Raw genomic sequence first — 72089 nt, forward strand, 5'->3', positions numbered from 1 at the left:
AGATTCAAACACCTGACCTCCAAATGTGAGTCAAAATCACACAACTTATATAGCATATTTAATATTTTTAGAGGGTACAGTTTCATCATTCATGTATTTAGGATGGACTTTTAGATTTCGGATTCTATTTAAATATTAATTTAGAATTTAAAATCGGGACAAATACTGAAAACACTTTAAAGTATATTTCGAGTTGTACTTTTATTTCTTATTTAAAAAAGTGTGTAAAAAATACCCTTAATCTTTTTACATTATGTAAAAATACCCCTCAATTGGTAATATGATATAAATTAGTATTGTAATACCCATTTTGCCCTTTTACTCTTTTGAAAATACCCAACAGGATATATATGCTACTAATCTCATAGTATAGATACGTTATGTGCACATTATTTATTTATTTTTGAAACTTTTTTTCTCTATATATATGTCTATTTTTTTAAAAAAAAAACTTTGAGAATTTGTAGAATAAGGATTTGAATTTTTTGAGATTTCAATTAATTGTTTTCTAGTAAATAAAAAATTTCTGTACCAACAATGAAAAAAAAATAATAATAAAAAAAAGGAAAAAAAATCTCAATATTAGTGTGCACTGGTTTTCAGAGTTTGGATCAAATTTGTTTTCTATTAGTTTGTACTTTATTTTAGTTTCTTTATTCTATATTTTTATCTTTGCTTTTCTTTTATACTTTTATTTTTATTTTTATTTTCTATTTCTATCTTTTCTTGTCCATTGACGGCGCCCTCCAATAGTGTTCTTTTCGGTCATTTTACAAAATTATTTATATTTATATATTTTATAAAATAGTTCAGTAAGGGTAATTTAGTCAACTTAGAGTTTAAATTTATTAGAGGGATCTACTTGTACCAAATTGAAATTTTAGGAGTGTTTTTTGCACGTGAGGAATGTCTTCCAATAATGTCAGTCATTTCACAAAATTATTTATTATTATATATTATATAAAATGGTAATTTAGTCACTTATGATTTAAATTTGTTTACACCGAATTAAAACTTTAGGGGTGTTTTTTACATGTGAGGGGATGTGATATGCACGGTAAACACCCTTTAAAATTATTGAAATCGTAATTTTAAATATGAATTTAAATACAGATAAAATATAATTGTTCTTTGAAAATTTCAAACAAGATACAAGTCTGTTTCGGATAATAACGAATGCTAATTCTGGTCCTTGATATCCATTTAACTATTAATTGAAATTCCAACCAAAAACCTTAAATGAAATAACACACCATGTATCTTTCATTGAAATTCATCAAGTTAGTCTTATCTTTCATTTTTTTGCAGTATACAAAGAGAAGCAATTCTTCTTCTTCCCAACAAATGCTATACAATGACTCAACGAGAGAAGGAAGAAATGGTAGTAAGAAGTGAAGACAAAACCACCCCAATCAGACAATTGGTAGTTCATTAAACAAACAAGCTATAAGTCTAGAATTCAACACAAGAGTGATCAATGGTTTTATCTATAGCATAGCATGCAAGTGTTGTGTCACCCGAGTGGTTGAGTTATTCCCTGTATTCGGAAGTCCATGATCGAGCCTTGCATCCTCCCCTCCCCTCTAACCACTAACCCTAACATTCTTGTCATGAAAATAAAAATAAAAATCTATAGCATCACAAAGAAAGACCCAACAAATAACAAGCACTTGAATAACATAAAAAATTGAAAATTGAAACCCATAAAAGATGGAACATCATTTTCCTAAGTAAATTTCCTGCAATAGCAATTCATCTCATTCACATGAAGTCAAGGTTTAGAATCCAATGCCAGTTCTCACAGCTAACAAGAACAAAGGAGGGGTAGAAATAAATAAAAAGGGCGAAACAATGGTTTTGATCAGACAGACCCCTGTAGTGTGCAAGGAGAAATTTCAACAAAAATTGAGATGAACACAGAACTCCAACTTGGGAAGAACAATGAAAATGAACAGATCATTTGTAGTCCTACGAGAAACCACTTGCTGTTAATAGTACTGTGGGGAACATTATTATCAAAGGAACCAGGCTACACGCCAGAAAAGTAGGAGGCAGAGGGGAGAATGAGATGGTGTTCATTCAGTCTCAAGAAATTGTTAACAGCTAGGATATTCAAACCGAAAATCCACATTGACATTTCTCCTAATAAATTGCAACCTATAACAGCTTCACCTCAATCTTCCATTGCTATGTCCATGGATGAAAAGAAAAAAAAAAAAAAAAACATGAATGAAATAAATAGAGGTTGAAAAGAAGGCATAGAAACACTGGTAAACAAAGGGAGTACCTAAAGGGACATAACAATTCCATCAGCAGCTTGAAATTTGAATACTGTTAAGTTGTATAACCAGAATAAGGAGGATTAATTGTAAATAAATAAATGAGAATAATCTAGTGCATTGTTCATGTCATTCAGCAACAAAGAACAACAAGAGCATACCCTGGTGATCAATAAACATATTATCTTTAATTACCAGAAATGATGCGGTATATCTTTAGTTATCAAATCAGAAATGGCGGGATACATTATTACCAGGATCATTTTATAATTTTTTTTGATTTTATAATTAAAAAGGTCATTTTCATTTGTTATTTATCCACATTAGCAGTCATATTACATTCTTCTCGTTGGACCTAAGTATTATCCTATTCGTAAAAGCACAATGCTTTGGGGATGTTCTAGAAGAATGAAGTTTGACCTCCCTTGCTGATGTGGCTCAGTAATATTTAGACACGTGTTTAAAATTTTAAAAATTTAAAGATATTTGTTACCCATTTTCTTATTGGTTAAATCCATTTTTCTTTCTTTCTTCTAATTCGCAATCTGTATTCTGTCACGAGTTTCTTCTGTTTTACCGTTATATATACACTCGCGGTTCCATAAAAAGAATTTAGGACAATAAGAAGGTTAAATTATGTACTTGTAGAACATGGACGACCGTTTGAAGGAAGAAAGAGGTGGCCTTGTATATAACTATATATATTGTAGTATCAATGAGGTTCGCGATATAACAAAAGTGATTGCCAGCAACACAAAAGATGAGCTCAAATAGCCACTTGATAAAAGAGTATGTGGAAAATATTCAAGAAAGAAAATTTTGAAAAGGAAAGAAAAATTAAATTCAGGTGTTTTTGGTTACCTAGAATTGAAGTTTTGGAATTGGAATTGGAATTGGAATTAGTAGAATTTGAACAAAAAAAAAAAATGATCCAATTTTCTTAATTGTTTTCGTCAAATTCTAGGAATTATAATTTCAAAACTTCAATTCCATACAATTGAACATACCTTAATACAAAACAAATTCAATTCATTCAAATATAAAATCCACACGAAAAACACAATCTTTCGACATTTGATTCCATGTCAATTTTGACCACATTTCAAGAACCTTTTTTCAGACTACAGTTCCCAATGTATCATGCTAAGAGATCTAAAATTCTTTAGAATATGGAAGCAGCTACGAGCAGTGTAGCGTGAAGATTAGGGTTTTAGATGAAAGTTGGTAAAGAAGATCGAGAGAAAGAGTGTCGATTTAGAAGAAACAAGATAAGGGTTTTAGATTAAGGTTGGGTATGGAGATTGAGAGAAAGAGAGAGAAGAGAGTCAATTTAAAAAAAAAAAAAAAAAAAGGTGGTTTAACCTATAAGAAATGGGTAAATATAACCAATTAAAAATTTTAGACTTGTTAAAATTATTGAAATCATAATTTTAAATATGAATTTAAATACAGTTAATATATAATTGTTCTTTGAAAAATTTAAACAAGATACAAGTCTGTTTCGGATAATAACGAAATGCTAATTCTGGTCCTTGATATCCATTTAGCTATTAATTGAAATTCCAACCAAAAACCTTAAACTATATGACACACTATGTAACTGTCATTGAAATTCATCAAGTTAGATCTAAGGTTTTAGGTCAAATGAAATGTATCAATCTATATATAATACTTTTGCAGTATACAAAGAGAAGCAATTCTTTGCAACAAATGCCATACAATGAGAAAAGGAAGAAATGGTAGTAAGAAGTGAAGAAAAAACCACCTCAATCAGTCAATTGGTAGTGCATTAAACAAACAAGTTATAAATCTAGCATGCAAGTGCCGTGTTACCCGAGTAGTGGGGTGGTTGAGTTGTTCCCTGCATTCGAAGTCCGTGATCGAGCCTTGCATCCTCCCCTCCCCTCCCCTCTAACCCTAACCCTAACCCTAACCCTAACCCTAACATTCTTGCCATGAAAATAACAATAGAAATAAAAATCTATAACATCATGAAGAAAAACCCAACAAATAACAAGCACTTGAATACCATAAAAAATTGAAAATTGAAACCCATGAAAGATGGAACATCCTTTTCCTAAGTAAATTTCCTGCAATAGCAATTCATCTTATTCACATGAAGTCAAGGACAAGAATCCAAAGCCAGTTACCACAGCTAACAAGAACAAAGGAGAGGTAGAAATAAATAAAAAGGGCGAAACAGTGGTTATGATCAGACCCCTGTAGTGCAAGGAGAAATTGTTAACAGCTAGAATATTCAAACCCAAAATCCACATTGATGTTGCTCCTAATAAATTGCAACCTATAACAGCTTCACCTCAATCTTCCGTTGCTATTTCCAAGGATGAAAGCGAAAAAAATAAAAAAATAAAAAAAATAAAGATTAGACAAAAGAAGGTGAAACACTTGTAAACAAAGGGAGTACCTAAGGGGACATAACAATTCCATCAGTAGACAGCTTGAAAGTTGAATACTTGTATAACCATAATAAGGAGGATTAATTATAAATAAATAAATAAAGATATGAGAATAATCTAATGCATTGTTCTTGTCATTCAGCAACAAAGAAGAACAAGGATCGGACAATAATGTACAGAGAGCAAACAAGGGCATACTCTTGTGAACAGCAAAATAACAAGATAAAAGTTAACAATATCTTTCAGGCCTCAATCTCAATTTGTGTTACTATATAAGATAAGTTAATTCTAACTAGTTACCAATTTCAATAATACTTTGCTCTCAATCATGCGAAAGCCAAAAATGCATTTCCAACTAGTTTCAAAAACCACAGTTTCAAAACCCACATTTTCCTTCCCAATAATACTCATAATCTCCTTCCTACTTGGTCTTTCTCATGCATCTATCACAGCTGCTGATAACACAACCACATTTAACTATAGGTGCAATCATCAATTAATGTCAATTCCCATAGTGGCAAGGAACAAAGAATTGCCATGCAAATAGCTGTTTAGAACTTCAACAACAATTCAACGAATCACAAGCTATCCCATTGAACAAATCCCAAGCTATCCACAGAAGAAATAGTATTAACAATTGAAGGAAAAAAAAAAAAAACAACCCAATCAAATCATGAACAATGCTATATCTCTCATAGGCTCATAAAGAGAAAAATCTGAAAACCCAACAATAACATGCAGTTTGCCTAATCTAAGTATCAGTACTATCTGGGGAAATGAACAAATGGGGCTTTGAACCCCATGAAAGATGGAACAGTCCTTTGGCAATTGAGTTAAGGACCAAACCACCCCGAGACTTCTGATTCCATATACATACTTCTGTTGCAAAGAGATCGTCTGGACATGGGCAATACTTGCAAGAACAAGGAAGAACTGGAACTAAGACAGCCGACATTGTAAGGCCGGGAAAGCCTTGAACAAGACCAATTGCATGATGAAACCCTCCTCCATGTTTTTTCTGCAACAACAAAGTAACATAAATTTTCAACAAAACTCACTTCAAATCAACCCCAATTTAAATTTGAAAAATCAACCCAATTGAATGATTCAAATACAAATACATACGTATGTATAAAAGTAAATTTGTTACCACTGGGGAAGAGGACTCAAAATTTGGATCGTTGGTCTTGTTCATCTTCAGAAGAACTTCATCCCACCATTGCCTCAACCCTCTCTCACACAAGTACTCTTGACACTCTGCAAAGCTTGAAGACGTTTGATAAAACATGATGGATTTGGGTGTAAAATACCCACAAATGCGTTGACAGAGGACTCAAACAGGGTATGCCATACGCAAAAACAAGAATATGGGTAGACAAATATAAAGAAAAAGACTGAAAGCTAAGAATCGAAACCAGAGGATTTGGCATTCAGGGTCATTATGCCTTTGTTCTTTACAGCACAATCAAAAGTACCGATTCAAAGGGTGTTCTTGAAATCTTTGTTTCAAGATGCGAATGTCCTGATTTGGGAGATAATGGGTTCAAAAAACTAGAAGATACGACCAAAAAATGAAGAAGGTTCTGACCTCTAAACATGACTAACATGAACAAACAAGAAAGAAGTGAAAAATCAAAGAGTCTGTAACGCTAAGAATGTCAAGCAAGAAGATTAAAGAACCACAATAAAAGGAGGGGAAAGAACATATTTAGCGCAATTTTTCGTTGTGCGCTTCCTTTCCATGAATGATGTAGTCAGCTTTCGTCTCCATTCGAAGTTTGCAGCTAGGTTTTTCACAATGGAATTTGCATTTCTTATGTGCTATTGATTGGTGATCCAGTAGGCCCTTCCAGGTTAAAAATTGTTGCGGGCCGAGGTTGCAATAAACGAATTCTTCTTGCTCCGCCTCTTCTAGTGGAGGAGGTGGGTCGGGATTGTTTGGAAGGACTGCATCTTGCTGAATCTCCATTTTCACGTTTCAGAAGCTAAATGTACTCTCTGTAATGTTGTACTACAATATTATATATATTTATACTGGTTGAAGGAAAATGGATATATATATATATATATATATAGGATAATTACCAATACATGGGCTTGTGATAATGATATTACAAAGACATGAAGTCAAATTTAACAGAGGAAGAGCTGGCAAAAAAAAAAAGAGAAAATTACATATAAATGGAGTCAAAGTTTCATATTTACTTAGAGGTTGAGTCAAAATTCTATATTTCTCTAAAATAGATTGCTGAGGTGGCACATGGTTTTTTACTGTTTAGAAATTGTGGTGCCTAAAATACCCTTCCGCGAAGGTACTACTTTTTCTTCAAAGGTACTACTTTTTTGAACTGAAGGTACTACTTTTTGGCGTCCAGGTACCATATTTTTTAAACACCCGCGAAGGTACTACTTTCTCTCCGAAGGTACTACTTTTTTGAATTGAAGGTACTACTTTTTTGAACTGAAGGTACTACTTTTTTGTTAGGGAAGGGCATTTTAGGCACCATAATTTTCTAAACAGTAAAAAACCATGTGCCACCTCAGCAATCCATTTTAGAGAAATATGAAACTTTGACTCAGTTTCTAAGTAAATATGAAACTTTGACTCCATTTATATGTAATTATCCCAAAAAAAAAGCATAAAAAACATGCAAATTGCCCCTATCTGTTAGGGGTGGGTAAATAATCCGTGAATCTGCGAATCCGATCAGTGCAGATCGGATCGAATTGCTACATCCACGGATCGGTGACGAATTTAAAAAAATTGAATCTGTAGCTCACGGATTGGGTTGTTAAAAATCCGATCCGAGCCGTGGGTCCGATCCATGAAATTTATATATATATTTTCAAAAATATATTAGTTAATGATAAGTTAATGGACTCTAAGGATGTATTCGATAATAATAATTTGAATATATAAATTTAATATTAATAAATTAAAATATTATCTATTGAGTTATGGTTAAAAGATAAATAAATAATATTAATTATAAAAATAATAATAATAATTTAAATAAAACCCAATTCGCGGATGTAATTCTATCCAATCCGTTATTACACGGATCCGATTCGTGGGATAACGGATCGATGGCGGATTAAGATTTATCTAAACCGTTGGGAATGGATCGGATTAGGATTGATGCCTAATCCGATCCGATCAGATCCGAGGCCAGCCCTAATCACTTCCGGCACCTTTCCAGCTGACTTTATTGTGCATTTACAAAAATACCCAATGTAATTAATATTTAAAAAAGAAAAAAAAAATTTAAGAGTATAAAATACCCTCAATACCCCCATCTAATATACACATATTTTTTCTAAAATTGGCCAAGTGTTAACTTGTGGCTTCGTATATTCTCTTATCCGACACAAATTCTCTTTTCTCTCGATTTCTTCCATAGTCATACCTTCTAATCCTGTTATACTCACTCCAGGCCACCATATCAAAGTCAATATTGAAAATGGCATGGATTTAAGATGTATAGAGTATTTTCTTGTACACACATCCATATATAAACACAAAAATATAGTATGTGAAGAAGTTAAATCTAGACCACCACCTTTTGGGAATTTTTTGGAGAAAGAGACACAATAAAGTGACCAACCCTTTTTGTATCTGCATAATTTTTTAAAAAAATCTGAATGGTGTTAAATATGTGTATATATGTGTGTGTATATATATATTTATATACATATATGGAAATAAGTAATAATAAATTTAGAAAATAAGAAAAATAAAATGAGATTGTGTGTGAATATATATATTTATATATATGGGTCTATATAAAAGATGTATGAGTCTGTATATTTATGGGGAGAGAGGAAGAGGGGTGGGTGATGGAAGGTGGAGAGAAAAGGCAAAGAAGAAAAAGAATGAAAAAGGGCTAAAATGGTCAAATGGATGGGCAAATTTGGAATTATAAAAAAAGTACAACTCAAGTGTGCAACTGTTTGTCGAAAAGGTGCCAGAAGTGACTGGCAGGGGACAATTTGCACGTTTTTTTATAGTTGTGATACTGACTTACTCACTTGTGTAGTTCATGTGGGTAAAATGCTGATTTTTTATAATTGAGGGGTTTTTTTTTGCTTTTTTGCCTATAGAGTTTTACTACCAATTTTACAAAGACATGGACCATACCGCAACTTATAATATCATCATGACCAAAAAGGCAACTATAATAACATAAATACTTTTAAAACATAAAAAAATAATAATTAAATATAGGCCTACCACGCTCCTACATAATACTTTTAAATATATTGACCTTTAAGAATTTAACTGTTGATTTTTCGAGTTCTCCTATTCCAGGGTTGTAGATACTCCACGTTTGTATTTCCTTTGGAAATCCTAAATCCCCCTAGTCATGGAAAAGGAGCAATGTTTTCATTCGTTAAGTTCATTCACCAGTAGGGCCCCCACTTGCAACCAAAAACTGAGAGTCTGATCGTCTGATCGAAAATCAAGCTTCACTATTACACTCAAAGCATCCAAAAACCATGGGATACACCTAAGATAAAAGCTTCTTGCATGATTCCCAGATCCCGATCACCAACAACCAAGAAAGGGCAAAATGGTAATTTAAAACTATAACCCATCAAATCCGATTGTGTCAGGAAGGACAAAAATCTTAGGGTACACCACATGTAAGGGCCATCGTCCTTTTCCATTACCCGATTGACCAAACCCTTTGGTAGTGGTAGAACGGTGAACTCAAAGTTTGATTTTTTAAACTAATAGTCGAATTGACCAATAGACATCGCCATCATGCTTAAAAGGCCCAAAAACCTTTTAAAATAAACACTATGATATTGACCACATTACCTTCCCGACCCACATTGACCAAAACCTTAGAAAAAGAAAAAAAAAAAAATGGTCAACTTAAAATTTGACTTTTCAATCCAACAATTGAACTGACCAACAAACATCACCATCGTGCTTAGAAAGTCCACAAACCTTAAAACCCACTATGATATTGATCACTTTGCAGTCTACCAGTCTACACCCATATTTAACCAAAACCCATAATAGGGGACCACTCAGTCAAGTCAAAGTTTGACTATTCAAACCAATTGTCAAACTGAAAAACAGAATTCACATTATTTATTAATGCAACAAATTACAAATAATAATATTATCTTTAATTTTATAAAACATTAAAAATTATATTTAACAAAAAATATAATTATACATAACATTAAATAATAAATAAATTATTACAATCACATTATTTATTAATGCAACAAATTACATGCAACATGTATATCAACTTTGCAACAGCTATGCAATTGTTGGTAATCAATGACACACTAAGATTACATCACTATGCTTCTAGTTTTAATAGAGAGAGTAAATGCAAGAAATCGAATAAGTAATAAGATTATATCATATATGCAACTATTTTAAATTGAGGTTTGCAATTATTTTAAATTAAATAAATAACATTTTTAAATTGAAGAAGCAACACTTCAAAATTAAAGCAAGCTAGCTTGTTAAAAACTCATGACTCTCTCTGCAACACCCTCCATTCACAACCCTATCCCAAACCACCTCAAGCCTCCATTCCTCCCATCTTAACCAGTAACACAACCCACTACTCGATCCCACTATAACCCATAACCAGCCATCTCCATCCTTAAGAGGCCTCACTCTTTCAAACATAACTCAAAACCACACAACACACATTCAGTCTCTCCAAACACTAAAGCACCAATTACCCACAAGCCAAAACATGTTACATTCTCTAAGCCTAAGCCTACTCAGTCCAAATCTAGATTCATAGATGATCACAACAACATTCTTGCTGATGTTGATCTGGGTAACATCTAGGCCATGGTTGATGAAATCTTCAGGTTCAGAGTTGAACTCGCTGAATACAAAAGCAACTACAAATACACTCATCTGCTTGAGGAGGTTGAATGGCTTAGGGGGCTCATTGGAGATGGCTTAGAACACCGGAGAGCCCTGAAAGCAAGAATCAACGAGTTTACTAACAAGATTATCCACTACAATCACATTGCTGATTATGGTGATGATTTTCCCCTTGAGGCAGAGCAGCATCTACATCTCCAGCAGGTTAACAGCACCCTCCACCACTAGATCCACTACTGCAACGGTCATGGAACCACCACCACAAAGGACGCTAACGCAGACCTCAATTCAAATTTAAATCCCCCCATTCCAGGTATGTCCCCACCCCATCTTTTGCCCACTCCCCATGCCTTACCCTATTTGGCATCCTGCCCTATGACCACAGCTGAAGCTCATGCCCCTTATCTTATTTTTGATAAGTCAAATTCAAATGAAAATGTCTAAGTCACATCCCTACCCACTTTACACAAAGGTCCAACAACGCACCCTCCTCCTTCACCTAACCATCAATCTTTACCAAGTATTAACTCCATCCAACCCCTCATTACCACTCCATATTCACCCACAGAACCAAGTCCAACTGCGGATACTCTCCAATAACCACACCTGAAGCCTACTTCCCCTACCTCTACCTGGGCCACTATTATCACTAACCTTCCACCAAAGTTGACACTTAATTACCACTAATATTCTCACTCTAAGGAGTTTATCTCTCTCCCACCTGACATTGAAGCTATAGGATTAGTAACCACGAAGTATAGCCACCTGGGATTCTTTATGCATAAGAGACTCCCATTTGGAATGGTCCAAACAATCTCTAGCTCTCTCTGGGAAAAATTAGGGCTCATCAAGATCACAAGCTCTGTCAAGGGATTATTTGAATTACATTTTTCCTCTCCCACTCAATGTGACTTTGTCCTTGCTCAGGGACTATGGTTCTTTGCCAACAAACCCTTAATACTCAAAAAGTGGGACTCTAATTTCAATATAGATCACCATTTTTCATCTATCCCTATTTAGGTTAACATTTTTGGCTTACCTTTGCATTACTGGACCAGCTATGGATTTAGCTTGGTGGCAAGTGCCATTGGCAAACCACTCTGCGTTGATGCCTTCACTGAGGGCAAAACAAAAACCAAGTACGCAAAGCTGTGTATTGAGATTAAAAGCAGCTCATCTTTCCCAACTTCACTCAAGCTTAAGCTCCACTCTGGGAAAATTGTCCACATCAGACTTGAGTATCAAAACATTCCTCCTATTTGCTCCACATATCAATCTTTTGGTCACCACTCCTATCAAGCTCATACCTCCCCTCCCAACCCTGCTCCTAAAACTACACCCAATCCAACATAATAACAACTTATTCCTTTTACCAAACCTCCTCAGCTGTCTATATCACCACCCTCACTACCTTTATCCTCTAAAAACACAGTAGTACACTACTTCATTGGCAATGAAAAACTCATTATTAACCTTGATCCACTAGGTCAATTACCATCCATTAACTCATCCTACACTGGTCCTGCATTTGAAGATAGCTCAGACAACCGTTCCCACTCAGATAAAGATGGTGACATTGACTTAGAACCCATCTCACCAGCTTCCCCACCATGGCAACAAAGCCCAAAAGTTACTACCATTATCTCAACTAACAAGATGAAGAAAAGGCACAGAGGTCTAGGGACATCTAAGAAGGGAATCATGCTCCCAAGTGGTAAGTTTTTCAGTACAATTAAATGGTTCTAGCCATTTGGAATATCAGAGGCCTAAATGGCCTTGACAAACAGAGAGAGGTTAAAGACCTTATGAAGGACAATAGGGTTGATGTCATGTCCATCATTGAAACCAAAGTTAATATTACTAATATGGATGTGATTCATAAGTTCTTAGCCAGCACATGGAGCCTCACACGCAACTACCACCATTCACCACTTGGAAGGATATGGATCTTATGGAACCATAATTCAATTAATCTACAAGTTATCCACCACACAAGACAAATGATCCATTGTTAGGCCACCATTTTGAGCTCAAGAACCATCTTCTTTATCTCATTCATTTATGGTGTTAATATTGCCATGGAAAAGAAATCACTCTGGTGTGATATCAAATAACTTTAAACCTCTCTTTCCACATCCCTATGGATCTTGGCAGGTGACTTCAATATCATCAAAGATCCACATAAAAACTTTAGAGGCTCTGATAGGATTACTCAGGCCATGTCTGATTTCAAGGAGTGCTTATATAGTTCTTGCCTTGAGGACTTTAAATTCACTGGCTTACACTTCTCTTGGACTAACAAAAACTTAGGTGTGGCTAATATTTCTAGGAAACTTGATCGTATCCTAATCAATGATGCTTGGCATAAAACTTTCCCATTATCCAGCTGCCATTTCCACCTTTATGGCATCTCATATTACAGCCCTGCAATCATTTCTTTAGGCACACCTAACCACCAAATGAAGACTCTATTTAGGTTCTTCAACTGTTGGAGCAAGTATGAGAACTTTTTAACTATTGTTGAGGCAATTTGGGATTCTCTAGTCACAGGGCACATAATGTTTCAAGTAGTTTCAAAGCTCAAGTTACTCAAACAGCTACTCAAGCAACAAATGTCCACCATTTTTTCTGAGATTTCAGAGAAGGTTAAAGTTACAAAGGGTGACCTCAATGCATGCCAAACAACCCTTGATTTTCTTCCCAATGACCTATCACTAATAATGCAAGAAAATGAGCTTATTTCCAACTATAAGAAGCTCAAAGAAGCTGAGGAATCAATCTTCAAGCAGAAGTCCAGAATCCAGTGGCTCAAGACATGTGACTCCAATTCCACCTATTTTTTTAAATCAATGAATTCTAGGTTCAACAGGATCAAGATTACTAGTATTTTGAACTCCAATGGCTCCCTCCTTGATATAGAAGTGCTGCTCAAACATGAAGTATTAAACCACTTCCAAAATTCATTAGGCACTACCTCTCACACCTATCCTGGACCCCAACTTCTCTTACCATATATAAACCAAACCATCAACCCTGCCTTCTTGCCTTCACTCCTTGAGATCCCCTCCAATGAAGATATTCAGAAATGCATATTTTTCATGAACAATGAAAAATCCTTAGGCCCTGATGGATATAATGCTATTTTTTTTCAAACTAGCCTGGCCAATAATAAGATCTGACATCACATTTGCCATCAAGGAATTCTTCACCACTAGCAAATTGCTCAAAGAAATCAATAATTCATACATTTCCTTAGTACCTAAGGTCCCAAACCCTTCAACCATGCAGGACTTTAGACCAATCTCATGCTGCTCAATCCTATACAAGTGCATTTCCAAGATCCTAGCCAACAAGATTAAACCAATCCTTCTAACCATTGTAAGCCAATCATAGTTAGCTTTTGTACCAGGTACGAGCATTAATGATAGTATTTTAATGGCCCAAGAACTCCTCAATGGATACCACAGAAACTCTAACTCCCCAAGGTGTACACTTAAACTTAATTTGAAAAAGGTTTTTGACTCAATTTCATAGAGCTTTATCCTTGACACTCTTAGATTGTTAGGGTTCCCTTCTACCTTTGTTACTTAGGTGCAAGCTTGTATCACATCAACATCATTCACTATATCAATCAATGGTGAGTTCATTGGCTTCTTCAAATGAGCTAAAGGACTCAAGCAGGGGCATCCCCTTTACCCATTTCTTTTTGTCCTTGCTATGCAAGTGTTCTCCTTAATTCTGCACATGATCACAGTGGAATACCCCTAATTTTAAAAGGATAGTCTTGGTATTTATTTAATTATTTTAATTTTATTGTTATTTGATTAATTGATTATTTGGCTATTTGTTATATGTTTAATTGACTTCGTTGTTTAATTTAAATTGTGTGTATTATTGGTGTCTTTGTGTGATTTAAATGTGCTTAAATGGAGTGTAATTAATTTAGTAATTGACGTGCTTGATTTAATGATATGTATTTGTTTATATTTTATTTTTTGGGATTAAATGAATTAGTTATTTAAGATTCAACTGCAGCCCGAAGGTCGACAGAATCAAGGAAGAAGATGATTGAAGGTTTCAAACCGAAACCTTAAAGACAAGTTCTTCTCTTACTCTCTCCCTTAGATTCGTATTTTATGCATGCCTAGGTTAATTCCAGGAGTAATCAGATAATAAATTGATCTTTTATGCATGCTTAATTAGAATTAAAACTGAGTTTATATGTTTAAGGTGTTCTTGCTTGATCTTGTTGCTTGATCTTGAAAATTTTTGTATGAAACCTTGTTTTAATTCATGTTTAAGATGTGTATGGACTTTATAAATTTATTGGGATCATCTGGGGCTTGGAACAGAAGGTTAGGAACCTTAAGGAAGATGATCAGAATGATTAAAGGACGCCGGAGATAAAGAAGACGGAGAGTAGCAGGAATGGAGGCGACTCCATTTGAAGTGGAGGCGGTTCCACGATAATGGAGGAGGCTCCATTCGAAGTGGAGGTGGCTCCATTCGAATGGAGGCAGCTCTACTTGGAGTTGAGACGGCTTTACACCTGGGACTTAACCTGTGCGTGGGTTTTGGCTACTATATTTGGTTTTAGGGTATTTTAGGACTGTGTAGGTCAATTTAAGAGTTGTAAATGACTATGATGACATGTTAAATACTCAGGATGCATAATTTATAATAATATGTCATGGACTTGAACAATATGAAATTTAAATAATTTGCATATTGTAAACAGATGATTTAATTATTTAATGTTAAATTAGTAAGTTAAATAGATGTTGTATGATTTTTATTGTGCATTAGTAGTATAATATATTCAGTTTATTATTTGATTTTATTATGATTGGTTCTGGATTTAATTGATGTTTTATTTTGCTTATTTCATCAATTATTGGATTGTGTTGATGATTTAATTGCTTAAAACTATTCTAGTAATTTAAATGGAGGTTATATGATTTTAATCATATATTGGTTGCATAATATAATCATGTATATATTTAATTTCTATTACGCTTATTTCTGGATGTATTTGATGTTGATATTTTAATTGTTGCATCATTTATGGATCATATGCATTATATGCACCAGTATGAGATGGTGACATATTAGGGACGGATTAACTAAAAACGTTAAGTCCGGACGGATTAACTAAAAACGTTAAGTCCTACCAATTCATATATAACGAAATGGATTAACTAAAATGTTAAATCCTACATATATTCATATCAGGTCAACTGAATCAGTTGGATGACATACCGGATGTTTATTTTATGTTCTAGATTAGGGTGGATTATATATATAGTTATGAGCCATGATATGAGCTTGAGTCTCAGGATCATGGTTAGGGTGCGTATATTACCTGGGATGGATAACTGGATATAATAGACATCTGGGTGTCTTGGTAGGTTTAGGTATTCATGCCCACTTTATGCACGATTTGTATGTTGCCTTCTATTCAGGTTGAGATAGACCTATAGTCCAGTGAGCGTCCTATAATATGTATCTATATATATATACAGACTATTAGTTATTGTTGGATTAACTAGGATGTATACGTATATCAGATCTCTGTTTAGATTGTAGTAGAGTAAAACTTGTTTATGAGCTTGTCCCACCATTATTTTTCAGGTATTCTTCAGGTGTAAAGAATTGTTCATACTGAGCAGGGATCAGTCTACTTCACTCTTCTGAGTTTATGTAGGAGATTCATTTATGTTTCATGTAGACAGTCATTACTGTTACTTATTCAATTTTGGATTTTTCTAGGGTGCACACATTATAGATTCCCGAGTTGTATTAATGGAGGATTAATTGCATTAGAATGATTTTATTATTAATAAGAATTTATTTTGAGGAGTTATTGGATTATTATTTTTGTTTTCTTTCAGCAAATTATTTATTTTTATTTATCATATTTGTATTCTGTGTTTGATTATTACTGATTTGTTTTTGATATCCTCGGGTATTCGGGCGACACGTATCCGGAAATCCGGGGGTATCACACACAGCCTCTAGGTCTTTCAAATATCACTGGACACTTAGTGTTTGTAGATGATGTCATGTTATTTTGTTATGGAAGTGCTCCTCCTGTCTAGCTCCTCCTCAATGCCACCGATATATTTGCTAACTGGTCTGGACTCCAAATCAACCAAAACAAAAGCAATATCTTCCTCTCTGGAGTTAAACCTAAAGTTGAAGCTGAAATCCTCACCATGGTTGGCTTTGAGAAAGGCTCTTTTACCAATTAAATACATGGGGGTTCCCCTCATATCAACCGTGCGCAACGTAACTAACTACAAGGCCTTTATAGACAAGATCACAACCAAAATTAGCCATTGGACAAGCAAGCTTATTTCCTTTGCAGGGAGGCTTCAACTATTCAAATCCATCCTACATTCCACTCAAATTTACTAGAGTACACAATTTATACTACCAGTGTTTGTTATTAATGAATTGACCAGCATCTTCAGAGCTTTGCTTTGGATAGGTCCAGAGCTCAAGAAGAGTGGAGCAAAAATTTTGTGGCCTTCTATTTCCTTACCACTTAGAGTATGTGGTCTTGGGATCCCTCCCCTTCGACAATGGAACAGGATTGTAATTATTAAACACTTATGGAACATTATCAAGCATAGGGAAGGTATGTTTTGGGTCACTTCGGTCAATACCTATCTACAAAAAGGTAGGAGCATTTATGAGGTAAGCATCCCAAGCCAATGCTCATGGACTTGGAAGAAATTACTCGAGCTTAGACCATCCTTCAGACCTCTTGTCAGATTGGAAATTGGCAATGGAATGTCTACCAATTTTTGGTATGACAATTGGTCTTCCCTTGGTCTTCTCTGCCTCAAGGTCTCAAGCCTACAACTAGCCCAATCCACTTTTAATTCTAAGGCAGTATTGCACTCCTTCATTGTTGGACAATCATGGTCCTTTCCCACAACAATCACTGACCTTATTCCCCAACTCCTTCTTCTAAACACTCTCCCACTCCTAAGACCCAACAATGCTGATAAAATATACTAGATCCCATCACCTTTAGGAGAATTTTCTATAGGCCACACTTTCAAATTCATGTCAAAACATATACCTTCTGTCCCTTGGTCGAAATTGGTCTAGTCCAAGCCTATGATCCCTAAACACTCTTTCATCCTTTGGCTGGCTATCCAGTCTAGACTATCAACCCTTGACAGAGACTGCACATCCTTCCTTAACTCTTTTAACCTTTGTCCACTCTGCTCATCTTCACCAGAATCCCATAATCACCTTTTCTTCCAATGCTCATTCCACTCACCTTTATGGACCTTCATTTAATCGAGATGTGGTTTTCACATTCTACCAAACAATTAGAATGCACTAGTTGTTTGGGTGTCTCATCACTGGAGGAATAATTTGACTGACTTCAGAGGCTCCATTTCTCGACTTGCACTCTCCTCACTTGTCTATAATATCTGGGTTAAAAGGATCCGACGAATTTTCAAGAAGAAGAAGGCTTCATCTAACTCACTCCTCCACAAAATCATTGACCCAATCAAACTCAAAATCATGGCTAATCCGCCACTTGAATCTTTGATCAACAAAAGAATCCTCCATAGGAAATTCCATCTTCCATTCTCCAACCACCTGCTAAACCACCGAATTAGCTGAAGAAGACTGGGAAAGCCATCTCGCTGCAATTACTGTTGATCACCGGATTGTTGATTCATTCAGTCATGCTATCACTGTTTTTGATTTGTTCTTCCACTGGGGGGTTGTTTTTCTCCTTTGTGCTTGTTGCTCCCTCAGCTGGGCTGCTCTTTTGGGTTGGGTTTGTAATTTCCTTATAGCCTCCCTCAGGCTATTGTAAATTTTCTATTTTAATAAATGGGCAAATTACACAAACCACCCACGAGGTTTTGATATTGTGCATGTAGATAGAAGTTATAGCAATATTACACAAAAGTCCATATTAACCGTTTGACCAAAAAAAATCAATACAAATTTACACTTTTAACCTTAAAATTAAAGTATTTATTTATAATAAAAAATAAAAGATATTGTATTTGGGTCTGTGATTGATTCTGTTGCAGATAATTTTGTGGTTTTTGCAATTTGGTGATGGAGTCTTAAGGGCAAAACTGTAACTTTAACAATACAAATTTTTTTTTAGATTTTCTTATTAAACAAATAGTTTAACTCTAAGGATAAAAATATAAATTCATATCAATCCACTAACAACAAACAGTTAATTTGGACCTTTCTGTTATATTGTGGCCATCTTCTATCTACATGTATAAGTTAAAAACCCGAGGGTCCATTGTGTAATTTGCCCTTAATAAATTTACCTCTACCTTTCATAAAAAAAAAAAAAAAAAAAAAAAAAAAAATTAAATTTAATGTTTTGTATAATTATATTTTGTTTGACATGTAATTTTTAATGTAATATATAACTAGATTTTATTTAATATTAAATTTATATAAATAATTTTTAATGTTATATATAAATTTTTAATTGAGGTTTGCAATTATTTTAAATTGAATAAAAAACACTTTTAAATCGAAGAAGCAACACTTCAAAATAAAAAATGTTTAATTTAATGTTTTGTATAATTATATTATGTTTGAAATGTAATTTTTAATTAGATTTTATTTAATATTAAATTTATATATATAATTTTTAATGTTATAAACGTCAACGTTGGAGGCATAGGATGAGGTCGTGTGACACTGTTATCCCCTCCTCCGGATCCCGACTCTTCCTTGTTCTATTAGGATTCTACCGAACTTTCAGATTAGGAAAAGAATTACTCCTATCACAATATATATATGTGTTTATATATAGGTCAATACAGTGTCTTCTCTTTCATAATTGTTCTATTGGTTTGCATCGCCAAATTATTGCAGGCTTCAGGTAAGCTGTTGTGTTTATTCATATAATTCAAAATATATAAGTGTATATTAGCTGAATTTACGATTATTCAATCATGGAATAAATTCATTTATCATATATCTCTTTTTTATTTATCTATTACTGATTCAAACTATATCCAGTTTTTTTATTTTTTTATTTTATTTTTATGCTATGTATAGAGCAAGAAGATTTGGTATTGGGAGAAATTTAGTTCAAAGTTTAAACTAAATTTCTTTCAATTTCAAATCTAAAGTATGGCTTCGGTGCTCCAAACTTGATATTAGAATTTTTGCCAAATAATTGATTATTGTAGACATTAGTCGAGTTATTCTGAGGGTTTAGATTCTTTGCAGTGCTATTGGTTATGGATATGGACTCATTGTCGGGGTCAGATTGGGCATGGCTTCCGAAGCACTTATTGGATACGATTCTGGACAAATTGGTTTCACTTTCCAATTATGTTCATTTTGGTGCGGTCTGTAGAGAATGGCAGTCTGTGGTAATGGAGAAGAAGTGTTGCACACAAGTTCCATTTTTAATGGTCCCTACAGAAGATAATAGCGAGGAAAGACGCAGTCTATACAGCATTACTCACAATAAATTATATGATTTTCAGTTAAGGGTACCTTATAAAAAGAGGCTTTCTGGTTCCTCACATGGTTGGTTGTTTACTGTTGAAGAATCCTTTGCCTTGACCCTAATCAATCCGTTCTCTGGCGCTATGGTTGAGCTTCCTCCAATTATGGACCGCTCAATATTTGAACCACAAGAAATTGAATATGATAGTGAAGATGATTTCGAATACGTGTATACCCCTGTCGAGGTTGAGTTCGAAGTTATGAAGGCTACATTGTCTGCTGACCCTGCTTCGTCTCCTAATAACTATATTGTAAGCGCGATCTATGATGATCAGAGAAGACTGGCTTTCATTCTGCCCGGAGACAAAGCTTGGACTTACATAGATCAGAAATTTACCCTCATCCATGATGTCATTTATTATAGAGGCCAGATTCTTGCAGTAGATTATTGGAGTGGAATCATAATGGTTGATCTTAATAGAAGGGCTGGGGAGAGTAAGGTTCCCCAAGTGGAGGTAATTGCACCGCGGACTTATCTGGGCTCTGAAAGACGGATGTATCTTGTGGAATCATCTAGCGGAGATTTACTCCTTGTTGAAAGGTTTCTAAAATATGGAGACGATTCACAGCATTCAACTTTTAAGTTTAAGGTTTTCAAGATGCTTTTACAGCAAACTGAGAAGGGTTTGGCTAAGCGGGTTGAAGTGAAGAGCTTGGGCGGAGACAGCCTGTTTCTTGGAGATAACCATTCCATTTGTGTTTCAGCTTCCAAATGGCCCGGGTGCCGGCCAAATTCCATATACTACACCGATGACTATATTGACATCTTACACCATCTCCCAGATGGTCGCCGCGACGTTGGTATCTTCAACATAGAAAATGGAAGCTTTGGGACGCATTACATTCTTGATCCTTCACATAAGCATATGCCGCCCTCAATTTGGATTGTGCCAACTATGTCAAGAAATTCAGCACAGAAGTAATTTCTTGTCTGCCCTTTGGTCTAATCTAATTTGTTTAGTTTTTATTTTCTAATATATATTTTTATGATGTGAAACAAATTTAGGGTTATATTAAAATGTAAGATCATGTATGTGAGACTTATAAGTAAATAATATTTGTGGGTTGTTCTTGTAATCTATTTATGGTCATAAATATGATTTGAGATCAATTATTTATTTATTTATTTACTTATTTTTGGCGGGTAACAAGCAATTGTCCGTCTTTTTTCTCATTCAGCATCATGAATAATAATCCTTAAAACCAGGGTTGCTTGATAATCAACTTATATAATCGTTACAGTAATTCTTTTATGCATGTTAAGACTGCTTGGATATTATTTATTTAGATGATTTGCCAAATTTACTATCATAAAACTCATATATAGTTCATTTGATTCATCCCTCTAGTCCATCTGACTTCAATCCCTCAATCAGAAGAATTTCACCGTCAATTTGACCTGCATGTGTTAGGAATCACTTCACTTTTACCTTGGAGCTCTAATTTGAGTTTTGGAGAGTTTTGCATTGTTTTTATACAATTAATCGATAAATTTTAGTTGTTTAAGCTCCTGCCTTTAGTTCATATTTAGATAGCTTGTTTTCAATTTGATTTCGCTCTTGAAAAGGTGGCTGGTATGAATTTTTTTGTATTGTATGCTATTGAGGTATTGATTCTCTGACAATTTGATCCTTAACAAGTGTGATTGCAAGGAAACTAGATAAGATAAAACTGTCATTAACCACAAAACTATATGACATTCATGAACAACATACACAAATACATACATTTTATATACCTAATCTACATGGTTCTTAATCTTTTGATTCACTTAGGTCTGTACTCTTAAAAATTTAGATTAGGGTTTAGATCTGTACTATATTTCTAAAAATTGCATTTCCCCATTACCGATTAAGGAGCTTATTTGTGTATATTGTTGATGTCGTTTCATCTTCTTCCCTGATATTTATAGATGATTATGTCCAATGTAGATGATACTTGAAACATGGAGGAATTAATTTTGAATACATACACATAAATACAAACGTCTCCACATATGGGTAGTTATTTGTTTATGCATTTACTTAAAATGCAAGGTCAACTGGACCGAACCCCTTTTGGACTTGTCAAGTCCCTGTCGGTGCCTAGAATTTTATCTTTGAGATGGAACTATGAAGTTGAATGGTGGCAGATGCATTTTCCAAATTTAGGGCTTCCAAGTAATTCTTTTTCCCTAGTTGGTACTCACACAGGGCTTCCAAGTATTAGATTTAGCTGCCAAATATGTGAACTCACTGATTTGCTCCTAACTGAATTTAATTGCTCTATTTGTTTTTTCTTGTCAAACTTTGTTACTGGTTTATACACTTATCCCAATTTTTACATTTGGTTTGTGGCTATTATGTTTTACTAGTTGCTATGTTTAGTTTTCTCTATGCTTTTAAAATCTCTGGATGATATTTAATGTGGCAAATGCGGTGAGCATCTACAAGAAGGCATTCACTTTCACTAGTTCTGCTTGACTAGGATTATGTATGTTGTCATTACTGACTACCAACTAAAAGAAAACGTTTATTACGACTAGACATTTTTGAGGCAATCTTACCCAGCTAAATGAGTTACAACTTTATGTCTTGTGTTAAAATTTCAGTTCCTTCAGATCGTCATTGCCGCAAAATAGTGATTTTTTTTTTTTTTTTTTTTCCTTTTCCAAAACAGAATTTTTTGGTGAAGTTTGTGCAAGGATTGAAATGAAAATATGCTTTTCTGCTATACTTTTCCACAACATGATGAAATAAGTTAGTTGCTCATTTTATGTTTTTATGTAGATGTTGCCTTGCACGTTGTTTGTTTGATTTCATAATAAAAAATTATTGTCTTATATTTCAAAATCTGCTATGCAAGAAAGAAAAAGAAGTTAAAGTAAGCAAATTCAAGTCAAAAAGTTCCTTTGAATTCTGACAGTGCAGCTTCAAGATCAGCAGGAAAAAACCAGCAAAATGCAGCAGATGTGCAGCACTTCGTGCAGTATATAACACACACACACACACACACACACATATATTTCTTTCTGTGCGTTCTGTCAGTTTTTTGTCTCTATTACTAGATTACCGCAGATCTTTGTTGTGCTTACCATTTTTCCTTCAGTTTGATTTGACAACAGTGGAAGAAGATTTCTCCAGCTGTACTTATGGTTCTCCACATGGTGTCCCTTCAAAAAGACCATCTTGTTTGTTGCGATTTTTACACGAAATACGCATTGATCTCACTTAACAAAATAATTTAAGGTAATATGTGATTTTGTTTGGTTGTTTTACACGCTTTTTTATATTTGGGCTGAAACTTCAATCATTTGTTTTTATGCTTCCATTCTCTAGTCGATTAAATATGATTTATTTCTTCCTAGAAAGGAAGTAATGGCTACATTCCCAAGGCAAGATGAGGCAATGAAATTTGCAAACTCATCTTTTTAGTTACCAAGATCATGTGAGTGTACAAAGAAGGTTCCTTATTTCAACATATAAAGAGTTTTGGCAAAGGTTGCCTTTTGTTATTTGTTTTACAATTATTTATGTCTAGTCTTTTACTTTCAGATACTTTATTTTACATAAAAATAAAAAGGATTCTTGTAGATTGGTTCATGATTGTGCTTAAGTAGTATTTGAGGGACATGCTTATAAAGAATTTTTTTATGCTGTAATTTTAAGTTTAGATACAAGAACATGAATTCTAAAAATTTATTCGGTAAGTACGTGAATTTAAATTCCGGCACCATTATAAAGTGATTCGTGAGGTAATAACTTTTATCATTTTTCTCAAACAGTTTGTTTGTTCAAACCGTTGTTCTTGAAAGTACTTGGTTGAATTGCACTTTATTTGTTGTCACTTATATGCTCCTTTCTTTGAATCCATGATCCATATACCGAACATTTCTATAGGAAACTCTAGATTGAATCTTAAAACTCTCTCTCTCACTAAAGATACAACTTCTCTCACTAGATTATAGAGATGACTCAATATATGATCCTTAGATTGACTATAACCCCCAATCTATAGTCAATATAGGAGTCCCTTGTAGAATAAAAAGTAGTCACTTTAGATATATATATTTTGAAAGCGTTTCCTAAAATATGATTATGCACAGGTTAATCGAGTGACTCTGGCCATTTTTTAGTCGGTTGTGATTTCAATCCACACGTACTATCCAATGATTGATTAAGCTTTTGATCGCTATTCTGGACATAAATATAAAATTTTAAGGGAATATCTCGATAGATCAAGTGATTAATTGAGCTATGTTTTGTGTTTTGTGTTTTTTTTTTTTTTTTTTTTTGTTTTTTTGTTAAAATCTCAAATTCAAAGACCTCATTTGAAATCTTCAACAAGCGTAAGATAAAAACCTTAATTTCTAAAAACATGTATAAAACATAATTGAGCTTTTCTAAATATCAAACCTAGGTCGTAATTGGTCTCTAAGTCCTATTTTACCTTTAATTTAGATTTTTCTGTGTCAGCATCATGAATAATATTTTGGGAACACCTGAACAATGCTTGATGATTAAAGTATCCCGTTTATGTAGAATATATCAAGATCTCCAACCGTTGTGCTGTCAAGTGTTTCCTTCAAAACCCGAAAAGACCGCACATTTGGAGTCTGATCTGTGGGAGTTTACCCTAGTAGCTTCTGTGGTTCTTTGAATTGACGTGACAAAAGTACCACATGGCAGTTTCTTGAGTTTTTGACTGTGTATAGATTAGTAGTAAGTTGAATGGTATTCGTTAAGGAAGCTTCTGTGGTTCTTTCACCAACTTCAGTTCCTTTTCTACAGACTCCATTGCCATTTTTGAATTAAAATTTCTGCCTCTGGATCACTGTTTTCGAACTTCCTTACCCTTAATTTTGTTTTTTAGTTGAAACAAAATGATTCCATGCTTCCTTGATGACTTCCTTAAACTCCGCGTGATTCATCTATCTAGCATCAGACATGAAAGATCTCTTCACCTTTTTTCAATACCCTCAGTATCAGCTATCAAAACCATATGATCTGAGCCGAGTACCTGTATATGATGTAGGATAGCTTTTGGATAACCATCTTTTATTTCCCAAGGCTCGATCAAGCCTTTCCATAATATTATTGGGATCAGCTCTGTGATTGTTCCAAGTGAACGGGAATCCCTGGAAGCCCAGCTCCATCAAATCACAGGAAACTATGAAATTATTAAATGCCCTGAGTGTCCACTGAGCCTGAACTCTACCACCCTTTTCTCATCTGCAGATCTGAGATCGTTGAAATTGCCCACCATCAGCCATGGATCTCCTCTTCGGTGAAAAGAAGAACTTCAGTACCTCCGTTGCACCTGTCTTGTAGCATCTCTGGTCGAGGCACGAATCCATTGAACAACCACGTGAACTGTTTAAGAGGGTCTTTAATCTCCAACGAAATTTGAAATTCTGATACATCCACGATATCAAATTTCCACATCATCTCCCCATAATACAGCCACCACCTGCCAAGTCAATTGGATTTTGATAACAGGAATTTGAATATCCAAGTTATCGCCTAAGTCGATTCAGCACAGCAACGTCATTCTCTGTTTCTTGGAGAAAGATGTCGTGCGGGGAATGAAACCAAACTAGCTTCTTGAGCTGTTGAACTGTCAGGGGTTCCTCGCACTCTGACAATTCCAGGAGAGAATCTTCATTGATAAAGGTGGGGCCAGTTAGGACTGGCCTCCTCCATCATTACATCAGGTAAGCTACTCCCTACAGCAGACACAAATTATTGGCACAAGAGAGCTTAACGTACAATCTTCACTGTTTGACCTTTTCCCATCCGATGATACTCCGGCTGCCGACGAAGAAGAGAGTGACTTCTGAACAAGTTTTCCGGGAACCCCTTCAAAATGTAACCACTCCCCGTATTTGCTTCCTTCGTTCCCACCACCTCCAATCAGTGAACATTTCTTCGAAATGTGGCTAAATCAACCACAGGTAAAGCATACACAGGAGAGTCTTCATACCGAAACAACACCCATTTATCCTTTTCAGCATACTTCAGTGTGATTCCTCTGCCAATGGGAATATCTAATTTGACAGGGACTCTCATTCTAATAAATCGACCTCCATTAATACCTGAATCACACACCTCCACACTTTCCGCCTTTCCAAAAGTAGCAGCCACTTTCTTCCCCACCTCCACGGTAGCACATTCAAATGGAATTATTGAACACCTGCACCCAAAACATTGTGGAAGAGAACACAAATTCATGGAACTGCATCCCTGGCCTCCACTTCTGTAACGCCAAGAGTTGATTATCAATAACACCATGGATATCCATTCTGGAGTCTATTAACATTTGATTCTTGCAGCAAAACAAAATGAAACAAATGAGGGTTCACTTGAAAAACTTGTAAATCCTTGTCACATCCCCATAATAAACCCAACCCTTTCCTCAATACAAAACTATTCCCCACTTTATCACCCAAAGCATTTCCCAACCAAACTTCTCGCCCCTACTGCGATTCCTTCCTTTGTATCTTCGCTGGATATCTCTGCCGATTTCTCCTCCTCCACAGAAAGCTTAAAATTACTTTGAAAAGAAGATCTTCATCTATTTCAGCCATAGCCAAAACCACCAGAACAGTCAAAATACTCTACCACTCCCCAGCATAGGAGAAAACTCTAGCACAGGCTAAGAGAATGTTTTTTTTTTTTTGAATAAATATATCTCATCCAGTCAAAATTTGTGTCAAAATTGCTGCGCTATCTGAAATTGTGTTACGAATGTTTGCTAGATCAAACCTTTTGGTTCTAGAATTTTATAGCTTGTTAGTTTAATTATTTAACAAACCCTATGATGGGAAGAATTTATGCATCTATGAACATTTTGCTGCAGACGGTTATAAACATATATTAATAGGCCCAACATTATATGGCATATGATTTTATATCAATATGTTTAAGGGTTGATTATATTGAGAAAAAAAAAGTTTGAGCGTATTAAATATGGTACAGTAACTCTTTCAGTCTGACCTCAATCCCTCAATCAGAAGAATTTCACTCTCAATCTGACCTGCACTTTTACCTTGGAGCTCTAATTTGAGTTTTGGAGAGTTATGCATTGTTTTTATACAATTAATCGGTAAACTTTAGTTGTTTAAGCTCCTGCCTTTAGTTCATATTTAGATATCTTGTTTTCAATTTGATTTCGCTCTTGAAAAGATGTTTGGTATGAATTTTTTTGGAGTGCATGCTATTGAGGTATTGATTCTCTGACAATTTGATCCTTAACAAGTATGATTGCAAGGAAATTAGATAAGATAAAACTGTCATTAACCACAAAACTATATGACATTCATGAATAACATAAATTGTTGGAGATGCAAACAATTTATGTTGGTCATTAGTTTGGGTGCTTCAAATGTGGTCTCTCTCCTCGGAGTACTCTCTCTCTCGCGCACACACACACACACACACAGATTCATACATTTTATATACCTAATATGCATAGTTCTTAATCTTTTGCTCCACTCAGGTCTGTACTCTTACAAATTTAGATTAGGGTTTTGATTTGTACTATATTTCTAAAAATTGCATTTCCCCATTACTGATTAAGGGGCTTATTCATGTATATTGTTGATGTCGTTTCATCTTCTTCCCTGATATTTATGGATGATTATGTCCAATGTAGATGATACTTGAAACATGGATTTAATACATACACATAAATACAAACGTCTCCACATACACAAATTTTGAATACATACACATATGTCCAATGTAGATGATACTTTAAAATGCAAGGTCAACTGGACCGAAATGGTGGCAGATGTTCCAAATTTTGGGCTTCCAAGTATTTTTTTCCCCTAGTTTGGTACTCACACACAGGGCTTCCAAGTATTAGATTTAGCTGCCAAATATGTGAACTCACTGATTTGCTCCTAACTGAATTTAATTGTTCTATTTGTTGTTTCTTGTCAAACTTTATTTCTGGTTTATATGCTTATCCCAGTTTTTACATTTGGTTTGTGGGTATTATGTTTTACTAGTTCCTACGTTTAGTTTTCTCTATGCTTTTAACAATCTGTGGATGAAAATTTAAAGTGGCAAATGAGGTGAGCATCTACAAGAAGCTCCTGAATGAGATTCACTTTCACAAGTTCTGCTTGACTAGGATTATGTATGTTGTCAGGAGTGACTACTAACTAAAAGAAAATGTTTATTACGACTAGACATTTTTGAGGCGATCTTACCCAGCTAAATGAGTTACAACTTTATGTTTTGTGTTTAAATTTCAGTTCCTTCCGATCGTCATTGCCGTGTAATAGTGGTTTTATTTTATTATTATTATTTTTTTTCCCTTTTCCAAAACAGAACTTTATGGTGAAGTTTGTGCAAGGATTGAAATGAAAATATGCTTTTCCGCTATACTTTTCCACAACATGATGAAATAAGTTAGTTGCTCATTTTATGTTTTTATGTAGACGTTGCCCTGCACGTTGTTTGTTTGATTTCATAATAAAAAATTATTGTCTTCTATTTCAAAATCTGCCACGCGAGAAAGAAAAGAAAACACAAAGAAGTTAAAGTATGCAAATTCAGCTCAAAAAGTTCGTTTGAATTCTGACAGTGCAGCTTCAAGATCAGCAGGAAAAACCAGCAAAATGCAGCAGCAGATGTGCAGCACTTCATGCAGAAAATATAATACATTTTTTTTTTTTTTTCTGCTTATTATTTCTTTCTGTGCGTTCTGTTAGTTATTTTGTCTCTATTATAGATTGCCGCAGATCTTAGTTGTGCTTACCATTTTTCCTTCAGTTTGATTTGACAACAGTGGAAGAAGATTGCTCCAGTTGTATTTATGGTTCTCCACATAGTGTCCCTCCAAAAAGACCATCTCGTTTGTTGCGATTTTTACACAAAATACGCATTGATCTCACTTAACAAAATAATTTAAGGTAATATGTGATTTTGTTTGGTTGTTTTACACGCTTTTTTATATTTGGGCTGAAACTTCAATTATTCGTTTTTATGCTTCCATTCTCTAGTCGATTAAATATGATTTATTTCTTCCTAGAAAGGAAGTAACGGCTACATTCCCAAGGCAGGATGAGGCAATGAAGTTTGCAAACTCATCTTTTTAGTTACCAATATCATATGAATGGACAAAGAAGGTTCCTTATTTCAACATATAAGGAGTTTTGGCAAAGGTTGCCTTTTGTTATTTGTTTTACAATTATTTATGTCTAGTCTTTTACTTTCAGATACTTTATTTTACATAAAAATAAAAAGGATTCTTGTAGATTGGTTCATGATTGTGCTTAAGTAGTATTTGAGGGACATGCTTCTAAAGAATTTTTTTATGCTGTAATTTTAAGTTTAGATACAAGAACTTGAATTCTAAAAATTTATTCGGTAAGTACGTGAATTTAAATTCTGGCATCATTATAAAGTGATTCGTGAGGTAATAACTTTTATCATTTTTCTCAAACAGTTGGTTTGTTCAAACTACTGTTCTTGAAAGTACTTGGTTGAATTTCACTTTATTTGTTGTCACTTATATGCTCCTTTCTTTGAATCCATAATCCATATACCGAACATTTCTATAGGAAACTCTAGATTGAATCTCAAAACTCTCTCACTAAAGATACAACTTGTCTCACTAGATTATAGAGAGGACTCAATATATGATCCTTATATTGACCATAACCCCCTACCTATAGTCAATATATAGGAGTCCCTGTAGAATATAAAGTAGTCGCTTTAGATATATATAGTTTGAAAGTGTTTCTTAAAATATGATTATGCACAGGTTGATCGAGTGACTCTGGCCATTTTTTAGTCGATTGTGATTTCAATCCACACGTACTATCCAATGATTGATTAAGCTTTTGATCAAGCTATTCTTGACATAAATATAAATTTTTAAGGGAATATCTCGATAGATCAAGTGATTAATTGAGCTATATTTTGTTTTGTTTTGTTTTTTGTTTTTTTGTTAAAATCTCAAATTCAATGATCTCATTTGAAATCTTTGACAAGCTTAAGATAAAAACCTTAATTTTTAAAAACATGTATAAAACATAGATTGAGCTTTTCTAAATATCAAATCTAGGTCGTAAATGGTCTCTAAGTCCTATTTTACCTTTAACATAGAAATGTGATTTAAAGTATCCTGTATATGTAGAATATATCAAGCTCTCCAACTTGATAAGACCACACATTTGGTGTTTGATCTGCTGGGAGTTTACCCTAGTAGCTTCTGTGGTTCTTTGAATTGACGTGACAAAAGTACCACATGGCAGTTTCTTGAGTTTTTGACTGTGTATAGATTAGTAGTAAGTTGAATGGTATTCGTTAAGGGAATATCTCCATAGATCAAGTGATTAATTGAGCCATTCTTGAATTAAAATTTCTGCCTCTGGATCACTGTTTTCGAACTTCCTTACCCTTCTTGATTTTGCTTTTCAGTTGAAACAAAATGATTCCATGCTTCCTTGATGACTTCCTTGAACTCCGCGTGATTCATCTATCTAGCATCAAACATGAAAGATCTCTTCACCTTTTTTCAATACCCTCGGTATCAACTATCAAAAACATATGATCTGAGCCCAGTTCCTGTATATGATGAAGGATAGCTGTTGGATAACCATCCAACCATCTTTTATTTCCCAAGGCTCGATCAAGCCTTTCCATAATATTATTGGGATCAGCTCTGTGATTGTTACAAGTGAACGGGAATCCCTTGAAGCCCAGCTCCATCAAATTACAGGAAGCTATGAAATTAGTAAATGCCCCCCCGAGTGTCCACTGAGCCTGAACTCTACCACCCTTTTTCTCATCTGCAGATCTGAGATTGTTGAAATCGCCCACCATCAGCCGTGGATATCCTCTTCGGTGAAAAGCAGAACTCAAGTACCTCCATTGCAACTGTCTAGTAGCATCTCTAGTCAAGGCATGAATCCCTTGAACAACCATGTGAACTGTTTAAGAGGGTCTTTAATCTCCAACGAAATTTGAAATTCTGATACATCCACAATATTAAATTTCCACATCATCTCCCCATAATACAGCCACCACCTGCCAGGTCAATTGGATTTTGATAACAGGAATTTGAATATCCAAGTTATCGCCTAAGTCGATTCAGCACAGCAACGTCATTCTTTGTTTCTTGGAGAAGGATGGCGTGCGGGGAATGAAACCGAACTAGCTTCTTGAGCTGTTGAACTGTCAGGGGTTCCTCGCACTCTGACAATTCCAGGAGAGAATCTTCATTGATAAAGGTGAGGCCAGTTAGGACTGGCCTCCTCCATCATTACATCAGGTAAGCTACTCCCTACAGCAGACACAAATTATTGGCACAAGAGAGCTTAACGTACAATCTTCACTGTTTGACCTTTCCCCATCCGATGATACTCCGACTGCCGATGAAGAAGAGAGTGACTTCTGAACAAGTTTTCCGGGAACCCCTTCAAAATGTAACCACTCCCCGTATTCGCTTCCTTCGTTCCCACCATAATGAACCCAACACTTTCCTCAATACAAAACTATTCCCCACTTTATCACCAAAGCGTTTCCCAACCAAACTTCTCGCCCTACTGCGATTCCTTCCTTTGTATCTTCACCGGATATCTCCACCGATTCCTCCTCCTCCACAGAAAACTTAAAATTTCGTACTTTGAAAATAAGATCTTCATCTATTTCAGCCATAGCCAAATCCACCAGAAGAGTCAAAATACTCGACCACTCCCCAGCATAGGAGAAAACTCCAGCATAGGCTAAGAGAACGTTTTTTTTTTTAAAAATAAATATATCTCATCCGGTCAAATTTGGTGTCAAAATTGCTGCGCTATCTGAAATTGTGTTAGGAATGTTTGCTACATCAAACCTTTTGGTTCTATAATTTTATAACTCGTTAGTTTAATTATTTAACAAACCCTATGATGGGAAGAATTTATGCGTCCATGAGCATTTTGCTGCAGACGGTTATAAACATATATTAATAGGCCCAACATTATATGATATATGATTTTATATCAATATGTTTAAGGGTTACCAACAGGTCAGTGGCCTAGCGGTACCAAGTCCCTACTTCTCAAAGAGAGGTTAGGGGTTTGAATCTCAGTGGAGACATGTGTGTGTGAGTACCAACTAGGGAAAAAAAAATGTTTAAGGGTTAATTATATTGAAAAAAAAAATGTTTAACCATATTAAATATAGTACAATAACTCTTTTTTTTCTTCATTATATATGTTGGAGATGCCTCAATATTCTTATGCTATTGCACAGTGAGCTAAATGGGCCTTTTTCTTCATTAGTAAAAGTATTATTGCTTGTGTAGAAATTAGTTTGGACACTTGTAGGCATGTTATGTGCTCAGATATTGTTGTTATTTAATTCATTTAGAACTTGGAAAATGCTCACTTGTGGTCAAGTCCCTAATAGCTACAACATTTTAATTTATGTAAAACTAGTGCTGATGATAGGTAATATAGCTATGAACACTGACGCAAGAATAATGCTATAACAGAATGGTTTGCTGGGTTTTCTTGCTAGGCTGCTCTAATGAGTTTACTTCAGAGTGAATGAGACAGAGAAATACGTTCATCTGAATGTGCAGAGAACTGGAACAATCAAGGAAGAGATTGCGAGGCTGAAAAAGAAGTGTGCGTCTCGAGCTTCATATTCTTGGGGAATGCCTAATTTGCTTTGGAATTTTATTTGTTTTTCTTGTATGTGTTCTCAATACTTACACTAGCAAATACATTTAGCATTTCTGTTGTAACACTTAGCAGTTAAAAATAACTTTTAATTGTGGCCCTGTTTGTTTGGGTGTAAAATATTTTTTTGTGTTTTCCAGTGTTTGGTTTCCTTAAATAGTTAAATGCAAGGAAAATGTTTTACAAGTGAAATGTTTTACAAAGTTTCTAACAAAACGAGTTTCCGAACTATTTTCGGTAAGTTACTTTCTGATTGAAAGCCCGATGGTCATGATGATCCAAAACGTATCAACTCTCTCTCTCTCTTCACACACTCATAGGTCTATTTGGAATTGGAAGGTACCCCTTATCGCCCTTGTTCTCCCTCTGTGAAAGACGACTCTCTCTCTCTCTCTCTCTCTACACTCTCTCTTCACTCTGCAAACTCTGAAACCCTAGCCCATAAATGACCGCTTTGAATACTCTCCGCCGACACTGTAAAACCCTAGATGAAAGCTTGAAATACGCCATTTTCGATCGTCTTCACCCTCTTTGAAAACCAGGTATGAACTCTATCTATTTTCATTTATCTTCCTGTGAATTATTGATATTATTTGTTTATTTTTCTAAAGAAACTCATTAGAAATTCTATTCTGCTTCTGATTTCCATATCAAGCATAATAATCTGTAGGTAAGTTATTAATTAATCATTTTTATTTTTCTTCATCCTCTGTTTGGTGTCTGAGAAATGGATGGAAAAGGAATAAAAATTGATAATCCGAAGGAAATTCCATGGTGTTATGTGGTGAGGAGCAGATTGAAATATATAAGAGCCACATATGAGACTGTAGAACATGAGCTTACCTCACATAAAAAGTAGTGTCTGAACTTGTTCTAGTTATACTTATTTCCGCTTACAGGAGGGTTTATCAGTGGAGGAACTAACAGTCTTTTCCATGCTAAGCAGATGAAGAAGAAGGGCAAGAAATGGGTGTATTGGGTTTCGGCTGATCATATAACTGGTATTCTCCATTGCAATGCTTGGATTGTAAAACATAATCCGATTCATTAATATATAAGAAAATAATGCCTGTTTTTAAAATTGATTTATTAATTTATATCAGATGAAGCAAGTTAATTTTAATCACCCATAATGGCATTTTACTGATCCATATATATATATATATAGAGGATTGTCTAATTAACACTAGCACTGTCTACTAACGGGTTAGGCCACGGGTCAGTGGCCTAATGGTACTAGACTTTTATTTATTAAAAGGAGGTAAAAGGTTCGAATTTTGGTAGAGGCACGTGTGTGTGTGTGTGTGTGAGTATTAATTATAAAAAAATAAAAAAATAAATAAAAATTTGTAGCCACTCCATGAGATTGGACAAATGTTAGAACCAATAAGTTGTTGAAAGTAAGACAACATGCTTTATAACTCTAAAGGGACAGTGAAAGAATAGATGCTTGGGAATGTGATATATATTTGAATCAATTAAATAATAGGTAAATTACACTATCTGGAATGGATTATTATCCTGATCAACTATAATTCATATATCCAGCTCATTTAGCTAATGAATTACCGGATTCATATTGTTACGTACGGGTAATCAAATTGAAAATTTTAATTCATATTTGAGTTATTGAATAGAATTTGGATCAAAATTGGATTTTTTTTTTTTAGGTCTACTCATGGTCTTTCTGTTGCCCTCGTTAGCTAGATTAATCGTTCACAAATTCGAACTCAACCTTGAATTAGACTTATATATTAATGAAACGGATTTTGATCAAATACCATTTGATAACTCGAATATGAATTGAAACATTCAATTTGATAATTTATTATAAATTAAAATATAATTCATTAGCTAAACAAATCAAAAATGGGTTATAGTCGGTCCAATAAAATATGAATGTAGTTGTGTAATTTTAATTATAAGTCAAATACCTAATCTTTTCTTATTTTTCATACATTAATTTTCCTTCTCCCGCTTCTCCCTCTCTTTTTCTCCACCCTAATCATAGTCTGCTAATTTCTTTTGGCATTAAGTTTTATTTTTAACAAAAAATTACATCCTCCAAAAAATTGAATTAAATAATTGATTAATTACAAATTGAATATATATTAATTCATACATAATTCAGCGAGTTATTAGATCGTATAAAATAAGATATATTACTTATTAGATTTAGATCAAACCGTGCCTAATCTAGCTCAAATTCGATTAATTTATAGACGTCTATAACTTAAAACCCAGTTAGATATACGACTCAACACACTATCTATTAAAGTTTGAATTCTACTTGTCAAGTTCGTTTGTCGATTTTTATAAGGGGTAGGTGCAAGAAACACATTGAAGTATACCTTTCGTAACACTTTTATCCCTTATTTAAAAGGTGTGCAAAAAACACCCATATTCTTTTCAATTTGTGCAAAAACACCCCCTTAATTAATATAATACCCATTTTATCCTTTTACTCTTCCAAAAATGCCCCTACTAAACCTTACTTCTTCTTTCTTCTTCTTCTCTGTGTGCGCGCGCAGTGGAAAGACATCTAAGTCTCTCAAACCACTAATGGTTAGTAAGGCTTAAAAGCCTTAAATTAGAAATAGCATGCAGTAGAACAAAATTAAATGAATCAGATAATTAAATTAATTATTTTTAGACAAAATAACACAACAGATTGAATCAATACATTGCACTTGTAGATCAAGCAACAATGTATGAAGAGAGAGAGAGAGTATCAGCGCATCTCCTAGAATAAGGGTAAAACCCACCATGAGAGGGTTGTTGTTCAAAGCAGAGACTCCATAAAAGGACTCCAAAAATGGTTGCTCTGTTATATTCAAATACTCATGCTCAAACCCATCAACCCATTTGCTAATTAACACAAACCCAGTAACAATTAGACCCCAAAAACACATAACCTTCCCCATCTCTCTCTCTCTCTCCTCTGCTAAGCTATTGCATTACAAAACATGTATGTGTGTGTGTGTGTGTGTTTGTGTGGTATATATTTATATATGAGAAAATTTATACTCTCTAATACCTAGGAGCTAAACATAACCTTCCCCATCTCTCTCTCTCTCTCCTCTTTGAAGTATATTACTAATTTGGCGCCATACGGGTATGTGTAATGAATCTGGTTATAGAAAGGAAAGAGGGGTTCTAGTGAGAGAAAGAGGTGTAGAGAGAGAGAAGGGGGAGTCAGGAGGTGGATCTCTGTAAAATTAATTGGCCGCGAAACTATGGTGCTTTTGCCGGGCTGTTTAAAGATTTCACACACACCTGGTTTCGCGGACATGAACTGGTCGGAAAGGCTTAAAAGCCTTAACCATGAACTGAGTTTGGTTTTGCCGACACTAGGAGCTCGCAACTGGGTTTCGGTATTACTCACATTGAAAGCCAACCTAGAAAACTTCAGAGAAGATAGAGAAACCTCAATCTATAAACCTCTTTTCTTTTTTCTTTTTTTTCTTCTTCCTTTTTTTCTCTGAGAGGTATGCTTTCAAGTTTCAAACATGTCACTTCCACATCACTGTATATTGGGATTCATTATATACTACAAATTACTATGTTTGTGAGCATTTTCTATTTTCTTTCTTTATGCCCAATAAAAATCAGCTCATTTTAAATACTGTACAAAATAGTGGTTAAAGAGAAAATCAATACTAGTTTTCAATTTATGGAAAATGAGTGGTTTGCAATTCCATTGATAGATTCAGTTGGACAGAGAGCTAAGTAAGAGTTCAAATAGCATGGGTTTCGGTACTTGGAGCTTCACCGGAAAGAATGGAAGCTTATGTTCAAAGCTTTAGAAAGATGGATTCTGGTTTCGCAGAGGTGGGTCGAAGACGTCCAAACAAACTCTCGCCCGATGTGCCCAGTTAGCAGCTCCGGTGACAAACTGGGTCTCAAAGCTCCAAACTTGAGTGACAACACAGCTCCGAACCGTGGTTTAAATGCGATCTTGTTGATCGCAGAGGGAGAGGTGGAGGTTGTGGACGGCCGAGAAGAGGCTGCCGGAGAGGTCACAGCAGAGAGCTTGTGGCCGGGGAAGAAGAAGAAAAAGGAGGGAATATGGTTTTTTTAGCTACCCTTTTTAGTAATTTCACAAAATATTAATTTTTTATATACTTTATTAAATGTGTTTTTAAGGGCAATTTAGTTCATTTTTTTTTTTTTTTATACAGAGGACCTATTTGCACAAATATCATAGTTTAGGGGTGTTTTTTGCACGGGAAGAGTGCAATATGCATTATATACATACTATAGAGATGTTTTTTTGCACTTCACCCTTTTTATAATCAAACTTAAAACAAAACGTACTTTAAGAATAAAAATTAATTATAAATCTTAGCAAATCTTAATGAAACAAGTCATATAGTAGAGTTTTATCGACTCAACAACAATTCATCAAGTGTGCTGGGCCAAGTTATGAATTCTGAATATTATTAAAAATTTGAGTAACTATTCATTGACAACCTGGTCCATTTACAGTGAGTCAATACAAGAGTGACTCCTTCACATGCAATTGTTAAGGAGTAATACTTGGGTCCTGCCTTATCAGGACAAGAATTGTCCTCCAAGCTGACTTGGCCCAATAAGAATTTGCCACGCCTTCATTCCATTAAAAAATATAAAACATGATTATACCCCTTTAACTGACCCGTTTTGTAACTACAGTTGACGCAATATGCAACAAGTACGACATCGATAAACACAACGACCTCAACATCTCCGGCGACGATGCTTTTTCCCGTCTTTTTGCCGCCGTCGAGACCGACCTCAATTAAGCCCTCCAGGTACCCCCTCCTCTCTCTCTCCAGACTCATATGCTCTAGAGCTAGAGTTCTTTTCTCTCTCTATATATAATATGCAACTGTGTTTCTTTCTGTGTGTAGAGATCGGACGCAGTGGCAACAGAGAAAAACAGGGCAACAGTTGGCGCCATTAATGCTGAGATACGTAGAACCAAGGCTCGCTTGCTTGAGGAACTTCCCAAATTGCAAAGATTAGCGCTTAAAAAGGTCTTTTCCTAGTCTGTTATGTTTATATATATATATATATTAATTGTTCCGTTTTGTTCTTACTGTTTTCTGATACCATACCTTCTGTTTGGTTGCCCAGAAAATCGAGGAAAGTAAAATTGTTTGATTTATTTTTACATTGGTTTTGAAAAAAAAAAAAAAAAAAAAAAAAACATTGATGAAATTGGGGACAATAGGACAGTATACAAACCGGCGGTGACAGTGAGTGATTGAAGATTCCGGCGGTGTGTGTCAGATTCCGGCAGTTGGGTAAATCACGTTCCTCTCCGGCGGGCAATTGGGTAAACCGGTGGTATGTGTCGATGAGTAAATCACGTTTCTCTCCGCGGGGCTCCAGGAATTGTAGAACGCGTTCTGCCTTTCAACGGGTTCCAGTTATTCCGGTGAGTTTGAGGGCGTAGTGGAGAGATTTCATCGCCGGGACGAGGTGGGCGATGAGGTCCTTGTCTGCGGTGGCCATGATTTCGTTGCCGACGGCGATTCAGTTGATTTAGATTTTGGGGTAGAAAAGGGAGATCGCGGTGGAGAGGACAGCGAAGAAGAGCCGGTGGGAACAGATCCGGCGGCGACGATCCGGCGGAGACAAGAAGGATGACAGATAATGATAGCAGAGAGCCGGCGAGACAGATCCGGCAGTTGGAGATGGCGGCTGTGAGACAGATCCGGCAGCGGCGAGACTGATCTGTGATGAAGAAAAGGAAACATACACACATGGGAGGAGAGAGAAACAAAACGGGTCAGTTAAATGGGTATAACCCATGCTGTTAGAGCTTTCTTTTGAGGAAGAAGTGCACACGAAGCAGTTTCTTCCCAAAAAAAAAAAAAACCATAGTTGTGGAACGTAAATTAATTTATTTCCTAAATCTAAATTACAATCTTTAAATTAATAACTAAACTTAAATTCATTCATTGAAATCCAGTAGCACCTTTATCATAAATTTTAAAGATTTGAACAATTTTAAAGGGCTGTACAAGAGTTTCACTAAACACTTAATAGAACCATAATTCATCCACACACACACACACACATATAATATATATATATATATATATAGAGAGAGAGAGAGAGAGAGAGAGAACCATGATATATATCTTTTAAAGGAACGAACAATTTCATCAAACAAACAAACGTTTGATGAAAAAAAAAAAACAATTTTCATCAAACGGACACGTACTTCACAAGTACCAAGTATCTAACAATCAAAAGCTACCATACTTATAAACTGCATGCGCACAGAAATTATATATCACCATATAAACAACTTGAAGAAACAACAATTGTTGTATATAATCATGAATCTTCTTCTTCTTCATCTAAAGAATAAAACCCAAAAATAATAATAATAATAAATAAATAAAAAATAAAAACCCCTCCTTTACGACGAGACTCTTTTCTATGGAACTCCAATTATTCTGATTGTGGCAAAATCATACAAAATCTACAGACTTGAATCTTATTAAATCAACAAATTGGAAAGAGAGAAAATAACTTGGGGCAAGATGTTTCCAATTACATAAATGTAAAAATCATTAAATGAGTGGATTAATCCTATTAATTAATTCAACAAAATTAGAAAGAGGAGAAGTAAATTATGGAATAAACTAAGAACTCTATTCTTGCATATCAAAAAGCCATGCCTGAGTTTCGGCCACTTTAACAACAGCAAAGCGAACCTAATCTGAACCAGCTCGGAATGACCAACGCCATGTTGCTTTCTTGTCCTTCTTGTTCGAATTCATCCTTCTTCTTGTTCTTCTTCACTTCTGAGGAGAAGAAGAAGATGGAGGATGACACGAACAAAAAGAAGAAATAAAGATTGATAAAAAGAAAAGGGGTTGAACAATGAAGAAGAAGAAGAACAAGAAAGATGAATAGATAGAGCGAGAAGGAATGGCTTCATAAGGGTAGGTTTTTTTATATTAATCTTGTCTAGGGATACGAGGCAAAATAAAAAATAAAAAAATTAATCTAGCTGTTATGTGGTGTTTCGACGCAGTGAATAAAGTGATAGCATATATCGGTTTAATATAGCAAAATCTACGCAGTGAATCTAAATTGGTTTTCTCCATAAATTTCTCAAGTTTCCTAATCTGAAGTGGTATTTAAGATAAAACAATATGCTTATAAAATGATAAGCATCTAATTAATATGCTAAATTACCAATTAATTAAATAAACTACTTAAAATAAATTAATCATGATAAAATATATAGCAAAATCTACGCAGTGAATCTAAATTGGTTTTCTCCATAAATTTCTCAAGTTTCCTAATCTGAAGTGGTATTTAAGTTAAAACAATATGCTTATAAAATGATAAGCATCTAATTAACATGCTAAATTACCAATTAATTAAATAAACTACTTAATATAAATTAATCATGATAAAATACAACAAATAATAATCAATCAAATAAAGAACCTTGAAGGAGACTAATATTTAACACTCCAAACTAGTGGAAATTAATGGAAACTTCCTCTAGATCTCTTTAATACTTTATATGATTTTACTCAAAAATATATTTATTCTATAAGAATAATAAAAAATAAATTAGGCTCAATCCGGATCATTTGACTCAGACCAATTTCAGTATAGCTCAATGCTATATGTTTTTGGATTTAGTGATTCGGATCACTTGATCCGGACTTAAACACATTTTGATTCGATCTGAGAATTGTATAAATGATTTTGATAGCCATGGGGTTGAATATTTATAGGGTGCATGGTGCCTCTTGGGATTGAGTTATATAGTATCTTGTCATCATGGAATTTTATTGAAAGCTGGTGGAATTTTTTTTCTCTCTGTTAACAATTTTTTCGTCAATGGCCATTTTCGTCTTTGTTCTTTATGGTTGAAGAGTATTGTGTAAGACAATAACAGAACATGAAAAAGAATGCAAGAAACACAGTGTGTGTATATATATTATTAGAGATAGATGTGAAGAAAAAGAGTATGGACCATATTTTCAAAAATTACAATTTGACAGTTTGACACAATCTGTCAGCGTACTCAAACACAATACGAATTAAATAAGTTTGGGGTAACTTTAAAAGAGTTTGTATTGTAAGTGGGTTGAAATGATTTATTCGTTTAATTAATCGATTTGTGGTTGGGTTGACGTGGTTCAACCAGTATAACACATTTATACATGTTTAATTATACATGTTATAAATAAATTTTTTTATTTAAGTTATAAAATAACTATCTAAACTTATGTTATATAATTTATTTTTTTATAAATTAGAGATAATTTGATTGGATTGAAGCCTATATATTTTTTTTAATATTTATTATTTAATTGAGTATTATTAATAATTTAAATAAAGGTAAATTGAACTGACACCCCTAATGTTTGGGTTAAGACATTCCAAGGGAAATGTTAATTTGTATTGGGCTCAATTTGACATTTTGGGCCCAGAGAATCGGAAGTTAACTCCAATTGTAACCCACTTATAAGTTCATCTATATCATATAAATTCATAGCTGTGATCAATTTATTTTATTTTGTTTATGCATAGCAATCCTTTAATTTATATATATATATGTATATATATTATTTTTTGAAATCTTATAGTTTTTTTTTAATATATATATATTTTAAATTATTTTTTAGAATCTTATCTATGTGAGTACTTCAAAAGGATGACCAATTCTATATCAATTGATTTTTCAACCAATTTATTGAAGGTAGGGTTTGGTTGGATTAAAGTTTGAAAGTTTTTTTTTAGCTTGATTTGAGTTTAAATTGGCCTTCCAAAGTTGCCACTTGAACAATTCGTTGATTTCCAAATAAATTTTGTAAATTCTTACCTTAGTAAAAGCTCATCATTACAATATATTCACACCGATTATTAGAGAGAGGTCGAAATTGAAAAGCCTGCTATACACTGAAATGATGTAAAAATTAAAAAGACACAAATCAAAACTAGGGACAATCTATACCGCAACAATGAATTTTGCCACTGTTTTATGGAGTTATCACTCTGTCTTTTTTCTCTCATTAATTCTCTTTTAATTTCCCCATTTTTTGGTATCAAATTTTCTAAAATTTGTTGCTATCAATGTAATCCTTTGAAGAGCCTCTGTACGCTAGCAATGGTATCCACTTGTATGCAATCAAAGAGGAATGGGAGTAGGGATGGCAATTTGGTCCGCCAGGATGGGTACACGTCTCATTTCGTCTCATTTATAACAGTTTTAGGGAATCGTTTAGCTTATTTGGGCGGGGATGATTTTTATTAATGAAAACCCGCGCAAGTTCGGGACGGGGACAAGGAGAGGTTACCCCACCCCACTCCGCCCCATTTAGGTAGGTAAATTATCAAAATATCCTTATTTTATTAGTATATATAATTAGCTCAAAAATCTTTAAGTCACATTTACTTACTCTCTCAACCGTTCTACTGAGTTGCGGAGCCCTACGAACTAAAAATGCTTATATCCTTGAATTTTATGTTAAATTATTGATTTCCTATTTTTTATGATTTTTTTCAATAATTATATAATTGTATTTAAGGAAAAAAATTTAAAAAGTATGAGAAATTCTGAAACTAAACAGGGCTGGACGAATGCCCGCGTGGATAAAAAAATTAAATGGGGCAGAGATGGGGTGAAAAAGTTCCCCGTTTAAGCGATTTTGGACGAGAGTTTCTAAACGGTTGTCGAGACGGGTGAGGATACCCCCTAAATGACAATCGTTTTTGACTCTCTGCTAACATTCTATTTATATGTTTGTATATATATGAACATTGAATTGACATTATTTTAAAAAATTGAATACAAGTCACAATAGCATATTAAGATATATGTGTTTCATATACACGCACAAAGATTCAAACATTTTAGCACCCATGTACAATGAAATTGCTGCGATTCTACCATGTAAGAGATTTTAATTTTATTGAAATTAGATTTAAACGTATGAGAAACATTTATTACAAGCCTTATATACCTAGAATCTTCTTATTATTAATTTTTGTTAAGTACAACTATAATCTTTATTAGCGTGGCATTCATATAATTCTTTGCACCTCTTTATCTGAAATCCATAGGATATCAGATGGCCTTAAATGAATATATATATATACACAATGGAAAAACTTAAATCATATATATTAAACTTCAATCTAAACCGTAACTAAACCAAAATCCATTCATTTTAAAGCATTCAAATGGAGCCTCAAGTACAATCTTAAAATGAAAATGAAGAGAAAGCATTTCCTATTTCCCATTTCCAATACCAAAAATGGCATTACTCATTAGTGAACTCTCCTTAAAAACACACACACACACACTAATATTTTCTTGATCAGATCTCAGTTGATTTCATATTGAATGGAGATGCCCTCTTCTTACTTTCTTATTCATGCATTCTGGACACACACACACATCACACACTCCTCTTTCTCTCTTATAAAGATTATTAATTTCCACAGAACTGGTAATAGTCCTTGACATCGATCAAAGAAACAAACTTTTCATTATATAAAAAAGGAACATTAACTAACAATTTCTATTCATGAACACACCAAGTATTAAAAGCTAGCAAACAGAAATTAATCATATATATATAATATATATACCACCATAAAACTTGAAATTGGCCAAGAATCAATAACACCTCTGTAATATATGATCATGGATACTTCAATTTTGGGAGGTTAATTACAATACCCAATTATCTGACCCAGAAGCAAAAACACCATTGTCGAATTCTGGACAGAATTTTCAGGTTAGAATTAAGAACAGGGTTCAACCAGTTTGACCGGGTGGTGGTGGCCGCGGCGGCCTCCTTGGTTGTAGATTTGCGGCGGGTGGTGGTGGCTGCTGCGGCAGCTGAGGTACTAATAATTGTTGTTGGTGCATTGCAGCGGGTGGTAGTGGCACCGGCGGCAGCTGATACGGAAATGATGGTTGTGGCAGCATTTCGGCGGGTGGTAGTGGCCACGGTGGCAGCTGATACATAAATAATGGTTGTTGAGGCATTGCCGCGGGTGGTAGTGGCCCCGGCGGCGGCTGATGTTCTAATCTTGGTTGTTGCAACCTTGGGGCGAGTGGTGGTGGATGCGGCGGCAGCTGACGGACTTCTGGTTGTTGCAGCCTTGCGGCGGGCGGTGGCAGCAGCTGAAGTAATCTTGGTAGTTGCAACCTTGCAGCGAGTGGCTGAGGTGGAATAATGGGTGGTTGTGGTTGTGGATGAATAGAAACAGAAAGATTAAGCTGCGGAGCATTTCCATGGTCATCTTCTTGTTGCAGGGGCGGTGGTGGTGGTTGTGGTTGTGGTTGTGGATGAATAGACAGAGAAAGATTAAGCAGGGGATCATTGTCATGATCTTCTTGTTCTTGCGGTGGTGGAGGAAAGAACAGAGAAAGGGTAAGCTGCGGATGATTGTCATGATCTTCCTGTTCTTGCAGTTGTGGTGGCGGCGGCGGAGGAAAAAACAGAGGAAGAGTAAGCTGCGGATCATTGTCATTATCTTCTTCTTCTTCTTCTTGTGGGGGCGGTGGCGGTAGTGGTGGTGGTGGTGGAAAAGGAATAGGAGGAAAAGATAAAGAAAGAGCAAGTGCTTGTTCATGTTCAGAGGCCATATCGTCTATGTTCTTCTTGGGTGAAGAGTACTGTACGTTTAGGACTATAACAGAACAAGAAAAATGATCGAATGCAAGAAACAATGAGAATTAAAGGGCATGTGAAACAGAGTGTGTATTTATATATATATATAGAGAGAGATAGATGTGAAGAAACAGAGGATGGACCAACTTAATTTTCAGAAATTGTTAGTAGTATGTGGTACTTCTGTTCAACATATTTATACACACACACCCCAGAGGAAAAGGGGTTCTGCTTTGCTTGCCACAGTGAGTTTGGGTTGTAAAATGAGCCGGACGCCAATTCAACCCAATAAAATTCCATCATGACAACATACTCTTGGAAATATGGTCAAATTCTGAGGGCCACGTACAAATAAAAATCCTTGCAACAATCACTTTTTTATTTTATTTTTTTAATACTCTCCCTCTGTGTTAAAAAATGATGTTTTATTTGAAAAACCGTGACTCCCAAATAACACATCTGTTTTTTTTGGTACAGAGGTGGTATAACAAATTTTGCAGATTTGCAACTTTTGATTGGAGTATAAGAAAAAGCCTAAAAGAATTGGATAATAAATAAATAAAAAGTTGACAAATTTGTACCTTATATGGCACTCATGCACAATAAATGAATTTCAAATTAGATTCTTGCTTCCTCTTTTCTTTCCATTCAACTCAAAGGTGACTTTAAACTCCAAATAAAATTAGCAAATGGGCAGTCGAATATAGTGTGACAAGTTGATTCTTCTACTTGTCCACAGACAATACATGTAGCATTAATAATCACACTTATTTGTAAATTCAATAGTAAAATTCCAAAATATCTCTAAATTAAACATTACTTAAAATAATAATAATAAATAAACAAAAATTCCTAATTCTATTTATCTTTTCCACCCATATCTGATTCTCCATCACTGTGACTCTTGTCCTTGTACTCCTTTAAACAACTAAACCCAGATCCCTTCATTTTATTAAAAATAAATAAATAATTCTTCTTCATCTTGAATTCTATTCCTCATGTTCCTTACCATTCCTTCCCAATACAGAGTTTATTCTTATTAAATATTGGAGATGCCATCTTTATCCTTCTTATTCATGAATTCTGAACAATTTTTCTTCTTCTTTGGGCTATGAGAATTTCTCTCTCTCTTGATCGTGGCCATTTCGTGTTTGTTGTGAGTACCGTGTAGGGCAAAAACCCTCATATGTAAATTTTGTAATTCTTAAATTTTCATCCATCCGAAAATCATCCAACAAATTGAGTGTGAATTTGCTCAATAAAGAAAAGTAAAGTGTGTGAGAGTTTGGGTGAAATTTAGGTTTTGGGTGTGGGCCACTTAATCTTGTATCTTTTTATTTCTATTATTGATTTGTCTTCTACCCATTGACGTAAGCATAGCCGAATCACTTAAATCATTGTCTCATTTGTGTATGCGTTATTTTATTTTCTTGTCATTTATTCTTTTCTCTCGTTCTCATAAACTCCTATTCGATCCTTATTTCATAACAAACTGGTATCAGAACTTGGTTCGTGTATTGTGTACAAATACTGTTCACACGTACGGTACTGTATAAAGATACTTTTCAGGTACTGTTCACAAATATGGTACTATTCACTTAGAAATATTTTGGGGAGTTTTTTTAGATGTCGACTAGATATGAGATTGAGAAATTTGATGGCAAGATTAGCTTCAGTCTTTGGTGCATTAAGATGCAGGCCCTGCTGACTCAGCAAGGTCTAAAGAAGGTGTTATTCGGGAAGGATAAGTTGCCAGAAACTATGTCTAATGAAGACAAGGATGAAGTCGATGAAAAGGCGCGCAGTGCGATTCTCCTAAATCTAGCCGATGAGGTGCTGCGTGAAGTTATTGATGAAGACACGACGACAAAGTTGTGGCTGAAATTGGAGAGTCTGTATATGACGAAGTCTATCACCAACAGAATTTACCTGAAACAGAGACTCTATACCCTTCATATGAAGGAAGGTATGCCTATTAAGGAACATGTTGATAATTTCAATTCTATTATTGTGGATTTAAAAAATACTGATATTAAAATTGATGAAGAAGATCAAGCCCTTATTTTGTTGTGTTCTTTGCCTCATTCTTATGAGTATTTTGTTACCACATTACTCTATGGAAAAGACACCATTAGTATGGAGGATGTTAAATCATCACTGAACTTTTAAGAGTTGAGAAAAAAGGTGTCTGGGAATAATGGAGATGAACACGCCGAGGGTCTGATTGTGAGAGGAAGAAGTGAGAAAAATGGTTCTGGTAGTAGAGGCAAATCGAGATCTAAATCTAGGTCTCATAAAGATACTGAATGTTATTATTTTCACAAAAAAGGGCACATTAAGTGGAATTGTCCAAAATTAAAAAATAAGAAGAAATATAAAAAGGATAAAAAGGAGTCTAAGGATAAATCCACTAGTTATTCTTCTAATGTTGCTGGGGCTGCTGAGGAAAGTTCTTCGGATGTTGAAAATGTTCTTTTAGTTTCTGTCAGTGATTGTTACTCTAGTAGTAAATGGGTTCTTGATTCTGGTTGTTTCTATCATATGTGTCCCAATAGGGACTAGTTTTCTACTTACCATTCTGTTGATGGTGGTACTGTCTTAATGGGGAACGAAAATCCCTGTAAGACAGTTGGCATAGGCACAATCCAAATTAAGATGTATGATAGTAATGTTAGAACTTTAACTGATGTTCGGCATATTCCAGATTTGAAAAAGAATTTGATTTCTCTTGGTACTGTTGACTCTAATGGTTGCAAGTTTTCAGCTGAAGGTGGAGTTCTGAGAGTTTCTAAAAGTGCTCTTATTATGCTTAAGAGAAAATAGAGAAAAAACCTCTATTTTTTGCAGGGTAATACTGTGATAGGTGCTGCTTCAGTATCTTCTTCAGTTGATCAAGATTCAGAAACTACCCAGCTATGGCATATGCGTTTAGGGCATATGAGTGAGAGGAGTTTGACAAAATTGAGTAAATGAGGTTTGTTAGGTGGACAGAAGACTGGAAAACTGGACTTTTGCGAGTATTGTGTCTTTGGCAAGCAGAAAAGACTCAAGTTCAGTACAACTGTTCACAGGACCAAGGGAACTATTGATTGCATTCATTCAGATCTTTAGGATCCTTTTAGAGTTCCCTCTCTTGGTGGTTCTCGATATATGTTGACATTCATTGATGATTTCTCCAGGAAAGTCTAGATCTATACCTTGAAGTAAAAACATGAAGTGTTCCTTAAGTTTAAGTAGTGGAAGGCCTTGATTGAAAAGCAAATCGGAAAGCAGATCAAGCGTCTCAGAACATGTAACGGTTTAGAATTTTGCTTAGGAGAGTTTGACGAGTTTTGCAGAAATGAAGGCATTGTTAGACACTATATAATTCGAAAGACTCCATAACAGAATGGTGTAGCAGAACACATGAATAGAACTCTTTTGGAAAGAGCTCGTTGTATACTTTTCAATACTAGGTTGTCTAAGGGATTTTGTGTTAATGCAATCAATACAGCTTGCTATCTGGTGAATAGGTCACCATCGACTGCTATTGAGTGCAAAACACTTGAAGAGGTATAGTCTGGTACTCCTGCTGATTATTCTTATTTAAGAGTTTTTGGATGTCCTATTTATGCTCATGTTAATGAAGGAAAACTTGAGCCTAGAGCTAAGAAATGTATTTTTATTGGCTATGCATTTGGGGTATAGTTGTTAAAGGCTCAAGGCGCACAAAAGCGCAAAAGCTTCTTGGAGCTTGAGGTGCACGGCGAGGCGTGCGCTCGACTAAAGCAAGGCGCACATTGAAAAAAAAAAAGAAAAAAACCCACCCAATAAAGATGCAATAGTATATGTAAAGATGCAAAAGTTAACTAAATCAATTACTTAAGTTCAATATTCAATATAAAAATGCCAAAGCCAACTAAATCAAGTACTTGAGTTCAACAGTGAATAATCAAACATATTAATATAAAGATGCAAAAGTCAACTACGGAGAATTATGAGATAAAACTAAAACAAACATAGACATTATTTCTTCCTAAGAAGACAACACCAACAAGCATAACATCATCTTGATCGTCATCAATAAGCATAACATCATCTTGATTGTCACTAAATGATTCATAATTCTTAGGATCCTCTTCTATCTCATCTGAATTTGCCTCATCCTTATCCTCATCCACAAGTCGAACTGAAGAACTTCCCACTCCCTTTGTTGGTAACCGTGAACTAGAACTAGATTTTGATCTAGACCGGTGCGGCCTGCTATCTAGATCGGTACGGCCTGTTATCCTCTCCAATACCAGCAACACTTGTAACATCACCCCATGTTAAGGAATCATTTTCAAAGTCTAAATCATCTTCTGCATTAGAATCATCCATCCTCCCCATCAACCACTCGTTGTTCTCATCAATGTCATTGAGTAAAATGGGATCAAAAGTGTCACGCATATTATATCGACACCTCAATGCCCTATTATATTTGATGAACACAAAATCATTCAAAATTGTTTGAGCAAGCTTATTTCTTTTCTTGTTATGAAGCTGCAATAAACTCAACTCTAACTAGTAAGTATAAAAAATTAAAAATTTAATTTTCAACAATTAAATTACAAATCTAGTTAATAGATAGTATATACTTACATGCTCAAACACAGTCCAATTTTGTTCACAACCACAAGAACTGCAAGTAAGGCTTAAAACCTTTATAGCAAACTTTTGGAGATGTTTTGTTGACTTGCCATAAGCTTCCCACCAATTAGCTATTAAAAAAAATTAGTAATGATGTTTAGCAACTTAAGCTTCATCTTTGTATCAACTCTGTTGTCAAAATAATTTTAAAACTTAGCTATACTAACTTAATATACTTTACCACTTTACCTGGTCCTCATGTACGTCTCTGTCTAATAGCAAAGGGATTACCAAAGAGGCCTTCAACTTTAGAATATAAGGACAGCTCCTCAGTAATTTTGTCTTGTTCTTTGACGTCAGGGACTGACCTTGCAATGCATTCATACAAACCCTTTCCAATGTCTTCATCTTCTTTAATTTTCGGATTTGAATAAAAGAATTATGGGTTCAAATAATAACCTGCTGCATGCAAAGGGCGATGAAGTTGAACATTCCACCTCTTATTAATTATTTTACAAATTTCCTTGTATTTCTCTCTACTTCCCCAAATGATTTTGCAATGGCTTCTTTAGCCATATCCATAGCCGCATAAATGTATCCCATTGGAGGCTTTCTCTCCTCGTCACCTAATCTCAAAATCAGAATAAGAGGACCAGAACCTTAAGGCTAAAGACAATGGTGTTCCAAAAGAAAGGCATCAAAACATAAGAAGCAACTCTTTTATCAGCTTGCACTTTCGCCCATTTATTACGACTCCATTCTTCCAAAGCAAACATCTTTCTCAAGTTATTCTTTTGTTTGTGAATACTTGATAATGTGATGAAAGAAGTAGCAAATCGAGTCTTAGCGGGCCTAAGCAACTCCTTTTTGTGAGTAAAGTGCCTCATAATGTTCAACAACTTTAGACGCATATAAATATAATTATTCAATACCAACAGGCCAGTGACCTAGTGGTACCAAGCCTCTATTTCTCAAAGAGAGGTCAGGAGTTCGAGCCTCAGTGAAGGTATGTGTGTGTGAGTACCAATTCGGGAAAAAAAAAAATATAACTATTCAACTCCACTGCCCTCTTCATTGTTTTAGAGATGGACGGTATTTTCCTAATGTCTTCCAATATCAAGACTAAGCAATGACCAGCACACGCTATCCAATATAAATGTGGGTGTTCTTTATCTAACATTCTCCCTATTTGAAACCAAACGAAAAAAAAAATGATATAAAGAGAATGAGAAAATAAAATTTGATTTAAATTATATATTTGTAAAGAATCTAAACTCTAAAAGTATATAAAACATTGAATATTCTTACCGGTATACTTATTGCTTGATTCACTATCTCTGACGACTTGGACAACATTCGCTACTCCAATGCGGTTCACAAATTTATTAAGTAAGCAAACATCTTTTCACCATCCTTTGAAAAAGAAGTATCTATCGATTCAATAAACATGGTTCCCCTTGGACTATTTACTAGGAAATTAAGCAATGTTCTCCCTCTCTTGTCTGTCCACCCATATGCCATTAATGAGTATCCAAAATTTGACCACTCCTTTCTATGGTCATTCATCAAAGCGTTGGTATTATCCAATTCCTTCCTAAGCAAAGGAACTCGCACCTCATGATAACTAGGTGGTTTCATGCCAAGACTATATTGTCCAAATGCTTCAATAACCTCGGCAAAGCTATCATATTTAACAGCATTGAATGCAATTCTTGTATCATACATCCATCTTGCAAAAGCAGTAGACACACTTATTCTCAACTTATACACTCTTCTACTCAACTCTTTCTTGCATGCATCATTAATAGTTGTCTGTTCCCCCCCCCCCCCCCCCTCTTTTTTTGTACCACAATTTCCGATCTGGAAGTGAAATATAAATCAATCGGTCCCTTTTGCATTTGCCTCTTTGAGGAATTGACACTATCACTACCTGCACTAGCTACCCATTTTCCCCGATTGCTAACTTCCATAATGTCAACCTTATCCTCTCCATCAATGAAATTAATGTCATCATTAAGTAACAAATTCATTTGATCTTTTTCTTCCTTTTTTTTACTCATGTACTCTTTCATTTCTTCTTTAACACTATATGGGTATCTTGTACATGCACTCACATTCCTATACCCTTCAGCTAAGTGTTGCTTAGCCCGATAAATACCTCATTTTGTTACTTTTGCACAAAAGTTACAAGTGATGGCATTTGTATCTTTCGGATTCGCCAAATGTGAGTAATTCCATGCCAGATCCTTTCTTGAACGCACTAGGCATCTTTTAAAGTTCAAACTACATTCAAATTTAAGATAAAAAAATAAATTCATGTCAATTATTGGTGTTGTAACAAAATAAACCAGTTCAAAGCAATATTAACATTTCAATTTTTTTTAAAAAAATATAGAGCTTTGCAAAGAAGACATGGAATTCATAAAAAAAATAAAACAGATTTCATAAAAAAAAAAAAAAACAACTATGCATAGATAGATTTATATAGTTCCAAACTTCTAGTTCAGTTCACTAAATAAATAAAAGAAAAAAGACATAGATTTCATAAATAAATAAATAAACAAACAGATTTTGTGAAAAAAAAACTGTGCACAGATAGTTTCATTGTCATTACCTCAAACAAACAACAAATTGAAAATGTTTATTTGATTCTATGTATCATTTTTGTTTGATATCAATGTTATACACCAATTTCTTTGAAGAACTTGATCTGAATTAACAATATATATATAAGTTACAGGGATAATATTTCTATATTGGATTAGAACATAGGTAAGGAAGATATGGGTGGGTTTTTTTGTACTTAATAAAAGCAGTTATAATTTGTATATTTAATTAAAATAGAATTACTTGTTTGTGTAACTTTCATATCGAGAGTTTTCTTTTAACTTAATTAGTAATTGCCTATTAGTATCTTCTAGTTGAGTTTTAATCTAAATGAGCAGAAATTCATTTTTCAAACTAGTTTCAGAGAAGACAGTTTTGGAAAACAAAAAGTAATTGCTCTGTTTTCATTTTATCAACTCCAATAACATAAAAATGGTGTTTTTAATAAGAAAATCAAGAAATGATGAAGTCAGTTATATAAGGGAAGTTATGTCTCTAGAATTTTGCTTCTGAAGAGACGTGGCAGCAAAAGAAAAGGAGGAGGAAAAGGTTGAAGTTGAAAAAAGAGAGAGAAATAAGAGAGAAGAAGAAGAAGAAGAAGAAGAAGAAGAAGAGAGAAAAAAGAAGAGAGAAGAAGAAGAGAGAAAATGAAAGAGAAGAAGAAAAACTTCCCTGGAATCACAAGCTTCAAATCGTAAGCTTTTCCTCTGTCGGGAGCGTCGGCAGAATAGCAAGCTTCAAATCACAAGCCCTAGCTTGAAGTAGCCTATCTTTACTCTTTCTTTTTGCTTTTCCTTTTATTTCCTTTTGTTTTTCCTTTATTTTGTTCTAAAACAGTAATAATAAAGCAAGAATAAATAATAAAGCAATAACAAATAATAAACAAATCAAAAATAACATATAAAGGGATAAGATTTAATAAGGCGCGCCTTTAATGCGCCTGGAGCCTTACGCCTCTTACCTAAAGGCGCGCGCTAGAGTTAAGCACCTCTCATTAGGACCTTTCAGGAGCAAGTCATGTGCTTGTAGGTACCTTGTGCCTCAGGCGCGCGCCTTCGGTGCTTTTAACAACTATGATCCGGGATAAAGGGATACAGGTTGTGGTGTCCTGATCCTAAGTCACCTAAGTTTATTACCAGCAGAGATGTTACTTTTGATGAGTTTGTTTTCGTTCACCCAAGAAATGAGTCTTTTGTTGTAGGTAAATCTTAGGGTGTTTAGCAGCAGGTGGAGCATTGATGAGTGCTCAAATGTGACGCATTTTAGCACCTAAACTAGGATATTTTAGTCCATTAATCTATCTTAATTTCATGTCTTAGTATTTATTTGTGTTTTTGCCTATTTCAGGTTAATAAAGTTCAAACAGACTAACAAGAGCCATTTAGCTCAATTTTGGAGCTAAGGAACAAAGTTGGAAAGAAGCTAAGAAAAATGCATCAGAGGAACTTCAATCGATTGAAGGGAATCCCGATTGATCGAAGTTGAGGCAGTGCCAGCTCAGCAAAGTGGATAAGGTCCAAAAGATATTTTGATGCCACGTCATCTTTGATCGATCAAAGATAAGTGTTTGATCGATCGAAGATCTTCGATCGATCGAACTGCCTACTGGCAGTGTGCTGTCTAATTCCTGAACGCGCCAAACTTCACTTAACTTGAGTAGCTGTGAATTTTCTCCAATCATAGGCTGTATTTCTGACTTGGTGCCTACTCAAAGAGGCTTGCAATGAATTAATTGAACATTATCTTGTATCATTGAGAGGAGTAAATTTTTTTATCAATATAGAAATAGTTCTCTCTCTAGAACTAGGGTTTTGGGAAGAAAGGAATGATGAAGATAATGATATCAACCTCTAAGTTAGCCCTTGAGGGTTCCATGACCACTACAATAAGTGACTAAATTCTTCACTTAGGGCTAGAGATAGCCCTTAAGTTTGCTTCTTAGACTTAGTCTTTTGTACATTTTTGGGGATTTTAGTTGTAATAAATGTTTTGACCTTGAATAAATATAGATCTTGTGATTTTTACTTGATTTGTATGGATTAATGCTTTCAATTGATCAATTATTTCTATCTATATGTCCTATGTATGCTAGAATGAATGTTCATGTGTTTTACTCTAGATTTAATGAAATTAATGCATGTCTATGTGTATTGATGTTATTAATCTAGTGATCGTCAAAACATAGTGCTTAATTAAATACTCTTGTGATTTATTTGATAGTTTACACTTGTTTCTTGATGGATTATGCCACACCCTTAGTTTAATTAGCTTAATTTTCATGTCACTAGCCTAGATGTAGTGTAATTTCTTTAATTTCTTAGATAGGTGGACAATCCATTCTTGTTGCTTGATATTCCATACTTATAAATGCAAAGAGTACATTTCTCTAGATTATTATGTGTGTATTAATTGTGGTTTAATTGAATGATTTATGGTCTCATTTGATAGGTTGTGCTATTCACTAGATTAACTAGACAATCTATGCTTATTTGCCATCCATGCTTAGTTTTCAATTAGTGACACACACACACATTTTACAACTTAAATTTTTTCCATTAATTTACAATTGCTAGTGTTTGGTGAAATAAAGCTTAGTGGTGAACTATAAGCCCCAAGACCTCTCTTTCATTTATCTTTTTCCCTAATTTCTAGATTGTTACTCTCTTGCATTGTTTTAATTGAATCACTAGTTTAATCAAATCAAACCATCTTTTGATCATTCGACCTATTAATCCAACAATTGATTTCAAAACACGCTTCCTTTCCCTTAGGATGATCCCTACTCACTCATGCTATATTTTAGTTAGTAGTGGTAGTGGTATTCTATAAATTCAAACTTGGCCACATTCACACTACACCAATTTGGGTGCACACGACGAAACACACCAAGCATAACTTTGAAGCTCCTGAGAAACAAGTCAACACTCCAGTTCAGCCCAATGTTGAAGAGGTGCAGGATGATCAAGTACCATATAAGCAATAGTACACTATTGCTACAGGGAGACAGAAAAGGCAAATTAAACCACCTCAGAGGTATGCTTATGCAGATTTAGTTACTTATGCTTTGTATGTGGAAGAAAATATTGAAGATAAAGAGCCTTCCACCTACCAAGAAGCTGTTACAGGAAATGAATCTGCCAAGTGGACTGTTGGTATAACTAAGGAGATTGAATCTCTTCACAAGAATCAGACATGGGAGCTAGTAAAACCTCTTAAAGACCAGAAGATTGTTGGTTGTAAATGGTTCTCCAAGAAAAGGAAGGAACTCCAGGTGTTGAAGATGCAAGTTACAAAGCACCTACGTTTGGTGGCAAAGGGTTATAGTTAGAGAGAAGGTTGGACTTCAATGAAGTATTCTCACTAGTTGTAAAACATACCTCTATCCACGTGTTGCTTGCCATGGTTGCTCTATTTGACTTAGAGCTTAAGCAATTTCATATTGAAACAGCTTTTCTATATGGTAAGCTTGAAGAATAAATTTATATGCATCAGCTAGAGGGGTTCATTGTTCAGGGAAAGAAAGACCATGTTTGTTTGCTGCAGAAGTCCTTGTATGGATTGAAGCAATCTCCAAGGCAGTGGTACAAGAGGTTCGACACTTTTATGGCTGGACATGGCTACTTGAGAAAAAGCTATGTTAGTTGTGTCTACTACCGGAAGCTCTCAGATGGTTATTTTGTATACTTATTGTTATATGTTGATGACATGCTTATTGCTGCAAAAAAACATGTCAAAAATCAACAAGTTAAAATCTTAGTTGAATACTGAATTTGAGATGAAAGATCTCGGTGTAGCAAAGAAGATTTTGGGCTTGGAAATTCAGAGGGAATGCCAAGACGGCAGGTTGAGTTTGTCATAGAAGAGTTATATTGAAAAAGTGCTTGAGCGGTTCAATATACAGAATTCTATGCCTATGAGCACACACCTTGCTGCTTATTTTTGTATTTCTACAGCTTTATCACCGCAGTCCGAAGAGGAGAAAAGAAGCACATGTGTAATACCCTCGATTCTAGAGCCACAGGTGATCAAGTCCTCTCCATATTTCTCTCTGTTTCTCTCTGTCTCTCTATGTGCGTGAACAGGGTTTACAAACCCTTGGCAGACATATAAAGGTATATATATAGGCTTATACATATACCAACCCTAATTCTAATTATATTGAGAGAAGGAAAGGAAAACTAACCTACTTATATAACCAAGTCGGCTACATCCGTGAAGAAAATAAAACTCTAAAACTATTAAAACATTTAATTCACTAATCCACATAAGCATATAAGAAGGAAAACAAATAATTAAAACAAACAATTAAACAAAACATTTAAATAAAATAAAGAATACAATTAATTCAATTCAAAAGAACAACAAGTACAATTAAATAAACACCTAAATAAAACAATTCATTTAAATAACATAATTCACAATTAATTCAAATAAACAAGCAAATAATTAAAAAAAATGCAATCAAACAATACTTAAAATGTCGAGACTATCCTTTTAAAATTAGGATTATTACATTCTTCCCCCCTAACAAAAGGAATTCCGTCCTTAGAATTCGCTCTTACCTTCTTCCATTATGTTAGGAAACTGCGAGCGAATGACATCCTCCCGTTCTTAAGTAGACTCAGTCTCATTGTGATGACTCTACCGAACATGCACTAAAGGGATAACCCTATTGCGAAGGAAAAGATCCCGACGGTCGACAATACGACATGGTGACTCCAAATATGTTGCATCAGGCGGCAAATCAATCTCCCTAACATCGATATGCTGATACCGATCCTTATCTGAATCTCCAATGCACGAGTACGACGATCTGCGTAGCTTTTCTGCCGACTCTGGGTAGTGCTCATGCGATCCCTAATAAGAGCAATCTTCTCAGAGGTATCCTTAATGAACTCAGTACCCAAAAATCTGGTCTCGCCAACCTCCATCCAACAAACAGGTGACCGGCACGGTCGGCCGTACAATGCCTTAAATGACGCCATACCAATAGTCTTTTGGAAACTATTATTATATATAAACTCCACAAGTGGTAAATAATCCTCCCAATGGCCCTTGCAATCCAGAGCACACGAACGAAGCATATCCTCCACGATCTGATTAACCCTCTCAGTCTGTCCATCAATCTGAGGATGATAAGCAGTGCTAAGATGCAATTTTGTACCCAAAGCCTGCTGAAAACTCTTCCAAAATCCTGACACAAAGCTCGAATCCCTGTCCGATATAATAGACAACAAAATGTCGTGCAGCTTTATAATCTCTGCAATGTAAAGTCTCGCCAACTGCTCCAAAGTGAAGTTTGTGCAAATAAGCAAAAAATGAGTTGATTAGTCAATCTATCAACGATGACCCAAATGAAATTGTAATCCTTAAAGCAATTAGGCAATTCTTCTACAAAATCCATAGAAATGCTCTCCCATTTCCATTCCGGTATAAATAGTGGCTGTAGAGCTCCTGGCAGCCGCCGATAATCAATCTTGACCATCTGACAAGTACTACATTGAGAGACAAAAAAAATAGCAATGTCCTTTTTCATACCTGCCCACCAAGACTGTCGCTTCATATCCTGATACATCTTGTTTCCTCTTGGATGAACAGAAAACTCAGAGTGGTGAATCTCAGTCATCACATCTTTCCTCAAATCATCAGCAGAAGGTACCACTAACCGTCCTTTGTACCTCAAACCTCCATCAGTCCCAACATAGTAAAATGGGACCTCTCCAGAAGTTATCTTTGCAATTTTGTCTATGCATTGCTGATCCGTGAGCTGCGCTTTCAAAACATTGTGAATAATAGAAAGCGTAACTACCATGCAAGCCATAAAAGCATCCGACAACACATCCACCGTCTTCAAAACATTCCACCTAGTAGTGACTAGAGCAGAAAGATTAGTAACAGGTCGGCGACGGAGTGCATCTGCCACCACATTCACTTTCCTTGGACGGTACTATATAGAAAAATGATAGTCTTTCACAAACTCTAACCATCGGCCCTATCTCATATTCAGCTCCCTCTAAGTGAACAAATACTGCAGACTCTTCTGATCACTAAATAATCTAAAGGATTCTCCCAACAGATAATGCCTCCAAATGCGTAAAGCAAAGACCACAACTACGAACTCCAAATCATGTGTTGGATAATTAAGCTCATGAGGCTTAAGTTTACGAGATCCATACTTAATTGGTCGCTCCTCCTGCATCAAAACATATCTAAGACCATGCAAAGAAGCATCTATGTAGACAAGATACTCAATCCCATTCTGTGGAGTAGACAAAACCGGTGCAGAAGTTAACTTGCGCTTTAGCTTATCAAAAGCTTTCTGACAGTGTTCATCCCACATGAAACGTACTTCTTTCTTAGTTTAGTAAGTGAGCGGTCCCGTTATTTTCAAGAACCCCTAGATGAACCTACGATAGTATCCTGCCAATCCGAGGAAACTCTGAATCTCGGTAGGTAAAGAAGGCTACCTTTGCTGGATCCACCGCAGAAACCTTTGCTGGATCCACCGCTATTCTCCTTTCTGACGCCACGTGACCCAGAAACTTCACTTCCCGCTGCCAAAATTCACACTTCTCGAACTTGGCATATAACTGGTGCTCACAAAGCATCTGCACGACTATGCGTAGATGTCTAGCAAGATCGTCCTCTTACTTTGAATAAATCAAAATGTCATCTATAAAGACAATGACAAACTGATTTACATAAGCCCTGAAATCTCTGTTCATTAGGTCCATGAAAACCATAGGTATGTTAGTCAGCCCGAAAGGCATGATACGAAACTCATAAGACCCATATCTAGTGAGAAACGCTATCCTTGAAGCGTCTTGCTCCCTAACCCATAGTTGATGATACCCAGAATGCAGATTAATCTTAGAGAAGTATGTAGCTCCCCTTAACTGATAAAAAAGATAATCGATCCTGGGCAATGGATACTTATTCCGAATAATAACCTTGTTCAACTCCCTGTAATTTATACACAGGCGAAATGAACCATCATTCTTCTTTACAAACAACATTGGTGCTCCCTAGGGTGAAGTACTCCTGCGAATAAAATCCTGGTTGAGTAATTGCTGAATCTGATCCCTCAGCTCTCGCATCGCCACTGGTGCCATCCTATATACTGTTCCAGCAATAGACACAGTGCCTGGAGCTAAGTCATTCCCAAAGTCTATCTCGCAACTAGGTGGCAACCCTGAAATCTCCTGAAATACATCCGGAAAGTCCTATACAATTGGTATAGTATCCAATGATACAATAATCCTCTCTTCCGTTTCCTCCTCCATATGGAACAAAGAAGTGTTATTAACCCCGTTAGAACATGGCATAGCGACAACTTACCTATCCTGTCCGGGTATGGTGAACACAATAATCCTATCAAAACATTTAACTTGGGAATGGTAGTGAAATAACCAATCCATCCCAAGTAACACAACATAAGTGTGCATATCTAGGACTAATAGATTGGCTAGAAATTTGAGTCTACCAATATCTAGTGTCACAAGCCCATCACTCTCATGTAAAATGGCAATATCCCCTAAAGGTGTTGAAACACCATGAGATCTATCAACATATTTGTGTCCACTAAATTATAAAACCCAAAACTCCTGAATACTCTATAGAGCAAAACACATAAGGTAAGACAACATGCTCCGAAATCTACTCACTTTTAGATTATCACTCCATCTTGGGAATTCTTCCCTTGAAATCAAACTTACCTTATTGATTTACACAAGTTCTTTTATAAATTTCTTGGTAATTGTCATGTCTCAACATAATGTACTCACAAGCAAATATTTGTTTGCCTGTCCAAATACCAACCATTCCACTGTGATAATCATTAATTATCGCGATAATCCCATTCCAAAATAGTTTCATAAAACCATTAATGTAACTATCACCAAAATGCTCTTACAAAACACAATAAAGATAGCCAAAACCGCTAGTTCACTTTATTAAGAACTTCTTTAAATCAAAATCAGTCCAAAATAAAATCGTAAAATATTCTTTAACATAGTACTAGTGTACGTGATTAAATCAGTACTACACTACCTCCACTACTACTAGTAATTAAAATTACTCTTAAAAGAACATTCATCCTTGAACTTTAATACCTTCCAGCTTGGACGCTCCGGTATCTCCTCTATCCGGATCTTCTTCAGGGTCTTCCTCTCCACTTGGCTCAACTTTGAGCACTACCGAAGTTATGTTAGGTCTACAGTATGGTGGCCAATCTCGCACACCAGAAACCTTCATTGACTTGTACTCCGAAGCAACACTTATGGGAACTAATTCCTTGGTCTCTAATTCGGCCTTCTTGGTCGGCCGTCACAAGGGAATCGTTGGAGTAATCTTTTTCTTCCTTTGGTACTTCTTTGCTTTCATCACGGACCACAACCTTTTCCTAATGCCAAACATTCTAAAATTACAGAATAAACTTAACATTAGTACGTTCTAAGTGAACCGTAAAGGAATACAATGAATCCTAAACTTAACCTCTAAACAAGAGAATACGCTACGCAGAAATCTTATACGATAGAATCCTAGAGACACTTGAACCTGGAGTGCTCTGATACCAACTGTAATATCCCTCAATTCTAAAGCCATGGGTGATCAAGTCCGAGCATAGATTTGAGGGATACCAGATAATTAATATGTAAATAAGCACAGAATACTAAAATGAAATAAGAATAAAATAATAAGCTGAAAAGAATTCTAATTATAAAATCCTCAAAATTTATAAATTAATATAAATTCCAAACTTTCCAATATCTGTACAACTCGGGAATTCATCTAGTGGACTCCTATCCAAATCCCACACTGAAAAGAAAACAACTGTAATAAAATCTAAAGCGAAACATATAAAGCAGTCCAACGTAGTCGGAGGAGTAAGTGACTGTATATGCCCTGCACTATCAAGTTCTAACCCTAGAAGTGACGAACACCTGAAAAATAAGGGAGTGGGTCAGGCCCACATGCATGTCCTATCCTACTACAATCCATACAGAAACCTGATACTCAGATACATCCTAGATAGTTCAACAATAACTAAAGTTTATTGACATTCAAATGTTTATTGACCTGTCATATATATAAGTATGACTTAACTTTTATAGTTAATCCACCTTGCATCAGAATAGGTAGGACTTAGTGTTTTGAACTAATCCATCCCCAGAATAGGTAGGTCTTAGTGTTTTAAACTAAGCCATCCCTAATATGCCACAGTCCCATACCGGTGCATATACATACATATAAGTAGGACTTAACTTTTATAGTTAATCCAACTTATTCCAGAATAGGTAGGACTTAGTGTTTTGAACTAATCCATCCCTAGTATGCCACCGTCCTATACCGGTGCATACACACATAACCAATCCAACAACTGACAAAATAGTACAAGCAGTTCATCAATTATAATCTAGAGCAATATAATAATAATCAGAATCATTACTGAACACATTATAGTGAAATTCTTAAACGTAAATTTCATAACAATTTATAAATCCAACAATTGATGCAATCTAGACCGTTAAAACATTAATTAACTCCATATAAGCATACTACAGTTTTAGTTAATCAAATATGCTTATTTCAGTGCTTAAACATGATTAATACTGTTTAATCATACATACACAAAATGCTAGCATTATAGTAAGCAATTAAATCCTCAAAACAGTCTAGAAATTGATACCGTTTTTAATAAATTAAATATCAATTTAATCCAAACCAAGCCTAGTTAATTACTGGTATTCTATCACCCTTATAACACTGTTGAAATATGATTAAATATTATTAAATCATATGCGAAAGATTTGGTAAGTTTCAGTAAGCAAACAACTTAACAAAACAATACTCAACATGTAGGCTTTTCTTTATCTTCATGTTGCTTCATTCTTTAATACACTAATGTGATAATGTTTCCTAATATTTTCATAGGTCCATCACAATTAATTATATTCTTTAGTGCAATTTAAACGGATTAAAAATACTTCGGATAGCCTAAACAACCCCTAAAAAGACAAAAACTGTGCGTTTCGGGCTAGAGCAGTCTCTCATAAGTTGAAAGCTTACTCTATTAACTTGGGATCCTGATTTAAGGAGTTGGGATCAGGCTCCATACTCCTTGGAGCAGGCTCCATCAATGAGGGAGCTGGCTCCCTCCTTTTGGGAGCCTGCTCTCTCACTCCCTGAAGCCGTTATGCGTTTCTGCTTCGTCTTTCTCACCTCTGGCTATACTCAAGGCCTCTGTAATGTTTTATATACTTGTTCTAGTGTTCATTCAATGTCCCAAATTAATTATAAGACATCGACATGCATCAATGATCTCAATTAAACAAAGCGTAAACTCAAAGACAGCAAAAACCAGTTAATAGAACTTTAAGAAATTGCAAACTAGTTTAATTCAACGAGTTTAAATATAGTTTAAACATGCGTAAAAGATTTTTTTTAGCATTAATTAAACCCCTGGTCTACCTAGGTATGCACAGAACACAAGTTTAGGGGAAAGAGTTAGACATGAGACTTGCCTTTAGGTTTCCGTTCAAAACCTTAGATCGTCGTCTTTAATAATTCCTGCGACCTTACTGCTTTCACCGACCACTATTGCTCCTAGTTCAACCCACGAGCAAGCTAATTTCCCCTCATTGGTTCAGTCTCTCTATTTCTCTTTGTTTCTCTCTGTCTCTCTATATGTGTGAACAGGGTTTACAAATCCTTGGTAGACGTATAAAGGTATATATATAGGCTTATACAAATACCAACCCTAATTCTAATTATATTGAGAGAAGGAAAAGAAAACTAACCTACATGCATAACTAAGTCGGCTACATCCGTGAAGAAAATAAAACCCTAAAACTATTAAAACATTTAATTCAGTAATCCACATAAGCATATAACAAGGAAAACAAATAATTATAACAAACAATTAAATAAAACATTCAAATAAAATAAAGAATACAATTAATTCAATTCAAAAGAACAACAAGTACAATTAAATAAACACCTAAATAAAACAATTCATTTAAATAACACCATTCACAATTAATTCAAATAAACAAGGAAATAAACAATTAAATAATTAAAAAAAATGCAATTAAACAATACTTAAAATGCCGAGACTATCCTTTTAAAATTAGGGGTATTACATTCTTTCCCCTTAATAAAAGGAATTCCGTTCTCGGAATTTGCTCTTACCTTATTCCACTATGTTAGGAAATTGCGAGCGAATGACATCCTCCTGTTCCTAAGTAGACTTAGCCTCATTGTGATGACTCTACCGAACATGCACTAAAGGGATAACCTTTTTACAAAGGATTTGATCCCGATGGTCGACAATACGACACGGTGACTCCAAATATGTTACATCCGGTGGCAAATCGATTTCCCTAACATCGATATGCTGATACCGATCCTCATCTGAATCTCCAAGGCACGAGTACGACGATCTGGGTAACTCTTCTGCCGACTCTGGACAGTGCACTTGTGATCCCTTATTAGAGCAATCTTCTCAGAGGTATCCTTAATGAACTCAGGACCTAAAAATCTGTTCTTGCTAACCTCCATCCAACAAACAGGCGATCGACACGGTCGGTCATACAATGCCTCAAATGGCACCATACCAATAGTCTTCTAGAAACTATTGTTATTTGGAAACTCCAAAAGTGGCAAATAATCCTCCCAATTGCCCTTGTAATCCAGAACACATGAACGAAGCATATCTTCCACGATCTGATTAACCCTCTCAGTCTGTCCATCAGTCTGAGGATGACAAACAGTGCTAAGATGCAACTCTGTGCCCAAAGCCTGCTGAAAACTCTTCCAAAATCTTGACACAAAGCTCAAATCCCTGTCCAATATAATAGATAACAAAATGTCATGCAGCTTTACAATCTTTGCAATGTAAAGTCTCACCAACTGCTGGTGCATATACATACATATAAGTAGGACTTAACTTTTATAGTTAATCCAACTTATTCCAGAATAGGTAGAACTTAGTATTTTGAACTAATCCGTCCCTAGTATGCCACCATACCATACTGGTGCATACACATACAACCAATCCAACAATTGACAAAACAGTACAAACAGTTCATCAATTATAATTCAGAACAATATAATAATAATCAAAATCGTTACTGAACACATTATTGTGAAATTCTTAAACGTAAATTTCATAACAATCTATAAATCCAATAATTGATGCAATCTAAACCGTTAAAACATCAATTAACTCCATATAAGCATACTACAGTTTCAGTTAATCAATTATGCTTATTTCAATGCTTAAACATGATTAATACTGTTTAATCATATATACACAAAATGCTAGCATTATAGTAAGCAATTAAATCCTCAAAACAGTCCAGAAATTGATACCATTTTTAATAAATTAAATATCAATTTAATCCAAACCAAGCCTAGTTAATTGCCGGTATTCCATCACCCTTATAACATTGTTGAAATATGATTAAATATTATTTAATCATATGCGAAAGATTTGGTAAATTTTAGTAAGCAAACAACTTAACAAAACAATGCTCAACACGTAGGCTTTTCTTTATCTTCATGTTACTTCATTCTTTAATACACTAATGTGATAATGCTTCCTAATATTTTCATAGGTCCATCATAATTAATTACATCCTTCAGTGCAATTTAAACGGATTAAAAATACTCTGGATAGCCTCAACAGCCCATAAAAAGATCAAAACTGTGCGTTTCGGGCGAGAGCAGGCTCTAAGTTGAGAGCCTGCTCCATTAACTTGGGAGCCTGCTCTAAGGAGTTGGGAGTAGGCTCCATACTCCTTGGAGCCGGCTCTATCAATGAGGGAGTTGGCTCCCACCTTTTGGGAGCATGCTCTCTCACTCCCTGAAGCCGTTATGTGTTTCTGCTTCGTCTTCCTCGCCTCTGGCTATACTCAGGGCCTCTGTAATGTTTTACATACTTGTTCTAGTATGCATTCAATGTCCCAGATTAATTATAAGACATCAACATGCATCAACGATCTCAATTAAACAAAGCATAAACTCAAAGACAGCAAAAACCAGTTAACAGAACTTTAAGAAATTGCAAACCAGTTTAATTCAACGAGTTTAAATATAGTTTAAACATGCGTAAAAGATTTGTTTTAGCATTAATTAAACCCCTGGAGTCTACCTAGGCATGCACAGAACACAAGTTTAAGGGAAAGAGTTAGAACAAAAACTTGTCTTTAGGTTTCCATTCAAAACCTTAAACCGTCGTCTTTAATAATTCCGGCAACCTTATTGCTTTCACCGACCACTGTTGCTCCTAGTTCAACCCACGAGCAAGCCAATTTCCCCTCCTTGGTTCAGTCTTAGTCTAAGCCAAACCCTAATCTTCCTCTCTCTATTTCTTTCTGTTTCTCTTTCTCTCTCTCTCTCTGTGTATGCGTGAACAGGGTTTACAAACCCTTGACAGATGAATAAAGGTATATATATAGGCTTATACAAATACCAACCCTAATTCTAATTATATTGAGAAAAGGAAAGGAAAACTAACCTACTTACATAACCAAGTCAGCTACATCCGTGAAGAAAATAAAACCCTAAAACTATTAAAACATTTAATTCACTAATCCAAATAAGTATATAACAAGGAAAACAAATAATTAAAACAAACAATTAAACAAAACATTTAAATAAAATAAAGATTACAATTAATTCAATTCAAAAGAACAACAAGTACAATTAAATAACCTAAATAAAACAATTGATTTAAATAACATAATTCACAATTAATTCAAATAAACAAGCAAATAAACAATTAAATAATTAAAAAAATACAATTAAACAATACTTAAAATGCCGAGACTATCCTTTTAAAATTAGGGGTATTACAACATGTCACGTGTTCCCTATGCTAGTGCAGTTGAAAGCTTGATGTATGCAATGGTTTGCACTCGCCCTGATATTTCACGTGCAGTCAGTGTAGTTAGCAATTATATGGATAATCCAGGAAAAGAACATTGGCTTGCCGTGAAGTGGATTCTTCCGTATTTGAAAAGTACTGTAGATATTGGCTTAGTTTATTAGAAAAGCAGTGATGATTTTGGCAGTGTTGTTGGTTTTGTGGACTCCGATTATGCTAGTGATTTGGACCGAAGAAGATCTCTGACAAGATACATCTTTACTCTCTCAGGTTGTGTAGTTAGTTAGAAAGCAACTTTGCAATCAACAGTTGATCTCTCTACTACAGAAGCAGAATATATGGCAGCCACTGAAACAGTGAAGGAAGCCATTTGGTTAAGAGGTTTCGTTAGTGTTTTGGGTATGCAGCAGAGCTCTTACTTACTGTGACAGTCAGAGTGCAATATATTTGACCAAAAATCAAATGTTTCACGAGAGAACCAAACACATTGATGTCAGATATCATTTTATTTGGGATGTCATATCAGAAGGAATTACTATATTGTAGAAAATTGGCATAGTTGAAAATCTAGCGGATATGATGACAAAGTCTATTCCGACTCTCAAGTTTAAACATTGCTTGGACTTGGTTGGTATTCTCAAATGTTGAAATTGTCCTTAGGGGCTTAGTGGAGAAGACATTTTGTTTTGCAAAGATATAGTGGCTCATTTGAATTTTCGCTAATGTGGAGATTTGTTGAATATTGTGACTCAATTATATCACCCATTACATCATCTCCTTGCCAGCCAAGTATGTGTGATCAACAAGAATTCTTGGTCACCAAGCATGCATGGTCACCAAGTATTGAAGCAGCCTCAGTCTTGATCAGCAAGTGGTGTTTCGTGACCCATTTTTTTGCTATAAATAACTTACTCTCCATGGTGTTTCATCCATTCGAAAATCATCCAACAAATTGAGTGAGAATTTGCTCAATAAAGAAAAGTAAAGTGTGAGAGAGTTTGGGAGTAATTTGGGTTTTGGGTGTGAGTCACTTTACCTTATATCTCTTTATTTCTATAGTGAAACATTGATCTGTCTTCTTTCCGTGGACGTAGGCATAGCCGAACCACGTAAATCCTTGTCTCATTTGTGTATACGTTATTTTGTTTTCTTGTCATTTATTTTTTCTCTCGTTCTCATAAATTCCTATTCGATCTTTATTTCATAGCAGAGAACACCATTTAAAATATGTATGTGAGTGAGGAACACTTTGTTAGTATTTTTGAAGTTGGGTATGAGAGTTTAAGTTGGAAATAGCATTCAACAAAATCCAATTGGTTGATAATTTTAATAACAATGTCTTAAATCTTAACCCAAATTCAATTTCAATGGTAAAAATGTCACTATGTAATGTTCAATTCTACAAAATTGACATTTTAGAATTAAAATTAAAAAAAAAAATTAGTTTAAAATTTAAAACAAAAATATTCATCACATTTGAGTCTGGTTGACCGGTTTAAGTTACAGCCCTGATTTTGCCAGCAAAACTCCGTCCCACGAAAACCGCTTTTCCTCTGGGGGGTTTGTCTCTCTCCTACATAAACTCATTTATTCTCCCTGTTTATTGCATTTTCTTTCTTGCTCTGTTCTTGTCCTACAAAACGTACTCTTCACCCATGAAGAACAAAGACGAAATGGCCACTAAGCAAGAAATGATCAACAGAAGGAGAAAATCATCAGAGCCCCAACAACAACAGTATCATCTCTATGATATCCAGCTGACTCTTTCTACACCTTTTCCTTCCACCACCCCACCGACACCGCCGCCACCACCACCCCTGCAAGAAGAACAAGAAGACCATTATAATGATCTGCAGTTTACTCTACCACCACCCCATGTCATCTACATGGACCCTTTGGGCCTAATGCCGGTCTGGAATCCTACACCCCTCACTACAGTTCCGCCGCCACCACCACCACCACCCCTGCAAGAAGAACAAGAAGATCATGATAATGATGTGCAGTTTACTCTTCCTCCTCCACCACCACCCACAGTGCTGCAACAACCACAACAATCATCTTTGCCACCGCCCCATTTCTTCTGCATGACACATTTCGGCCCAATTCCGGTCTGGTATGCTATACCCCTCACTACAGTTCCGCCTTGGGCCACCACTCGCCGAGCCACCATCCACAGTCTTGCTCATCTTGAATCCCAACAAATCTTTACCATCACAGGAGAGGTCCATTGCGAGATATGCTGTAAACGCTACGAAATTCAATATGATCTTAAAGAGAAATTCAATGAAGTGGGTGATTTCATAGTAAAAAACAAAGACATGCTTGGTCGAGCTCCACAGAAATGGTTGAACCCTGTTCTTCCAATCTGCAACTTCGGTCAAGAACAGGGCAATTACAGAGTGAAGCCAGTGATTGCAGAGAAGAAGAGAGAGATCAATTGGCTGTTTTTGCTTCTGGGTCAGATGATTGGATGTTGTAGTGTCTCACAGTTGAAGTATTTCTGCACACACACCAAGAATCATCGATCAGGAGCCAAGGATCGACTTGTTTATCGTACTTATCTTGGACTCTGCAAACAGCTTCAACCCAATGGCCCTTTTTGATCCTTATTGAAGATTCTTCAAATATAGATAAGCTGTTATTGTTTGTTTTTAGAGTTTGTATGAAATGAATTGTTACTTGGTGCTAATTAGTTCATTGCTAATGTTCATATGATGAAATTTTTTTCATTCATTTGTTTAGTTATATATGAATTGTTATTTATTTGTTTGCTGTTCTTTTGAAATAAAATCAAATTGGTCATTCCTTCCTTTGAAATAAATTATAAATGAATTGTAAATAATTTGTTTGCTGCACTTTTTTGTTTTTAATAATGTGTGTGTGTGAGAGAGAGAGAGGATTATGTGTCCAGAATTCATGAATACAAAGGAAGCTTTGTGTTGGGAAGGACTGATTAGGAATAATTAAAATTCAACTATTTATTTTAAACAAAATAAATGGAATTATGTTTAGTTAATTAAGGAGGTATAATTAAGGTTTAGGTTTAATAGCTAAGTTTTAAGTTTTTATTTAAAGCCTTCTATCAATGGATTTCAAATAAGAAGGTGAATGGAAATATATGAAGTTCATGCTGACAATGATTTAGTTGTATTATTAGACTTGTAAAAAATGTTTCTCATACCTTTTTTTTTTTTTTTTTTTTTTTCTCGACATTTCCCTTGAAAGTTGAGGATGTACTGGGTCACAATTCTTGGACTACATATCCTCTGCCTTTGAAATCTAATTTGTGAGGCTGTGGAGTTGCATTGAACATGGGTGTAGAACGGAGGAAATGGGGTGGGGGTGGTGGAATTGGCGTAGTGGGAGGAAAAGATGAAAGAGTTAGCTGCAGATGGTTCCTTTAGTTAACTTGGATGTCACTGGCTGTTGAGTAGATGAAAGCATGAAGACTTGGGCTGGTGAAGTGTTAGTTTTATTATTTGTTTATTTAATTCTCAACAGGAGAGGCTTCTTTTTTTCCCTTATTTCTTGTTTTCTATATGTTTGAACATAATTTTTTATTTTTTATTTTTGGTTCTCGACTAAAAAAAGTGACTTTTGGATCTTTGTTTTTGCAATCCCTTTTTGCCTTTATGAGATTGAAATTGAATATTAGACATATCCGATCCCTTATCCATATTCCATATTTTGTTTTGGTCAATATTATATATTTTATTCTTTAATAAGATTTCCTTTTATTGAATTAAAAAAATTATTATTTTTAAATATTGTAGATGTTCACCAATCAGGTCATCATTTGATTTCTCAGTGTAACCCTTCTTTGTAGCTTTGAATTTTCAATTTTTAAAATCAAATAAAAGAAACTATTTCTAAATTATATATAAGGCATCAATAAATTCCTAACCATGAAGAGTTAATTACTACAAAATATGTACACAATTACTAATTAACTCAATCCATATATACACAATTACTTATATAACATTTTTTAATCCGAACTCGTAACGCTCTTTAGACGTGAGTGTTAGAATTTATTATGAAATTATTTTTAAAATAACTTCTTCCAAAGATCAAAATTATACTTGTACATACAAATTTTGTAAGTCTGCAAATAGAAACAAAATATTGAGCAAATCGTAATTTATTAATTTGTAAACAATTGGAGTACAATCCTCTATAATAATATTCTTTACAAAAAGAATGGTCCTCTGATTCAATCTCCTTTTTGTTGTTGGTTGGATCCAAAGGCTGCACGAGCTTGTTCTTGAATCATCATGGAATTTGATGAAGAACGGCACGTCGTTGGATGTGCTTGTTGTTGATCACCGTGGAATTTGATGAAGAACGGTACGTCGTTGGATGTACTTGATGTTCTTCGCTTTTGGGTTTGGATTCTGAATTTGTGTCCTAACTTCTGAGTCTATGGATTTCTGAACTCCTGAATTCTGAATTTCTGAACTTCATTCTGAATTTATGTCCTTTGTTGAATTTGAGGAAGAACGTCACGTCCTTGGATGTGCTTGTTGATCTCCGTCTTCAGAGAGGATTTGTTGAATTTGATGAAGAACAGCACGACTTTGGATGTGCTTGGTATTCTTCACCTTCAGATTAGCCCTCGGGATTTCTGGCCCTCTGGATTTCTGATTCTCTCAATTTCTAAACCTTCTGGATTTCTGGACTCTGAATTTTTTGTCCCCTCTCCCTTCCTCCAGGCCTTTATTTATAGGTTTCTTGGATCCATAGGATGATGACACGTGTCCTTTCTGATAAGGAAAATATCATAACAGGGCTGGGCCGGTTATATTATGATAATTATCCTTAAAAATAATTATTCCAAATATATTTTATTAGGAATAATTATCTTTCCATTTAATCATTTGGGCTGGGCTAATTAAATAATTTAAGTGGATTAGGTTTGGTCCAATTAAATAACTTAATTAAACATTAGGATCATACTTAATGGGTCCATTTGTCAAAACCAAAGCCCACTAAAATTTTAGTGTCTACAAATTGCCCCCACTTCAAGTCCCTAGATTAACAGGACTTATCTCCTTTTTCAAGTGGGACTTGAAGTATCTAACTTTTCATATATTTTTTTTTTTTTTTTCAAATTTGGATTGGAATTTGACTTTCCTATTTGAATTGAATTGTCCAAATCCTAATACAACTTGGAGGTATCTTGTTGCCTATATATACCCTTAATATTGTAGAGTTTGACATCAATTCCAATAATTTCTGAAGACTTGTCAGATTATAACCTCTGAAGATTTTGTTGGATTTTGGCATCTGTTCGAACAAATAATTGGTATAACTCTTTTTTTTTTTTTTTTTTTTTTTCTCCCTCTCTCTATCTCTCTTTCTTTTTTCTTCCTTTTCTTGCACTCTTTTTTTTTTTCTTTTTCTTTTTTTTTTTTTCTTTTTTTTTCACAAATATTTTTTTATTAGTCCGTAAGGACCCATTGTTCCTTCGGAACGCAACTTGTCCGTAAGGATCCATTGTTCCTTCAGAACGCATTTAGTTCGTTGTTCCTTCAGAACGCAACTTGTCCATAAGCACCCATTGTTCCTTCGGAACGCAACTAATCCGTAAGGACCCATTGTTCCTTCGGAAGGCATCTAGTCCGTAAGGACCCATCATTCCTTCGTAAGGCAACTAGTCCGTAAGGACCCATTGTTCCTTCGGAACGCACCTAGTCCGTAAGGACCCATTGTTCCTTCAGAGCGCACCTAGTCCGTAAGGACCCATTGTTCCTTCGGAATGCAACTAGTCCGTAAGGACCCATTGTTCCTTTGGAACCAAAATCTTTTATACATGCCATTCCACACTTTTGATTTTTATTTTTTTGATTTTTTTTTTTCAGGGGGTGCTAGTCAACCATGGTATTTTTCAAGAGTTTCAAGCCCCATACTATCACCGTTTTGGAACGCGAACAAACTTTGAGAGGTCATGCCACCAGCACAGACAGTGTCGTTAACAGTCATAAATCAATCCAGAGAGCAACGACAGATGTAGTCTTCATTAGCCACAGATGAGATAACAATCATTCAGAGAGTAAGAGCAAACTCCAAGAGGTCAGACCACTAGCATTGTTAGCCATCGCCAGAATGTCTTCATTAGCCATAGATCATCTAGCAGCCATTGATAGAGCGAGACCATACTCTGAAAGGTCATACCATCAGCATCATTAGCCATTATCAGTTCTGATGATGATTTCAAGCCGAAGCTCCACCAAAAGATCTGACTCAGTGTATAAGTTTACTTATGCACCTGACACCAGTAGTCACTTGACATGAAGTTACCGAGTTACGCAAGTGTGCTTGTGCATATCTGTCTCGAAGATAGAGCTCTGTTGTAGATGCTGTAAGGATGTGACAGACAAAGCTTGCATGCTTATGCCTCTGTGTGGTGATTTGTTTTTACTTCAGCAATATTTTGGCGACGCCGTGAATTTTTCTTGACGCAATACCTCAATAGAAAACCAAATTTCTTTTTTAGCAACACCTCGGCGGCAAAATTTTTTTTTTTTTTAGCGACACCTCGACGATGAGTCAAAACTTTGTTGCAGCAACACTTTGGCAAT

General features: G+C 35.1%; 2 protein-coding genes across 6 annotated transcripts; both read left to right on the top strand.

The window, feature by feature from the left end:
- The first annotated feature begins 19252 nt into the window (after positions 1-19252).
- LOC132271731 (putative F-box protein At5g55150) lies at positions 19253-32859 on the top strand. Of its 5 annotated transcripts, none has more exons than XR_009469777.1 (5): positions 19253-19455; positions 19809-21012; positions 23003-23320; positions 28853-28992; positions 32565-32859. XR_009469777.1 is itself a non-coding variant. In XM_059773199.1 (3 exons), the coding sequence occupies exons 1-3, from the start codon at positions 19371-19373 to the stop codon at positions 23137-23139; spliced, it is 1431 nt and encodes a 476-aa protein (XP_059629182.1). In that variant the 5' UTR covers positions 19253-19370; the 3' UTR covers positions 23140-23320. The 5 variants fall into 5 exon arrangements, 2 of the variants coding, with proteins under 2 accessions (XP_059629182.1, XP_059629183.1); XR_009469778.1 differs by having other exon boundaries at positions 32591-32859; XR_009469779.1 differs by having other exon boundaries at positions 32655-32859.
- Positions 32860-67181: 34322 nt separating this feature from the next.
- LOC132270259 (uncharacterized) lies at positions 67182-68111 on the top strand. Its single transcript, XM_059771448.1, has one exon. The coding sequence runs from the start codon at positions 67182-67184 to the stop codon at positions 68109-68111; it is 930 nt and encodes a 309-aa protein (XP_059627431.1).
- Positions 68112-72089: the final 3978 nt, after the last annotated feature.

The sequence above is a fragment of the Cornus florida genome, unplaced genomic scaffold (assembly GCF_030987335.1).
Source record: "Cornus florida cultivar Cherokee Brave unplaced genomic scaffold, ASM3098733v1 CherokeeBrave_3.0.0_Hap2_Chr08, whole genome shotgun sequence".
NCBI classification, from domain to species: domain Eukaryota; kingdom Viridiplantae; phylum Streptophyta; class Magnoliopsida; order Cornales; family Cornaceae; genus Cornus; species Cornus florida.

Bases quoted from the DNA above. Each gene is read 5' to 3' on its own strand.
- LOC132270259 (XM_059771448.1), top strand. From the start codon at position 67,182: ATGGCCACTAAGCAAGAAATGATCAACAGAAGGAGAAAATCATCAGAG.
- LOC132271731 (XM_059773199.1), top strand. From the start codon at position 19,371: ATGTGTTTATATATAGGTCAATACAGTGTCTTCTCTTTCATAATTGTT. The intron at 19,456-19,808 runs GTAAGCTGTTGT...GATTCTTTGCAG, and splicing joins CAAATTATTGCAGGCTTCAG to TGCTATTGGTTATGGATATG. The intron at 21,013-22,997 runs GTAATTTCTTGT...GAATTCTGACAG, and splicing joins TCAAGAAATTCAGCACAGAA to TGCAGCTTCAAGATCAGCAG.